We start from the raw sequence: 72,089 nt of genomic DNA, 5'->3' as shown, positions 1-72,089 counted from the left end.
GATGAGCGGATATTTTATACGCTTTTTGGTGTTAATTTCATATAGTTTTTAGTATGTTTTAGTTAGTTTTTGGTTTATTTTCATTAGTTTTTAAGCAAAATTCATATTTCTGGACTTTACTATGAGTTTATGTGTTTTTCTGTGATTTCAGGTATTTTCTGGCTGAAATTGAGGGAGCTGAGCAAAAATTTGATTCAGGCTGAAAAAGGACTGCTGATGCTGTTGGATTCTGACCTCCCTGCACTCAAAGTGGATTTTCTGGAGCTGCAGAACTCCAAATGGCGCACTTCCAATTGCGTTGGAAAGTAGACATCCAGGGATTTCCAGCAATATATAATAGTCCATACTTTGCTCAAGGATAGACGACATAAACTGGCATTCAACGCCAGTTCCATGTTGCTGTCTGGCGTCCAGCGCCAGAAACAAGTTGCAAGTTGGAGTTCAACGCCAGAAAAGGATCCAAAGCTGGCGTTGAACGCCCAAAACAGCCCTATGCACGTGATTAGCTTAAGTCTCAGCCCCAGCACATACCAAGTGGGCCCCAGAAGTGGATTTCTGCACCATCCATCATAGTTTACTCATTTTCTGTAAACCTAGGTTACTAGTTTAATATTTAAACAACTTTTAGAGACTTGTCTTGTACCTCATGACATTTTAGATCTGAACGTTGTATCTTTTGACGGCATAAGTCTCTAAACTCCATTGTTGGGGGTGAGGAGCTCTGCTGTGTCTCGATGAATTAATGCAGGTATTTCTGTTTTCCATTCAAACATGCGTGTTCCTATCTAAGATATCCATTCGCACTTCAATATGAATGTGATGAATGTGACAATCATCATCATTCCTCCACGAACGTGTGCCTAACAACCACTTACGTTCCACCATAGAATGAATGAATATCTCTTAGATCTTAATCGGAATCTTCGTGGTATAAGCTAGATTGATGGCAGCATTCAAGAGAATCCGGAAAGTCTAAACCTTGTCTGTGGTATTCCGAGTAGGATTCAGGGATTGAATGACTGTGACGAGCTTCAAACTCGCGAGTGCTGGGCATAGTGACAGACGCAAAAGGATAGTAAATCCTATTCCGGTACGACTGAGAACCTGCAGATGATTAGCTGTGCGGTGACAGCGCACCTGGACCCTTTTCACTGGAAGGATGGATGGTAGCCATTGACAACGGTGATCCACCAACACTCAGCTTGCCATAGAAGGACGTGCGTGCGTGAATCAAAAAATAGAGGAAAACAGAATTTCAGAAGACAAAGCATCTCCAAAACTCCAACCTATTCTCCATCATTGCATACAAGTATAATTTGTGTTCTGCCCTTTTATTCCTTGCAATCATATTTGATAAGTGAATTATTTCATTGTCTTCCTGACTAAGAGTTACAAGATAACCATAGATTGCTTCAAGCCAACAATCTCCGTGGGATCGACCCTTACTCACGTAAGGTATTACTTGGACGACCCAGTGCACTTGCTGGTTAGTGGTACGAGTTGTAAAAAGTGTGATTTACAATTTGTGCACCAGAGATACATCCTGCTTCTGAAATTGCTGAGATGATGACTTGGATCAGATGTACCATCATATGGGGTCATGTCAGGAGCTTTGAAGTCCTTTGGGACTTTAGTTTTCATGATCTCTTTAGTGAATGGATCTTGATCCTTGTGGGAGTTATCTTCGTGACTGGAATGAGTAGTTTTGGTTTTGAGATCTGCCTCGAGCTTTGTGAGTTTGTCCTCTAGCTCTCGGTGACGTCTCGTTTCCCTCCAGAGGTCTCTCTCGACTTGCCGCTGATGTTCGGCCTCCTGTTCGAGCCATTTGAGGTGATTCTGCCGTTCACGAAGGGCATCTAAGATTTCGGTGTTTGGAGATTGCTTGTCTCCCTTAGTTTGAGGCACATCTTTTGATGTGGCATCCGTATTTTTAAGCGGGGTTCTTTCTTCCAAACCAGAGTTGTGATCGTTGTCAAGGTTGTCCTCCATGACGATGGGATGACTTCCAGGTTCTCCGGCAACGACGCCAACGTTCCGAGGGTTACTTGAAACTGAAGGTCGATCTCGGATGAGATCTGTTATTGTGGCCGGAGCTGTCATTTCTGACTTATTAGATCTGGTAGTGCTGCTGATTCCTTGATCACCGAAGGGGGGTGGTACCTACAAGAGACTCTGATGCTTAAGTTAGCACGTGCTTTAGGCAGGTTTTTGTGTAGAATTAGAGTCTGAGTTATACCTGGGTGCTCTAGTGTATTTATAGTGGTGTGGGGTGAGCTTTAAGATAAGTTAGTTATCTTATCTTATCTTATCTTTTAGGAGGACCGTCCTATCTTTTAAGGCTTAGCCGCCTTTAGAATGGGTTGTGCTCCTTCGTCTGGGCCTACTTGGGCTTTCATGGCGATTTGGCCGAACTCTTTAAGGAGAGGTCGGTGGCAGTCCAACCTTAAGAGGTCGGTCGCTCTTGTCTTCAGTCAACCCGGGTCACATAGCTCGACCCAGGGTATGAACACTTAGATATAAGGAAAGAGTGTGGTGTTAAGCAGAAGTTACAAGATAGGCTCAAAACAAAGAGGTTACATGGTGTCAACATCAAGGGCTTTAACATAGCTCCCATTCACAACTCCCAACTGTACTCTATCGAACGATTCATCCGTAAGTTCTCAGCCTCATCAATCACATTGCAAACTCACTGCTGGTCATAATCCCAATATCAACAAAACTTTTTGGCGTAAAACAAAGCTCTACAACATTTCGTGGCATCACACACTTACAAGCTTCACCTTTTGACCATGTCCTAAGAACTAACGTATCGTCTACTATATCTAAAGGTCGTACGTGACACAAACAAATCTCGAGTTTACTCAGGACACAAGATTTTAGAAGGAAAGACAAGTAACAAGGATAGCACTCATAAGAATTTGAAAGAATGAATGAAATTACAAACAAATAGGATGCACAAGAATGAAGATTGTATGAAGGGATTCAATTGGTAACTTCAATGATAACTCTTGAATCAAGGAAATTCGATAGAATCAATGTGAAGAAAAACAGTGCATTAATTTGAAACAAATTCATGCTGAGTCGAAGAAGTATGAAGTTTACAGAAAAGAATCTCTCAAACCCAAGACAAAGCTCACAGAACTCAAGAGTACGATTAAAAATATTTTCGAATATATTGTTCATAAAAGAATGGAAAACTTGCGAAAAATCCATTTTGCATTCTAAAAGAAAAGATAAGCAACAAACATCCTTCGAAAGAATAAAAGCATGAACGTGGCCTTATCCCAATATAAATTCAAGTTGAAATGAACTATACAAAATTTCAAAAAAAAAAGATTAATTTGGCTAAGGGAAAAATTATATTTTTTCAAATACTTTGAAAAGTATTTTGGTTCCGACAAAACAAAGCATGCATGAAAACCGCGATATGGTTGGAAGGAAACCTGAGATAAAGTTTTGCTCAAGAAAAGGGATAGAGGACACATTACAAACAAAACAGGTTTAAACTGCATACAAAATTTTCAAAGTGTACGGTAAAAGAATGTAGGCTGAGTTAAAAGCGATTTTATTAAAACTTCAAGAGATAGTTATGTCACACTAAAACAGGTCCAAATCATAGCAAGGAGATGCATAGCTCAAGTAAAGGAATGCAAAGTCATTGACAATCTTGCACAAGAATAAACCAAAAACTTATTCAAAACGGTTTCAAACAAAACTTCGAGAGTACTTGAATTCGCAACCTCATAAGAACATTCAAGAACATTAAGATGTGCTACAAAGGAAAATCAAACCATATTTTGAGGAAGAAACTTAAATCAAGGAAATTCAAATAGGGTTTACGGGCTTGCAAACCAAACAAGTTTTCAGCTGACCCAATTGAAGACAAAACTGATAAAGAAAGACAACTCAATCAACAACATAATATCAAAGATTTCAACGATCACTTTGATGCATCAAAGAAGTTCAAAGCACATCAAAGAGTACATGAGTCAAGAAAAGGAATTTAAACAACACAAGGCAGATACCCAAGAAATGTAAGCAGACATATGCAGTAAACTTCAAACGAGTATGCATATGCACAAGGAACAGGATCAGAGAATAAGCAGTTTACTTTCCAAGAAAGAAATCTCAAACAGGAATTTCAAGAGAAACCATGAAAGAATAAGATAAGTAACTGAGTAATCTCGAGAAGCAACATCTATCGTTTCCCAAACCCCGTAATATTTGGTATTTATTACTCGTATCTCATTTATGATAACCCATTAACTTTTCCGTACACGTATCCATCAAAATTAAGTTGGCCAGACTTAACATCAACAGATATGCAACGGCAAGCTAACAGCATTAATCAATAAACAGTCATGTGCATAAGGCTCTAATTCTTGTTATCAGGACAAGACCTATAAAATGACAGACACTCAGGGTATGCAATAAAGCATAGTCAGTCCATTCCCAAGGTTCTAATCAGGATGAACTACTCTGATACCATAATGTAACACCCTAACTTTTAGAACCTCATGATCGTACTAAAAGTCCAAGCGTTACCAAACTTTGCTCCTTTAAATTAATACTATATTTATTTAATATTGAGCCTTCGCGAATACAAATCAGATTTTAATTACGAAAAACGAAAGTCTTTACTTTAAACCACATAATCACATAATTATATTCATATAATAATAAATACATAGACTTATTCAAAACTCAAAATACAAGTCCTGCCCTCTAAAATCTCAAAATGACAATTGACGAGGGGTAAAATCTCAACTAAACCATCAACATTAAGTACAACATATATAGGGGGGGTGAGAACATCGTCCTCGCAGGTTCTCAGCAAGGGCAAAAATACTATCAAAGTAAAGAGATACTTGCAAATAGAATTAGTTTCATTAAAAAAAATAGTTTATCCTTGAAATAACCCTACAAAAAAATGCTTTACGGATGGTATTACTTTAAAAAATCGTAAGAAAACTTCTTTAGTTTACAAAATAGTGTGGTGAATAGTTTAAAATTTAAAAGGACCACAAGCGTATCTAAAGGGCTTTCTACCCAATAATTTCCCTCATTCAAAATCCGAAACCAGGTATAACTACAACATACATTCTCAAGCTTTTATACAACACTCCACTTAGCCTATCTCTTTCTATTACCATAGTCTATTAGCATATAATTCAATAGTTCAGTATTAAAACTCAGTTTTCTGCAACGTTCCATCATCAATATCAAGTACAACCCTCAGCATCACCACCACCAGCATGAAGGATCTCTCGGTTATACAAACACAAGCAATGCAGACAAATAATACACAAGTAGGTTTAAGTAAGGCAAATAGCACATAATCACATAAAATGGCATATACAATTAGGCAAACCAATACAAATAAGCAAACCCAAACAATTTAAACATATGTAAATGATGTATGCCTGTCCTATGGCTGATGATATCATCTGTCGGTTATATAGCCATCCCGACATGTCCTGGTAGCTAACCATGGACTAAAACACTCATTGCAGAGCAAGTGGGTTTGAGCTACAACCCCTTTACTACAACCCGCTCAACCCAGAGGCAGTGGAATAACCACTACTACGGCTACTACCCAGGCAGGTGTTTAAAAGCTCAACCTAGAGCAAGTGGAATAACCATTACTACTGCTATTACCCAGGCATCACAATCATTGACCTGGAGCAAGCGGGATAAACCACCATCCTTGCTACTGTCTAGGGTCTCAAACATACATCCATTCAGTTTAAATCATGCATCATCGTTATCAAATTTCAAATATTAACCTGGAGCAAGCGGGACGAACCACTATCCTTGCTACTACCCAAGTATCACAATCAAATTCATATTCAATATCATTTTATAATCATAATCACTCATCATTAATCTCATCATCGATCGCATTCTCAATCTCGTATTCAATCTCATTCTCAATCTCATATTCAATAGTATTTAAACTCGCTCATCATCGTCCTTTATCATCATAATTAATTACCATTCATCATCACAATTACTCTCAATCTCAAGCATAACCTTCAAACTCACACTCCTATTCCCAAACCCTTGAATTTATATTTAAATTACTGTTTTAAATTCTTTGATGAGTTAACAAAAATCTCTTTTCGATATTATTAAAAATCAATTAAGTTAAAATCATAAATCAACCAAATCATAAAGATTCGATTCTCCTTGAAATCCTTTAAAACATTCGTTTTCGAAATCATAACCAAATCAACTCCAAATTCTTAGAAAAATTTCGGCAGCACCTCCCCTAAAAACCGGAGTTTGCCACCTATCATGGGTCCCCTCTTTTCAATCCTCAACATAACCAAAACCAACCTTTCAATTTAACAATTCCAAATCCGTTATTCAAAATCATTTATTATCAATTTCTATCCAAAATCCAAAATCAACGCATTCAATCAATTTTACCAAAAATTCAGGAATCAACCAATTCAATAATAAACACAACATATCAATCTCAATAGAAAATCATTCATATCACAGACATTTATCCATTTGCATTAATCTACTGAATTTATCAGGTATTCAAAGCCCAAAGCATTTTTTTATTAAAACAAACCCCTACCTCGATAAGCCAAGTTCGCATAAACTTATTGTGACAATTCCCTTTCCTTTTAATTCATGGACGCAGCGATAGCATTAACCCCACAAAAACAGCAACAGCTCTGACGCCTCCTTAGCAATCGCGTTATTACAAATTGCAATTACAGTAGCTGAAACAAATTCAAGAAACCCAGACAAGGACATATATAAAAGTTGAATTAGAATAAGCATGGGAAAGACAGTAAAACATGAAAATGGCCTAGAATCAAAAGAGATATCTGACCAGAATCATTAGGAATAGCTCCGGTGTCGTCTCCAAGTGGCAGAAGAACAGAAATCAAACCCGGGCATCCGTCCTAGCGGCAGTAGCATCACTCCGAGTGATTAAGATAGCGGAGACACCAACAATAATCAGAATAGTGGAACAAAATAGACGCGGAATGGATTTCAAGAAAAGATGAAGCAGCGTTATCGGTGAATCTGTCCCGGTTTCGATGACGATGGTGGCTAGTGGCGACATGTTCACCGGCGATGGAGCACAATGGTGGTGAGATGTTCCTCCTGCGACGGCGGCTGAGCAGTGATGAAGCTCCCACGAAGCCTCCTGTTCTCTCTCCTATATGCATTTCCTCTCCTTCAGCTCAGACTGATGGCGAATTCGACCCTACCAATGACAGCAAGGGCTTGCGCCGAGGGCAATGACGTCGAGGCTCAAGAAAACGGCGGTGACTTTGCACAGCACCGCGGCGGAACGCAACTTCGACATCCCTCACGGGCGTGCTCTCTCTCTCTCTCTCTCTCTCTCTCTCTCTCTCTCTCTTCGGCTTCAATGGCGACGACGGCGATGAGACAAAACGGCGGCTGTCCTTCTACCGCGTCTCCTGTCTCGCGCTCGTTCCCTTTCTCGGACGCATCTCTCTCTGTTCTGGCCTCGGATGGTGGTGCGACGGACGGCAGCGACGGTGCAGCAGGGCACGACAAATGGTGGCGGCGGTCCCCCTTTCCTCCAGTGGCACTCTTCCTCTTTTCCCTTTCTCTTCTCTAATTTGCACCCTCTCCTCTCTTTTCTTTCTTTGTTTTGATTTCTGTAGTTGCTATGTGTTGTTAGTATTTTGGAAGAGAGGGAAAGGGGTGTGGCAGCTGAAGGGAATGGGAAAGTTAGGGTTAGGATTTTGGGGAATATTTAGTAATTTAGGGTTTCATTTCGGGGACAATTAATAATTTAATTAGGGTATAAAGTAGTATTAAAAACTAATTTTAATCTAATAAAATTATCTTCAAAGAAAGTACTATTTGTTCATCAATGTACAAATTATATTCAAATAACTACCAATTAAATAAAATTAGAAATAATCAAATTAAATTTTTTTTTATTTATAAAATAAAGTTCAGCATCTAAATATCAAAGATATAGTAGATAAAATTCTCATTATTTTACAATTACTAAACTTTGAAATTTAAATATGGGAATTACCCAATGATTGTAAAATTAGATAAAAATTTTAATTTAATTATCAAATTCGATTTAATTAGATTTAATCGAATAATTTCTAAAATTAAAGTCTTAAATGAATAAATAAATTAAAATTGACTCATAATAAGACATTTGAAAAGTTCTTGATCTTACAATAAGTAAAAGTTTAGGCATACAACGGATATTTTATAAAAGTATAAGGATATTTTTTATGATTATAATATATGTAAGGCCATTTTTAGTAATTTGTAAAATATGTTGGCTTAAAATAAAAATATTTAAAAGTTCAAAGTTGAAGTATAATTCTTAAAAGTTCAAGTATAAGACTTTAATAAACAAGTTTTTGATATCAATATAATAATGCTGCTATTTTTTTATTACTAATATTAGGTTACTCATAATAATATTGTTATTATTTTTTTGTTAAAGATACTATTTTATATAAATAATATAACAGAAGAATAAAACAGTAATCTTTGCTAAAAGTTTTAGAAAGACAAAGCTAATCTTAGAACCTTTAAAGCCTCTTCATATAACATATAGGGAAAGGTATGAGAGAAGACATGTGAGTATGTAAGACATTGAAAGAGGTGAATGAAAAAGAAGAGTTTTAAATAACAAAAAAGGGAGTTTTTCTCTAATCAAACACTTAAAAAAAACTGAAATAATCTGAAAGAATATTTGCCATAGAAAGTAGTGAAAGGAGACTGAAATAAAATTTTACAGAATTGATATAAAAGAACAAAGGACTAAGAATGAGAATAGCTAAGACTAATTGAGAACTGAAAACTGAGAAAGATATAGAGATTAGTAAATGAGCACTAAATGATTGAATGTTCGCGTGGCAAGAACGAGAATTCTATTTCGCTTACTCAGTATTACGGGAATAACCCACGAACTGTTGACCTTTAAATGCGAAAAAACCAATGAATTGATAATCATTAATTATGAGAATAATCCACAAATAGTTGTGTATTGATCTCAGGGACGCCCACGAACTGAACTACTGAAGATCGTTGTTTTCCCCTTTTGCGTATATTATGGCATCGAGCTTTGTGCCAATTGCCAGTAGTCATGAACAAGTGGTATTCTTAACCACAAAGACATATGCACGAAGTAGACAACGGGAAACCATATATGAGACTAGTTCTTAGCTAATGTCGGGTTGTAGGGTGAAAATCGACACATGAGCTCATAGCTTACTAGGAAAAACATGCATCATAATTATTTGTGCATATTTCTGTGTTGTGTATTTCTCTGAATGTGTGTGCGCTTTTGGTTGATTGCTTTTTTGTTCTTTGTTTGTTGAAGTTGTATCTGTTCTATTGCTTGTTTGCTGTATAATAAAGAATAAAATGAACTTAACTGCGACCTCGACCCCACTAAGGACTCTCCAATTCTTACCCCCTCTTTCCACCCTATAGATGGAGACAAGAGAACCTTTCCATGATCTACCAAAAGTTTCCTCTTATAAGGCCCGATCTCATCCGCATGTATATACTCCACGACTCGCTAGAATGGAGGACCATATTGTTGCTACTGCTTGACGACATCCGGTTTAGTCAGACCTGAAGATCTAGAGTGTCTTCCCCTCACTTTCGAAACCTTAGAGGGGACTAGGCTTATAGAGAAAATTAGGCTCGTCTAGATACTAGTTTAGGGGCTTTTGGGATAGGCTAGGACCTGGGATGTCATATATCTATAAATATTATCTAGCTATGCTAGGAGTGCTCTGTCTGGATCCATACGAGATTGACAATACATGATTGTAGACTTGAGTCTTATATATATTGAGATGGATAACTATATTACTGATATTATATGTTTTACTTGCTAGCCTTCTGACGAACGGATTTTTTGCTGGTAAAGAATTTCACAAATAAGTTCTCGTTGCAAGTATAGTTTCTAGACCAGCAAAGAATCCTTTCGTACAAAAACTTGTTTGTCACTAAAGCAAACCCAATAAAAATAAACCGAAGTATTTAAACCTTGGGTCGTCTCTCAAGGAATTGCAAAGAGGTGTATTTATTATTGGTTATGGGAAAATTATCTTTTTGGGTTTTCGAATAAGGAACAAGAAAAGTAGATTGCAAGAAAGTAAATTAATAATTAAGAAAACTCTTAGCAAGGTATGAAAACAGGACGTCCTATCCTAGTTATCCTTATCAATTGTGATGAGAATTGTTCATTTCTCCCACTTAGTTAACCCTTACTAAATAAAGGAAAGTCAAGTGGACTAATCAACTTGATTCCTCAAGTCCTAGTCAACTCCTAAGGAAAGACTAGCTTTAGAGGGATCTAAACAAATTAACAAATTCCAATTATCAATCAACAAAGGAGTTTGATAACTCAAGTGTCTCCAATTAATCAATTCAAGCTAAGAATGTAAAAAGCTAAATTAAAATCATAAATATGAAATCTCTCAAATTGCATTAAATAAAGAAATCAAGTCTAACATGGAGTTCATAAACCAAATTGGGAAAAATAAATAAACTAGAATGATAGAATAAATAAAAGTACAAGAGAAACTGAATTAAAGGAACATTGAACCTAGAACTGAGTAGAAATTGGAAGAAGAAATCTTAAATCCTAAAACCTAGAGAGAGGAGAGAGCCTCTCTCTCTAGAATCTACAACTAAAAATCTAAAATTATGTGTATGAAAGTTGTATCTACGAATGAATGGATTCCCCCACTTTATAGCCTCTAATCTGTGTTTTCTGGGCCAAAAACTGGGTCAGAAACAGCCCAAAAATCGCTGGGAGCGAATTCAAATACGCTGAAATTTTGCAGATGCGACGCGTGCACGTGATGCACGCATGCGTGTCGCCTATCTTCAGAGCAACTATGGCAAATTATATATCATTTCGAAGCCCTGGACGTTAGCTTTCCAACGCAACTAGAACTGCCTCATTTGGACCTCTGTAGCTCAGGTTATGGTCAGTTAAGTGCGAAGAGGTCAGGCTGGACAACTTAGCAATTCCTTCAATTTCTTGTATTCCTTCCACTTTTGCATGCTTCCTTTCCATCTTCCAAGCCATTCCTATCCTGTAAACCCTGAAATCACTTGACACACATATCAAGGCATCGAATGGTAATAAGGGATTAAACATAGCAAATTTAAGGCCAAAGAAGCATGTTTTTAATCATAGCACAAGATTAGGAAGGAAAATGTAAAACCATGCAATTAGTATGAATAAGTGTGCAAAGACTTGATAAAAACCACCCAATTGAGCACAAGATAAACTATAAAATAGTGGTTTGTCAATCTCCCCACACTTAAACATTAGCATGTCCTCATGCTAAGCTCAAGAGAAGCTATAAAGGAGTGAAGAGGAATGGTGAAACTTATGAAATGCAACCTAGCTATATGAATGTAACTATATGCTAAGATGTTTCTATCTACTTGGTTGAAAGTAAACAAGTTCTCCAAGACAAATATAAATCAGATTTCACTAATTCAAATCATACAGTAAAAGACAAGTAAACTTGTAAGAAGATAGCTCATGAAAGCAGGGAACATAGAATCAAGCATTGAACCCTCACTGGTAGTGTATATGCACTCAAATCTCTCAAGTGTCTAAGGTTAATTCACTCTACTCTTCTCTAGTCATGCTTTCTAAAACTTTGTTCTTCATCTAACCAATCAATAAAAATTTAGTATACCAATGCAAACATCATGAGGTCTTTTCAAGGTTGTAATGGGGCTAAGGTAAGGGTGAGGATATATGTATGACCAAGTGAGCTATAATATGAATCTTTGACTAACCTAATCTCTTACCTAACACATACACACATTCTATGTAACTTTAAAATCATACCTAGCTACCCATAATTCCCACTTTTGTATCACATACTCATGTACCAAATATTTCTTTAATTTTTTCCACATATGCATTGATCTTTTATTAAACTTAACATTGGGGTAATTTTGTCCCCTTATTTAATTACTTATTTATTTGAATGTTTTTTTTGTAAACATGAAAGCAAACATAACTTTACCAATGCACATAGGTTTTTAAATAATATTTTTTTTCTGGTCTCACATGAGTAGGTACCCAAATTCCCAAAATATTTTTCAATAAAATTCAACACTTTCCTATCAACCCAAGTTCCCACGGTTCTCCACACTTAATTGATACACAATCTCTATCTTAAGCTAACCAAAGATTCAAATTGGGGTAATTAATTATTTTTCCGCTTAAGGCTAGTGATGTGGTAAAGTATAGAATAAATGGGGATTAAAAGGCTCAAGGTGGCTAACAAAGGTGATTGAAAGGGTAGGCTATTTGGGATAAGTGAGGTAACAAATAATGGCCTCAATCATATGCAAGCATGTAAATATACTAAACAGTGGACATATAGAATGGAACAAAATATAGATTACAATCATAGAGAAGGAAACACACAAGAATAAAATATTATGGTTAAATAATGTAACCATGTAATTAAGCTCAAATCTCACAGGTTGTGTGTTCTTAGCTCAAAAATCATGTTCCAATTTACAATCTTTAAACAAGTTTAACAAAAAGGTTTTAATTTAAATTAGTGAAATACTATAAAAAAAAGTTCTTGAAAAAGAACTTATCACTCCAACCAAGTAGTGGTAAAATATGCACAAAATCAAGCAACATACAATCAAACATGCAAATGCAACAACTAATTTAATAAGGAAAATTAAACATTGGTGTTAAGATAGGAAGTAACTAACCCACGGAAGTCGGTATCGACCTCCCCACACTTAAAGATTGCACCGTCCTCGGTGCATGCTCAGATGTGCAAGTGGACGGGTGGCTCCAACTGACGCTTTTCTCTCCAAAGAATGTGCAGATGGACTTGTCTGTTGCCCCATGTAAACGTCTTCCGGTTCTCTTCCCGGTGGCCATCCTGAAAGAAGAGAAAAGGGAAGAAAAGTAACCCAAAAATAAAGATAGAAAACAAATAAAATATGGTTGGGTTAATGCTAAATAATGAGGGTCTCAATTACATGGTAGCTACAACATGCAAGTGAAAAAACAGTAGAAGCACATGGCAAATCAAGAGTGCAAAAATTTGCAACAAAGGGGAAGAGATAGTGGGTAATGAAAGACAATCCAAATTCATATCAATGCACAAGGAATATAAGTATCATAAAAGATTAGCATTGACTTAAATAATATTACCCAACAGTGTAAAACAAGTCACTAAGCACAAAAATAATTCAAAAAAAGATGCAACAGTTGAATAAGAACATGTAACACCAATGGAAAAATAATAAACTTAGAAAAAGGAAAAAAATGCACAAAATTAAAATGCAATGAATGAAAGTATGCAAATACAATAAGAAAAATAGAATAAAGTGAAGAGGGATGAGAAGTTAAAGGGATGAAGAAGAAGAAAGCAAGAAAGGAGGAATAAAGAAGGAGAAAAGATAGAAGAAGAGAGAAAGGAATGAAAAACGGGATGTGACGCGCGCGCGCAGGGCACGCGTGCGCGTGAAAACTGTATCAGCCATGTGACGCGTATGCGTCGACCACACTTACGCGTGGTTGGTCTGAGAGCGAAAGGACATGCACACGTCAGGGATGCGTACGTGTGGGTGATGTTGTGCCTCTAGCACAGTGCCAGCTCCAGACCATCACAACTCTCTGTTCAGCACGCTTTTACGCCGATTTCCATGCCCACGCATATGCGTCGCTGACGCTTACGCGTGAGTTAAACTTTTTGTAGGGGGCGCGTACGCGTGGTATGGCTTGTGCGCCACGCACCCCCTCCCGCGCGTCTCTCGCGCAACTCTCTGTTCATTGGCGCATATAAATACGACGCGCCCGCGTCGTGGACGCTTGTGCATCGATCCCCCCCCCCCTCCTTTTTTTTAAATGCATGAATAATGCAGAATGCTGATTATTATGCAGAAATTATGAATGAACACTCATGAAAATAAAATAAAATACAACTAAGAATAAAAATGAAAGATCATACCATGGTGGGTTGTCTCCCACCTAACACTTTTAGTTAAAGTCCTTAAGTTGGACATTTGGTGAACTCCTTGTCATGGTAACTTATGCTTGAACTCATACAGGAATCCCCACCAGTGTTTGTAATTCTAATAGCCTTTGGGGTCCCACATTAGTTGCATAAAGCCTTCAAGCAAGTTAAAGCAAGTGACAAGGCCCCAAGAGTGTTAATTGCTAGAATGAATTCCGGGGTCCCAAACCTTGCTTTTGCACCCGTCTTCTTGTTGATCATCATTTTTCCATTTGGGTGGTGAGCAATCGAAATTCTCACTGAGACATCCAAACAACTTTCTAGACCCATTCAATTGAGAATTATACCAACCTTTGTACTTCAATTTGGAGCATGCAACCATATTGAACCTTGCATGACAATTCCTACCACTAACCATCTCCCTCTTACTCTTATAGCCACAAAGAGCTCTAAGTTGCCCATCCGTCTCAAGCAAATCATATTCAAGTGGGCTAATTAAGCTTAGAGATGAAAGATTTACCCACTTGAATGAAGGAATAGATGGTGATGGCTTTGGGGGAGAGGTCTCCAACAACTTTGGCAAGGTGATTTCCAGCTCCATTCCCTTGAGCTCTTCCTTGACAACTTCCGCCTCTTTTCAAGCTTCTTCAATTTCAATATCTTCCTCTTGGTAACTTTCTTCCAATTCAATCTCTTCTTCATTACTTACCAAGGGCATGGGAGGTTGTGCCTCTTCTTCTATAATCTTCATCTAAAAAATTGGGAAACTGACACGGAGTTCATAAACCAAATTGGGAAAATAAATAAACTAGAATGATAGAATAAATAAAAGTAGAAGAGAAACTGAATTAAAGGAACATTGAACCTGGAACTGAGTAGAAATTGGAAGAAGAAATCCTAAATCCTAAAACCTAGAGAGAATGAATGGATTCTCCCACTTATAGCCTCTAGAATCTACATCTAAAAACCTAAAATTATGTGTATAAAAGTTGTATCTACGAATGAATGGATTCATCCACTTTATAGCCTCTAATCTGTGTTTTCTAGGCCAAAAACTGGGTCAGAAACAGCCCAGAAATCGCTGGGGGCGAATTCAAATACGCTGAAATTTTGCAGATGCGACGCGTGTGCGTGATGCACGCGTGTGCGTCGCCTATCTTCAGGGCAACTATGGCAAAGTATATATCATTTTGAAGCCCCAGATGTTAGCTTTCCAACGCAACTGGAACCGCCTCATTTGGACCTCTGTAGCTCAAGTTATGATCAGTTAAGTGCGAAGAAGTCAGGCTGGACAGCTTAGCAATTCCTTCAATTTCTTGTATTTCTTCCACTTTTGCATGCTTTTTTTCCATCTTCCAAGCCATTCCTACCCTGTAAACCCTGAAATCACTTGACAGACATATCAAGGCATCGAATGGTAATAAGAGGGGATTAAACATAGCAAATTTAAGGCCAAAGAAGCATATTTTTAATCATAGCACAGTATTAGGAAGGAAAATGTAAAACCATGCAATTAGTATTAATAAGTGTGCAAAGACTTGATAAAACCACTCAATTGAGCACAAGATAAACCATTTATTAAAACATATACAATATATTGCATAAATTCTATAATAAAAGATAAAATAACACTAATTTAATAAACTGTATATGCTTAGACTACTATACAATAATGCTCATTTTTTTCTATCTCTAACATGTATTAAAACTTACATTTATTAAAATTATAAGATAAATATGAATTATAAAAATCAATATGCATATAAATATTAAAAATAAAGAGCTAACTTACTCGTTTATTAGATGACCCATAATGTGCATTGTAAATTCGGCGTAATTAACAAAAAATTAGCCAATAAATTAATTATTAATCCAAGAAATTAGAAAATAGAATTTTATAGTTTAATGAGAAAAAGTTTATTAAAACATGAATTTTGACACTAATTTTAAAGAATTTGGCCCAAAATTGGACCGAACGGGCCGAATCAGGCAAACCGGGTGTAAACCGGGCCCAAGGGCCCAATCCAAAACACTTAAACAATGAGCATCAGCTCATTTTCTCTTCGTCAGCATGTGAAGAATGCTGAACACAAGAGGGAAGAAGGAGGTAAGCTTCCAACCCTAACCCCAACTTCAAATCCATATATCTTCCAACTCTGAGCTCCAATCCCCGCACCATTTGCGGCCACGCATTCACCGCGTCGAGCTCTAGAAAGCCTAGTACTCAATTTGGTAAGGAAGTCACATCTTCAGTTTCAATTCTCTCCTCCCTAATTTTGAAAATTCAATGTTGTGAGGTGTTGAGATTTTTTATTCTTTGATGTTTTACCATCCAATTAGCTTGAGAAATTAGCGGGTTTTTGTTGACTTGAGGCACGGGTAAGGTAATGACCCTCAAACCCTAGTGAATCCCTTAATTATATGTGTTTAGATATTGAAATTTGGTATATGAATGTGATAATATATGTTAGGTAGTGTATATGTGAATTTGGAACTCATTTGAAGAGATTGGAAGCTTGATTGAGCCTTGGGTGCTGAGGTTTTGGTGTTGGAGACTTGTGATCTTGCCAATTTGGGGTGCCTTTGGCTTTGGAGAGAAATCGGCTATGGTATGGTTTTGGTTTCTCGTATGTAATATATAATGTCTTGTGAAAACTTAGGCTAGACGACCATAGGATAAGATGAATCATATGTTGGTGCACATTTGGTAGTTTTGATTATTGAATTATGTGTTGTTTGATGTGGGTATTAGGTATGTTGGTTGTTAAATGGATGTGAAGAATGTTTGATGAAATAATGATTATTTTGAATAACAATGATATATTGATGACTGAGTATAGATGTGGTATTGAATGTGAATAGTTGGGGGTGGAATTAGGGAATTTGTGTGGGAGTGCTATAATATGAATGTGAAATCATAAGATGTGTTTTGGTATGCTTTGGTGTTGTTTTAAGGCTTGGAGTGTTGGTAATGAGTTATGATTTTGGTGAAATAGTGGTTGGAAGAGTTTTGTGAAAAACTAACTTTTTTGCCAAACTTCAGCGAGCCATAACTTGGCTTCTGGACCTCCAAACTTTTCCGAAATTCTTTTATATAAAAATTAGGCCCGTGAAGTTTATGCCGTTCGAAGAACACATAGTTATCAGAATCGAATCGATGATCGAATCGATCAAGTTACTAGTTTATTGGTTTATTGGTTCAACCAATAAATTACTGGTTGAACCGGTAAAACCGATTCTATGTAAATAAAAAATATAAAATAATAAAAATTCAGTAATGTGACAATTAGGTCGTTGAAGTTTTCGACTTTGGATTAATTTGCCCTTAAAAAAAATAAAGTATCAATTTAATCCTCCACAATAACAAACAGTAGACACGTTATGTCCATCTATCAATTTATCATGTAAAATTTAACGGTGATGCTTATATATATCATTAATTACTGTGACATATTTATTTATAAAAGATTGTTATGTAGATAACAATTTTTAGAGAGAAACTTCACCTGTTTTAATAGGATTCGTAATAAATAGAGAGCAGATGAGAAATATTATATAAAAACTCAAAAGATAATGAATGCTTTATTATCCAAAACTATATCATTTCATGCTTATGTGACAGCAACGAGACATATATCATTGTAAATAATGAAATACATGAGTAATTTCATTTTGTTTCGCACTATCTATTGATAGAAGGATATACATGTCCACTGTTTAGTATTGTGGATGACATAATTAATACCTTTTTTCTTCAAAGACTAATTAGTCCTAAGTCAAAATTCTCAGACTAAATTGTCATTTTACTCTAAAAACTTTAAAATAAATATCTTCACTAATATTTTAATATGTAAATATAAATATTAGAAATATTTAATACTTACGTTAATAATTGTATAAATCATAAAGAATTATAAATAAAAAAAGTGATTGTAAAACTAAAATTAAACTAAATAAATATAAAATAAATCAATTATGTATGTATATAATATATATAATAATTAGCATATATATTAACAAAGGAACAGCTAGCCCAGCGGCAAGCATGCATGAATGCAGTTAGTGGACATGAGTTTGAATCTCGAACCGTTCGGTTCTTGACGGTTTAATTGCACCTTCGATCAAAACTTTCAACCGAACCGGACATATCACTGGTTCATCAGTTTTTCGATCGAACCGGCCGGTCTGGTTTGATTCTTACAACTATGGGAGAACGGATGAAAAATAATGTTTAACGAAAGAGTTATGCTCGTCGAAAGTTGGGGATGTAAAATGTGAAATCTGGATTTTAACAGCTTTTCAAGGAAAATGAAGGGGGCACGTACGTGAGCTTATAGCTGTGTACGTGGCCATTCGCCTCTATCCCGTGCGCTCACGTATGTGGGCAAGTGCCATGTACGCAGCATGGGAAAATGGGGCACTCGCATACGTGGGAACACGGCTGCTTACGTGGACAAGGGGTGCGTACGTGAGTTGGGAAAAAATATCACATCCGCGTATGAGGGACATGGTTCATGTACGTGGGGCCCTTCTTTTTAGTGAATTGAGCTTTTGTGTTTTAAACATGATTATAAACCTCTAAATCTCTATTTTTAATCTTTTAGACCCTAAATATTAGTTTTAAGTATAGTGAAGGGAATAAGCTATGAAAAGGGGGTAACTTGGAGGTGAAAAAAGCTTAAGACATGATGAATTATGATGCGGAAGTGCATAAATAAGATGTATATATATGATAAATATGGCCCTAAGGAATGATTTTGCATGAGTATAAATGAATATGAATGATAACGTGGCTTATGCACTTCTTTTATCTGAGATACAAGTTTCCCTGGATAAATGCAGTGGCTTGCCAACACGTTCTCTAGGTCGAGACTCGATACTCTATTGACCTTAGGTTGCAAGATGTGGCCGGGTACTTTAACTCCTCGGAAATTCCCCCAATGAGCTGAAATTAATTATGAATGAGAAAAAGCTATGCATAGACTCTTGGGGATGCGCGCACAGGGGACTGTCCAGGGTATAGCAGTCGGACATGTCGGGTTGGCTTTATAACTGACAGATGAGACTCATCAGCCATAGGACAGGCATACATCATATGCATATGCTTGTTTTGTTTGCTTGTGCATTAATTGAGTTTGCCTATGTGAATCAATATGCTATTTGTCATACTTGTTACCTGTATTAACTGCATTCTAACTGTGTTTGCCTTCTCTCTTTTATTTGTCTGTGTGACTCTATTGGTGTTCTGGAGGATTTCGGAGGAAGGAGAAAGATTTTAGAGGGGTTTGGTTAAAGTTTGGTTAAGTTTAAGAACCTTAGAGAACCACCCTATTTATGGTTTCCATGTTAAATCGTTAAGTTTTATAATATGAGTGTTGGAGTTCTAGAATCGTCTCTGGCTTTCCCGGGACCTTATATCTTATGTATGTGGCACCTTTACCATGATGAGAACCCCCGGTTCTCATTCCATATGGCTATTTGTGTTTTTCAGATGTAGGTCGAGAGACACCCCGTTAGGCGTCTGGAGTTCCTGTCACCGCGGAGTTGGGACTTTACCTTTTGGGATTATTTTGATATATATATATATATATATATATATATATGAATTGTGTAGATTTCTCTTTATTATGTTTAGCTCTTGTGCCTCATTGAGGTTGTATGGAGAACTAGGATTCTTTTTTGAGTATTTTGGGACTTGGTTTGTATATATACATATATGTATTCTCTAGTTTAGCCTTCGCTTCGCAGGTTGAGTTCGGAGCTTGAATATTTGTTATCCTTGACCCTCCACTCTTATTATATATATATATATATATATATATATATATATATATATATATATATATATATATATATATATATATAGTATGTATGTATGTATGTATGCTTTCTTCGTACGCAAGTAAACTTTATTTCTGAGCGTTGCGCTTTAATTATTACACGATTTTGTTTTAACCATCCTTCAAGGCTCCTCAGATATTATATTCTTTTGATTATATTATTATGTACATTTTATTTTAGAGGTTGTAATACCATACCACCTATATTTTACAACTTAAGCATAAAGTTTTGTATGGTAGGGTGTTACATGCATGTCTTCATTCAATCAAGTAATATACGTAGTGCGCGTGATTATTTGATTTGTTAATCCTTTCTTCCCTTTTGTTTCTCATTTTCTCTACTAAATCCTTTCTTTCCCTTTTCATCCCAAAACTTCCTTTCCCACACCTACTTTGGTACAAACAATTTACCTTCTTTCCTTCATCATTGGAGCCATTACTTGCAAATATATAGCCAAAATTCAATTCTATTTTTGCAATCATGGACAGCGAAGATACATATTCAAATTGATCTCATTTTTGCTATCTAGGAATGCGAAAATACGGTAAAAAATGTGATACATTTTCGTAGGTACAACATGCGAAAACATGTTATATTCTAATTTCAATTTAAATTAGTAAATAACATATTTAAATTTAAAAAACATATATTCGAATATTACATAAAATATACAATAAGAGGTGTTTCTTTATTAACTAATGATACAATCTAATCATAATAGTAGAATCAACATAATATCAAAATAAATCAATATAAAATCGTAACAAGATATTATTCCTAGATGTTATATTATTATTCTTTAATAATATTATTAATATATTCTGACATCATTTATTTATTATATAATTTTAACTATAATGATAAATTAATGTAGAGAAAAAATTACCTTTTCATGGTGTCAGGGAATTACATTAACAGAAAGGACTTTGCTAGGTAGACAATGGTTTTTGTGAACAATGTGAACAATGAGCTTTAAAATTGGTCCAATAAAGTAAAAACACACTACACCCCCCAAATTACCTATCTAAATCTTAATATTAGGATAACCATCCATACACTTAGTAAATTGAACATCCAATAAATTCATTATTTACATTGTTTAATATTTTCATTGTCTACCTATATTTTTCTAACAAAAATATACAATAAAGGGAAGAAGTTAATTTCAATCAATAAGTCAATAAATTTTATAAAATATATTTCTCCATTCTAAGAAAAAAATCTCGATTAGATACATTTTAATTACACTTGACAATTTATTTATAAATTTTGTTTATAATTCTTCTACGTTTCTCATAAGTTAAGTCAAATTATTTGCTGTAAGACAAGTATAAATATCATGAAATCAGTTGGGATTTTCAGTAATCTTCTAATCCTGTGTTCGCTAAATTATTTTAGCGCTAATAATGGCTCATTTCTCTCAATATGCTAAGAGCCACTGCTTAATTTCATATATTTCTAAACATCATATATATGTATAGAAGAAATGGTGATAGTAAGCTTAAGAAAAGAGATTCATCAATATCAACTCAATAAAGTACCAAAAAATTCTCTCTTATATTGGAGGTAAGTAGTGGTGTTCTTCTCTGTTAGCTTACCTTTTGGCTTATGTTTTATTCACAATAGGTTTTATGGACAAATTTTTTCTTCTCAAGGTCATGAGTAAAAGTTGAACTAACACAATTTATACTATTTTTCTTTTAATTTAAGGTATTCTCTTAAAAAAATTATGGATGATAATTGCATAATTTATCGTAAAATATACATCTATTAATATGTAATATTATCTAAAAATATGATGAATTATTTTCAAGTATATATAATTCATAGAAAATAATGAGAATATATTATTTAAAAGTTAAAATTTGAATTGATATATATTTCTATTCATTTTGGATAATTTTAGGTGTAATCCAATAAAGTTTGAAAAATGAATGCTTTGATCAAGTATCTTGTATGAAGATCAAGATCAAGAAGACTTTTAAGAAGATTGAAAGAAGATCGATACGAAAGATAGTATGTGATATTTGCCAACAAGACAAAAGATATCTACAAGCGGGTGTACTAGGCTATCTTAAAATAAATTTGTACTTCTTTCAATGTTCAAACTTTTTACAACTTAAGCTACATTTGTTACTTGACTCCTCTGTCTATACGTATAGGAAGTGAATCCTTTGAAGAAGTATTTTTGGTGTTCCTTGAATCAATGATAGATCGGTTTCTTTATCCCTCTTTCTTCTGTTGTGTTATTGTATATTCTAGATCATGATCATTTAATAAATTCAGTTATGATTCAAATAACCACAAAAATTATATATTTAAATCTTGCTGGAAAAAAGGAGATACATTTCTAACCTCATTAGATAGCGTTCTATAAAGTAACGATAGCGGCTCCTCATCATTCAAACTTTTAATAATAAAAAACATAAACTATGTTGGTTACCTTAACTTTTGTTTATGAAAACAACAAGAAATAATCTTGCTAGTATCATATATATTGTGAAGGTAACAATAAAACATCCATACAGGTATAACCTTATTTAAAAGAAGGAGAAGACGACTTGCATTCATTAGCACAGTAGAATATTTTAGTACTTTATTGACTTGATGATGAATGCTTTTTGTAATGCTTATTATCCACATTTCTACATATGATGTAAAAAAATATATAAAATTAATTAATGAATATTGGCACAGCATGAAAAAGGAACTACTTAGCCTAAAACAATTTAGAGAACACATAGTAAGATTATTATTATTAACAAATTACATTGAATCCTAACTATTATCTATGATATTTATACTTGATTTCCAGCAAAAAAGAAAAAAAAAACTTGTTATCATGAAAGAGAAATTAAAAATTCAAAAACTGCTATGATGGATATGATTCATCCTTTCCAATCTTTCATCCGTTTTCGTCTCGTACCTATAAGTCCACCATGCAATTCTTCAAAGACTTAATCTTTTTTTTATTAATACTACATGATCAAAAAAGTTTATCCTATTTTTTGTCAACACCCACATATTAAAGATATTTTTATACTCAATTTTTAAATCCTAAATCATAATTTTAATAATATAAAAATAAAATGCTAGCTAATATTAATAAAAATATTAGTCCAATATTTCTCTTTTTTCTTTAAAAATCTATAAATTCTTCACAAAAATCTTTCGGACTTATTTATCCTATTACTATGCATTTTTAGTTAAAATCAAGATGAATCTAAGCAAGATTTTTTTTTCTTGAATGGAACAACGACTTCTGTAAAATTTATTATAAATGATAATTAAGTTGAATAATAAAATTAATTTATTTATTTTCATTAATTTCTTCCCTTCATATTATATATATTAGTTAATGTTGAATAATACATATATTGATCTCATTAATTACTTCTTTATCTGTAGTTAATGATTGTTAGCAAGAAATAAATTCTCATAAATTCTCATAAATGAGATTTTATTTCCATATTAGAGACTCTGAATAATTTTATATGATTAAGGTATTTCTAATTAAATACTTTTAGGGTGTTTTAAAACTATGATATATTTCTAAGAATATATTTTGGAAACTAAATGAATGGTGGTAAGGTTATATTTAAAACTCTTTTCAAATATTAGAAACAAAATTAAATTAAATCAAATTAAACATTAATGGGTCATCAAAAAAAAAAATTAAACATTAATGATAATTTTTAAATTCTTTTCAAATGCTAAAAACAAAAAACACATATTTTATCATATTCATCATAATATAGTGATCCTAATAATATAATATATAAAGTATTTTTTTGTCCCAAAAATTTTAAAATATTCAAAAATATTTTTATTTTTAATAATTTTATCCTCAATATATAAAATAAATTTCAATTTCATTTTTACTATCTAAATCCTTTTTATATTCCAATTTTACCATTGTTTTCTTCTTCACTTTTTGTTTACTACAAAAAATTAGGTCGAAACCGTTGAACTTACGTTGGATTCTGTATAATTATTCAATGATAATATATTACTGTTAGTCAACATCTCTCAAAAATAAGCTAGGCAAAAAAATTGTTACCATCGAATTAATTAGACGGAAAATATCACCAGGATTGACAAAACTATTTAACAATTACGTCATATTAAATCTATAAGTAATTATCGTCGAATATCTTTGTTAGTAATTTCTACAGTAATTATTAGATAATTTTAATTTTAAAAATTGAAATAATTAATTATGTACAAAAATTTTTCTTTGTAAATTTGAAGGTAATGTCCAGGTTATGAAAAAATTAATTTCCATAATCAATATTTATTCACCATTAAACATAATCGAAACTAAATTTTATTTTTAATTAAAATGACAAATGAAGATGTCAATTATTTTTTATGTCAAATTAAATTTATGAAATAAAAGAAATGTCAAATAACAAAGTACTAAACAAAATAAAAGAAATGTCGAATAAGAAAGTATGAAAAGAAATTCTAGCTTTGGGTCCTCAAAACTATCGTGGTCTCCCTCCTTGTTGTCCTTCTCTTCTTGCGTCAACGGTAGTGCAACGTATAATAACCCAAGATTCACAATTTTTTTTCTTGATGATAGGAATGATATCATATTCTCCCACATTTACCAATCAAAATCACCCATACATCGGTTGGAGAGGAAAGAAAAACATGTCTTATAAGGATGTGGATATTTTGCCCTTGTGTACGCGTTTTGATGGTGAATATGGGGGATCTCTACTCTCAAGAACAAAACCGTGAGATACAAAATGCTAAATTAAAAATATCTACAAGCGGATGGGCTAAGTTGTTGCATAGTTTAAGAGCACCTTTTGGGCATACTCTGGGAGTCTTTACATGCTAAATTAGGTTATCTAAGTGATATATATGGCATGAATGTTCATGAATATGCATTTGGAACTTTGAAGTACTAGACTTGTGATATTGAGACTGATCAACTTGATATCACTTGTTGGTGTGAACTGGGACCCCATGTCAACTCGTGGACACGGTCGCGGGCGAGGTAGAGGTAGAATAGGTAATGCAAACCCTGGAATGGCGGGTAATGACCCTGTGGACTTTATGGCTGCCCTGGGAAACATGGTTGTGGCTATGCAGGTGACAGCGAAAGCGTTGGAAAATCAAATAAATAATGGGAATGGGAATAACGGTTAAGAGGGGCCGATGACACTTGTTACTTTTCTGAAGGTGCATCCTCCGACCTTTAGAGGGACCACGAACCCTACAGAGGCTGATAACTGGCTCCAAGCAATGGAGTGGGCTTTGCAAGCTCAACGGGTTCCCGAAGAACAATGGGTGGAGTTTGGGACCTGCAAGTTATAGGGTGAAGCTCAATACTGGTGGCAGGGAACATGACATATTCTACAACTACATGGCCCTGTAATATCTTGGGAAGTGTTTCGGATGGAGTTCAACAGGAAATACTTTCCTAGTTCAGTTAGAAACACTAAGGAGCTTGAGCTGCTGTAGTTAAAACAGGGTCAGATGTCTGTTGCTGAGTACACTAAAAAATTTGAAGAACTGTGCCGGTTTTCCCAAATCTGCCAAGGTGAACCAAAAAATTTTGCTAAATGAAAATGTATAAAGTACGAGGGAGGACTTCGAAGTGATATTCTGAGCTCCGTTGGGCCGATGGAGATTAGGGTTTTTTCTGAACTTGTGAATAAGAATCGAGTCGTGGAAGAGTGTGTAAGGAAGGTAGTAGTGGAGAAAAGAGAGCCAAAGGATGCCTTTCCAGAGAACCAAGGGGTAGGACTTTTAAGCGTGGAGGCTTTGTACCACAACAGAATCAAGGTCAGAACAACTTCCGCAGGCCTAATAACAATGATAATCGAGGGAGAAGGTTTGGGAAGAAGCCATAGAATGAGCCGAGTTGTCCGAGGTGCGGGAGTTATCATCCTGGAGTTCCGTGCAGAGCTGGATTACGTGTGTGCTACTATTGTGGACGAGCCGGACATATGGCCTGGAATTGTTCGAAGAAGAAAAAGTATGAAGCCGAGAGAGCTCAACAACCAGGACGAGTGTTCACTACATCTGCTGCAAGTGCCGAGGGATCCGAGACACTGAGTAGAGGTAACTGTGAAATAGCTGGTAAAATTTTAAATGCTTTATTTAATTCTCGAGCGACACATTCATTCATAATATTCGAGAAGGCTAGTGAGTTAGGATTGAAGATGGTTGTGTTGGGTTATGATTTGAAGGTGCATAACTCTACTTCTAAAGCCATTCTGACTAGATTAGACTATCCACAAGTTTCGTTTCAAGTTAAACAGCGAGATTTTGTCTATGATCTGATTTATTTGCCGATGACTGGTCTTGATCTCATCTTGGAATTGGATTAGTTGTCTAAGAATTGTGTTTTGCTTGACTGTTCTAAAAGGTCATTGCATTTCATGTCGGAAGGGTCAGAAGGACCGGTTGTAGCGAAAGGTTGTTGATGAACTGAAGATTGATGGTTTAGAATTCACAATAAATTCTCGTTGCAAGTATAGTTTTAAACCAAGCAATAATCCTTCCATACAAAAACTTGTTTGTCACTTAGCAAACCCAATAAAAATAAATAACCAAAGTATTTAAACCTCGGGTCGTCTTCTCAAGGAATTGCAGGGCAGTATGATTTATTATTGGTTATTTAAAAAGGTGTATTTTTGGGTTTTTGAAATAGGGAACAAGTAATTTAAATGGCAAAAAAAATAAATTAATAATTATAAAGAAAACTCTTGGCAAGGTATGAGAATTGGGAATCCTATCCTAGTTATCCTTATCAGGTGTGATGAGAATTTGATTTTTGCTCCCACTTAGTTAACCCTTACTAAACAAAGGTAAGTCAAGTGGACTAATCAATTTGATTCCTCGGTCCTAGTCAACTCCTATGGAAAGACTAGCTTTAGAGGGATCCAAATCAATCAGCAATCCTAATTTCCAATCAACTGCTGAGTCTGATAACTCAAGTGTTACCAATTACTTAACCAAAGCCAAAAGGGAAAATAAATCTAAATTAAATTGAAAGCATCATAAATAGAATAAAACAATCATAAATCCGAAATACCTCTAATAATATTAAGTAGAATATTCAAATCTTTGACATGAAAAGGTTCATAAGCTAAATTGGAACATTAACAAGTAAAACATTGGAATAAATAAAAGTAGAAGAGAAACATTAATTAAAGGAACATTGAACCTGTGATTGAAGAGAAGTAGCCTAATCATAATAGAAATCCTAAATCCTAATCCTAATCCTAAATCCTAAGAGAGATGAGAGAACCTCTCTCCCTCTAAAAGTACATTTAAAACCTAAAATTATGTATTATGAATGTTGTATATCATCCTCTTTTGATTCCTCCATTCTCTGGCTTATATTCTGTGTTTCTGACTTGGATTTGGGCCGAAAAAGGGTCCAGAAATTGCTGGGGACGTTTTCTGCAGATTTCTGTACGTGGCGTCTGTCACGCGTTTGCGTGGTTCACGCGTTCGCGTGGTTTTGAGTTATTTCTTGTCACGCGTACGCGTTGGTCATGCGTCCGCGTCATTTGCGTTTTGCTCAAGGCACGTGTCCCCGTCAGTCACGCGTTTGTGTCGATGCCATTTCGTGCTAGGCACGCGTCCGCGTCATCCATGCGTACGCGTCACTGCCTTTTCTTCAAAACTCCATTTTTGTGCTTTCCTTCCATTTTGTATGTTTCCTTTCTGTCCTCTAAGCCATTCCTGCCCTATGAAGCCTGAAAATACTTAACACACAAATCACGACATCGAATGGTAATAAAGGATAATTAAAATTAATATCTTTAAAGCATAGGAAACATGTTTTTCATATATATCATAAAATAAGGAAGGGAAACTAAAACCATGCAATTCATATGAATAAGTGGGTGAAGAATTGATAAAAACACTCAATTTGAGCACAAGATGAATCATAAAATAGGGGTTTATCAACCTCCCCACACTTAAACAATAGCATGTCCTCATGCTAAATCCAAGAGAAAGGGTAAAGTTAGAATGGTGGAATCTTATGCAATGCAATCTATTCTAAATGCAAACTACCTAAATGAATCATGCAATTCTAATTATTATCCACCTATATATATAGAGCTTACATGTGGTTAATTTGATTCATATTTTCAAGGAATCATATAGCAAGCCTATATCATGTTAAAGCACTTTCACAACTGAGTTGGGTTAAAATATTTCACAAACTTGCAAGACAGTTAAATAATTAAATCTGGATATATGGAGATGAGCTATTGAACCTGGTGCACGAAATCGTGATCGTTCATTCCTTGGTAACGACGCCAAAAACTTAATACGCACGTTCATAATCTTAATTCTTTATCACAACTTCGCACAACTAACCAGCAAGTGCACTGGGTCGTCTAAGTAATAAACCTTACGTGAGTAAGGGTCGATCCCACGGAGATTGTTGGCTTGAAGCAAGCTATGGTCACCTTGTAGATCTCAGTCAGGCGGATTCAAATGGTTATAGAGTTTTAATAATTAAAAGATAAATAAAACGTAAAATAGGATAGAGATACTTATGTAATTCATTGGTGAGAATTTCAGATAAGCGTATGGAGATGCTAAGTTCCTTTTGAATCTCTACTTTCCTACTTCCTTCATCCAATCCTCCATACTCCTTTCATTGGCAAGCTGTATGTTGGGCATCACCGTTGTCAATGGCTACTTTCCGTCCTCTCAGTGAAAATGATCCAAAATGCGCTGTCACCGCACGGCTAATCATCTGTCGGTTCTTGATCATACTGGAATAGGATTTAGTAATTCTTTTGCGTCTGTCACTACGCCCAGCACTCGCGAGTTTGAAGCTCGTCACAGCCATCCCTTTCCAGACCCTACTCAGAATATCACAGACAAGGTTTAGACTTTCTGGATCTCAAGAATGGCCGCCAATAATTCTAGCCTATACCACGAAGACTCTGATCTCATGATCAGGAGACTAAGAGATACACATTCAATCTTGTTTGCATGTAGAACGGAAGTGGTTGTCAGGCACGCGTTCATAGGTGAGAATGGTGATGAGTGTCATATAATCATCACATTCATCATGTTCTTGTGTGTGAATGAATATCTTAGAGAAGAAATAGGCTTGAATTGAATAGAAAAACAATAGTATTTTGCATTAATTCATGAGGAACAGCAGAGCTCCACACCTTAATCTATGGTGTGTAGAAACTCTACCGTTGAAAATACATAAGAACAAGGTCCAGGCATGGCCGAATGGCCAGCCCCCTAAACATAATCAAGAGATCAAAAGTGATACAAGGATAGTCTCAAAAATGATCCAAAGATTCGAAGGTTTAAAAACAATAGTAAAAAGTTCTATTTATACTAAACTAGTTACTAGGGTTTACAGAGATAAGTAAATGATGTAGAAATCCACTTCCGGGCCCACTTAGTGTGTGCTTAGGCTGAGCATTGAGCTTTCATGTGTAGAGACTCTTTTTGGAGTTAAACTCCAGGTTGTAGCCTGTTTTTGGCGTTTAACTCCAGAATAGGGCAGAGAGTTGGCGTTGAACGCCAACTTGCGTCATCTAAACTCGGGCAAAGTATGGACTATTATATATTACGGAAAATCCCTGGATGTCTACTTTCCAACGCAATTGAGAGCGTGCCATTTGAACTTTGTAGCTCCAGAAAATTCACTTTGAGTGCAGGGAGGTCAGAATCCAACAGCATCTGCAGTCCTTCTTCAGCCTCTGAATCTGATTTTTGCTCAAGTCCCTCAATTTTAGCCAGAAATTACCTGAAATCACAGAAAAACATACAAACTCATAGTAAAGTCCAGAAATGTGATTTTTATTTAAAAACTAATAAAAATATACTAAAAACTAACTAAATCATACTAAAAACTATGTAAAAATAATGCCAAAAAGCGTATAAATTATCCGCTCATCACAACACCAAACTTAAATTGTTGCTTGTCCCCAAGCAACTGAAAATCAAATAGGATAAAAAGAAGAGAATATACTATAGATTCCAAAATATCAATGAAAATTAGCTCCAATCAGATGAGCGGGACTAGTAGTTTTTTGCATCTGAACAGTTTTGGCATCTCACTTTATCCCTTGAAGTTCAGAATGATTGGTATCTATGGGAACTCAGAATTCAGATAGTGTTATTGATTCTCCTAGTTCATTATGTTGATTCTTGAACACAGCTACTTTATGAGTCTTGGCCGTGGCCCTAAGCACTTTGTTTTCCAGTATTACCACCGGATACATAAATGCCACAGACACATAACTGGGTGAACCTTTTCAGATTGTGACTCACCTTTGCTAGAGTCCCCAATTAGAGGTGTCCAGGGTTCTTAAGCACACTCTTCTTTTTTCTTTGGACCTCGACTTTAACCGCTCAGTCTCAAGTTTTCACTTGACACCTTCACGCCACAAGCACATGGTTAGGGACAGCTTGGTTTAGCCGCTTAGGCCAGGATTTTATTCCTTTAGGCCCTCCTATCCATTAATGCTCAAAGCCTTGGATCCTTTTTACCCTTGCCTTTTGGTTTAAAGAGTTTTTGGCTTTTTCTGCTTGCTTTTTCTTTTTCTTTTTTTTCGCCATTTTTCTTTTCTCTTTTTTTTTTTCCGCAAGCTTTTGTATTCACTGCTTTTTCTTGTGTCAAGAATCACTTTTATGATTTTTTAGATTATCAATAACATTTCTCCTTTTCATCATTCTTTCAAGAGCCAACATATTTAACATTCATAAACAACAATATCAAAAGCCATATGCACTGTTCAAGCATTCATTCAGAAAATAAAAAGTATTGTCACCACATCAAAATAATTAAACTAATTTCAAGGATGAATTCGAAATTCATGTACTTCTTGTTCTTTTGTAATTAAAGCATTTTTCATTTAAGAAAGGTGATGGATTCATAGGACATTCATAGCTTTAAGACATAGACACTTAAATACTAATGATCATGTAATAAGACACAAACATAAACATAAAGCATAGTAAATGAAAAACAGAGAAAAATAAATAGACAAAGAGATTAAGGAACGGGTCCACCTTAGTGAGGGTGGCGTCTTCCTCTTCTTGAAGAACCAATGGTGCTCTTGAGCTCCTCTATGTCTCTTCCTTGTCTTTGTTGCTCCTCCCTCATAGCTCTTTGATCTTCTCTAATCTCATGGAGAATGATGGAGTGCTTGATAAACCCATATTTCATGAGTTCTTTTGTGCTTAATTAGAGTGATTTATTCAACTCTTCACCTACTTATTCACATTAATTGTATAGTTTTACTTTCCCTTCCTTATTATGTCATATAATGAAAAACATGTTTTCTAAGCTTTAAAAATTAATTATTTTAATTACCTTTATTTCCATTCGATGCCGTGATTAGTGTGGTGAGTAGTTTCAGATTTTCTAAAGGCAGAATGACTCAAAGGATGAAAAAGGAAACATACTAGAATGGAAGGAGGAAGCAAAACGGAGCTTTAAAGAAACTGGTATCCACGCGATCGCATGGATGACCGATCGCGTGCCAAGCACGAATCAGCAGCGACGCGGTCGCATGATTGACGCGACCGCGCACCTTAAGCAGAATACACATGACGCGGTCGCATGACTGACGCGACCGCATGGCAAGGAAAAGCTCCAATTGACGCGGCCGCGTGACTCACGCGGACGCGTGACAGAGGCCACGCACCAGAAATTACAGAATACGCCCCCAGCGAATTCTGAAGCCCTTTTTGGCCCAGATCCAAGTACAGACAGCATAGACCAGAGGTTATAAAGTGTGGGAATGCTTCCATTCAAAGGAGAGCTCGCATATTTTCACCTTTCAATGATTTAGATTTAGTTGAGAGGGAGATCTTCTCTCTCTCTCTTTTAGGATTTAGGATTTCTTCTTGTTTTAAGAGCAACTCTGGATCCCAGGTTTAATGTTCTTTTAGTATTACTTCTATTTATTTATTCCAACATTTGAATTGATTATTATAATTTGATTTATGAATTCTCTCATGCTACAGACTGTTATTTGAATTAATGATAATTGAGGTATTTTCAGTTTATGATTGTTCTCTTTGATTTAAGTTACCATTGCTTCCCATCTAAGGACCTCTTTATCATTCCAGCAATTTTACTTTTCCCCTTTTGGTTCTGGTTAAGAATTTAGTAACTCAACAGTTATTAAACTCAACATAATTGATAATCGTTATCTTGCTAATTGAACTGAACTTAAATAATCCCAACCTTTTCTGAGGAAATAATTAGGATTCAAAAGTCAATTTAATTAGTCCCTTGACTTTCCTTTGCCCTGGTAAAGGTTGACCAAGTGGAGTTTAGATTCAACTTTCATTATTGTTGAGAGAGATAACTAAGTTGGACCTCTAATTTCTCTACCTTGCTAAAAGTTGCTTTACAGTTATTATTTATTCTTAATTGCCATTTAATTCACTCGTCATTTAAATTACTTGCTTCTCACCTTCTAAACCCCGATTATAACCTTTATAGCCAATAATAAGAACATACTTCCTCGCAGTTCCTTGAGAAGACGACCTGAGGTTTGAATACTCGGTTAACAATTTTTAAAGGGGTTTGTTACTTGTGACACCCAACACATTTGTACGAAGGGATTTTTGCCGGTTTAGAAACTATATCTACAACGCAACCGTTTCTATGAATTTCTTTACTAGTAGAAAACCCGACGTCAAAATGGCGCCGTTGCCGGGGAGCTGCTAACGTGTGCCTTATTATTGGTTATTGTAAATATTTTTTCTTTTGCTTGTTTATTTATTGTTGTTTTTCCTTTTTCTCTTTATTTGCTACTATGAACTCTCACCCCTCTCGCTTTGAGTTTGGTTCTAATATTGTTAAAGGAAATAGAAGTTATAGCAGGAATGTGCATCAAGGTCAGACCAATCAAGGATGGATGGAGCCAAGAGGATCTAATCAACCCTTTAGGCAGCAACACCCTCCAAGATATCCTGGATAAAGACCATTCTACCGTGCATACCCAGCTGTAAGACATGGTGGACAACCTTGTAATTACCAACAAGCCCCACCCCGTGCATATGAACCATCCTTTCAACATAACTTCGAACCACCACACTCACAAGCTTCTCTTCACCATTCGCCATCATATGATCCTCCCTTACCCCAATACTAATTCAATCATTCCCAATCATCACCACTTTCCTTTGTATCATGTCCAAGTCTGGCAATTAAATTTCAAACAACCATTCAACAACTGGAGCAAGCACTAATTCAATGGGCCACTAGGCGCTCAAATATACAAGGATCAACCACAGCTCCATGTGGACAGCTCAATGAAGAGCGTAGCATGAAAGAAATGCTAGAGACTCCAGTGGACAAGACAGAAAATGAATTCGTACTAGAACAAGTGGAAGAAGCTGTCATTGTTCAAAAAGAAGAGTTGGTTGAAGATCTAGGCGATGCTGAACTTCCTTGGGAATACAGAATTGAGGAAAACTCCGTCCAAGACACTACAGTTGATGCTAAGGAAGATACCGTACAATCTCCAAGGCAAGTCGTTTACGAAGAATCAGACGGAATAATCCAAGAAGCAAATTTCCTTGATGATGATAGTCACAAGTCTAGTGCTCCTAGTGATGAACTTGCGTCCGCAAGTGAATTCTCTGAGATCGAAGAATCTTCCCCAAGTGAATATGAAGATGATGCGGAGGTAGATTTCTCTCAACCTCCAATCTATGACTCAAGTGATGAGGAAGACACAGAAGACTTTGACCAGAATACAGATACAATCGAAGATCTTTGCAAGGAAGTGGAAGAATTCACAGAAGAGCACAAGGACACAGAACTCGCAGAACCACCAAAAACACCTATCCCAAGGCCATTACCACCCAATACAAGCTTCAAGTGGGTACAATCCTTAACTTATAATTTTACTTATTCACTTGAATATGGTTTACTTGAAACAGATGGCCAGCTTAGAGCTCTCTGCGGCTTTAAGAGTAAGAGGGAAATGGCTCGTATTCAGAGCTGGTGCACCAGGTTCAATAAGGTTCCACGCTTCACCTCGAAGTACACGGATTGGTATCGTGCTCAATTGCATGGATCACGGAGAACGTTTGGTCGCCACGGTGAGATTCTACTCTTTAACCCGCCCGAATGGAAACTTACAAATCAAAACGGAGGCGGATCTAAAAACACAGCTTGGGATCATGGATTATGTTCTGACATTCGTCATCCCGGGAGGCTGGATATCTGTTTAAAGCTGCGCAGAAGCTTTACATGCCTAGTTTGGGACACCAGAGGCGATTGGCATTCCAAGCACTGGTGGAGATTTTTGGACGAATTTAAACACAAGCCACCATAACAGGATACTCTTCCAATGTCCAACTTAAGGACTTTAACTAAAAGTGCTAGGTGGGAGACAACCCACCATGGTATGGTCGCTTCTTTTTCAATTTATTTCTTGTTAATTGCTTTCAATTTTTCCTTTTTCATTTTAATTTATTAAACCTGGAATCATGCATAAGCATCCATGATAGTCATTGCATTCGGCACGTTTCATGCATAGAGAAAAAAAAAGGTTGCACGACGCGACCGCGTGCCCCATGTGATCGCGTCATATCGCGAAAAACACCACCCATGCGACCGCGTGACTCACGCGGCCGCGTGATATATATATCGGCGTAAGGATCCAACGAACAGAAAGTTGAGCTGGAATCGTGCGGCCCTTGTGCATTTCGCACAAATTGGCCCACGCGATCGCATGCCCCATGCGATCGCGTCACTTGCACAATATCAATCTCACGCGACCGCGTGAGCGACACGATCGCGTCGCTTGGATTGCACATCACCCCAAAAGGAGACAGAGAGTTGCGCCAAAACAGCGCTGGAGTCGTGCGTTTAACACGAATTCCAGCGACGCGATCGCGCGACCCATGCGATCGCGTCACCCTTCTTTCCCCCTCGCATGCGATCGCGCACCCCACGCGATCGCGTCACTCCCATTCTCGTCCCAGCCATGCGACCGCGTGCCCCACGTGGCCGCGTGGATTCGAAAATATAACCCCCCAGCCCGCGAACCCTATCAGTCGCGCAGCCCTTACCCCCAACCCTCTTCCCCTTCTCTGCCTCCTCTCCCTCCAACCACCACCCACCACCTTCCAGCCGCCACCGCACCATCACCCAGACGCCGCCGCCGACCCGCCACCGCCGCCGTACCACCCCCTCCCCTTCTCTCTTCTTCCTTCTTCCTCTCCCCTCCCCTCTCCGCCACTGCCACCGCGAGCACCGCCCACCACCGCGCCGCCCACCCAGCCGCGCCCCCCTCTCCGCCACCCACCCAACCGCACCCCCCTTCTTCTATCACCAACCCAAACCCTCGCCGCCACTGCCCTCCGACCGCCACCACCGCGTCACCGTGCACCACCACCGCGCCAGACGCCGCCGCAGCCACCTTCTTCCCTGTTCCACCCCTTCTGCTTACCAGGTTCCGCAACACGCAACCATTTTTTTATCTGTTCTTCACTTTTCTGTATTTTTTATTCCGTTTATGTTCATAATTAGGATAGTTAGACTTGCATGTTGTAGTGGATTTTTAAGTTGTTAGGTAGCTTAGGCTGTGGTTAGTGGATCTAGGTCTGTTTACTTGCACTGTTCTTACTTCTGTTTTACCCTATGTGCAAATCTGTTGATGCTATAATCATGATTCATATGCTGCTTTCTTGTATGTTGCTGCTGTTTACATTGAGTTTTTATGTTTATTTTATATCTATGTACATGCAGCTTGATTTTTTTTTAATTCATATGAACTGATTAAATTGCTGTTTATTTTCCGGGACAATCCAATTTTAGCCGGAATGCTGCCCAAATTTTATTTTAAATTGTTTTCATTCATGTTTTGGTTTGGCATTTCTGAAATCTGTTTTACTTTGCTTTACCCAAACCATTACATGCATGCTATGGCAGACTTTCTCATCCTTTTTGATTTCCTGGTTCATAAACTGCTTGTTCAATTATGAGTACTTCTATTCTTACATGTGAATCCTTGTTACATGGAATTTTTCTATGCCACTTACCTTCCTAACTCACTGATTTTAAATTACTAATTTCTTTTTCAAATCCTAACCATACCAACCCTTTTGGTCTCTTTTCTGATTATTTTCACTTTCCTCTAACTTTCTAACCATGGCATATTGCTTATTTTTTTCCATTTAACATAAATTCAATCACATTTCAATTACTCATTTTCCTTATTCTATTTCTCCCCTACCGCTTTGAGTTTCCGTTGTTTAATTGCCTATTTGCTTTCCAATTTTTTTATCCATTCCTGATTTTCTGTTTTTCAGGATGTCTGCCTCACACAGGAAAGGTAAAGGCAAGGCCACTGGCAAGCGCAAGAGAGGAGATTCCTCCCAGTCCATCATTTCTCTAATGCACGATACCTCATGGCGGGAGAAGAACTTCACACCGCAGGAGAAAGCTAACCAGCTGCTTCCTGCAAATGATCCTATAAAATTTGCAAACCGGTACTGTGAACTGAAGTACCCGGCTTTTGCAAACTCCAGAAATCTATACCTGGAACGTACCTTGAAGATTCCAGAAGCCCTCCAGCAGTACACTACTGAGCAAATCAAGCAAAGGGGCTGGTACTTTCTGGAGAGACCACTGACAGAGGTCAATGCATCTTGGGTCCGGGAATTCTATTGCAACTACTACCTTACTACCCTAGATGCAGTGAACCTGAGGGAAAAGCAAATTCTGGTCACAGAGGAAGCCATAGAGACCATTCTCCAGCTCCCAGCCAAGTCTGATCAGCCAGATGGTTTTGCACAGGCTGAGGAGGACATGGGCCAGATGTAGTTTGACTGGGATGCCGTAAAGGCACGGATAGCTCTTGACCCTGCTGTTCCTTGGGAGATGGGTCAGAACACCACTATGCCTAGAGGGATCAAGAGAGTGTACTTAAATGATGAGGTTCGGCTATGGCATCAGATCTTGAGTAATTTTGTGATGGCGAGTACTCACGAGACGGAGATCCCGGCTACCATGGTCACCCTCTTTTGGTGTGTGCTGGAGGGTAAGGACATATACTGACCTCGTTTCATCCGGCATTATATGGCCAGGGCCCACGTACGAGGCACCCTCCCCTTTCCTTACCTGGTTACACGGCTAGGCCGTCAGGCTGATGTGCCTTGGGAGGATGCCGATGAGAGACCACCAGCAACGGACTACAGGAAGATCATCCCGCACAGCAGGAACTTCCTTGCTTTGGGCTACAGACCACCACCTGTCACTGCTACTGATGAGACAGCCCCTCTATCTGCTGGACCCTCTTCATCCACAGCTGCCCCAGCTGCCCCTGCTACCACCACTGCACCTCCACCCGCTTCTGAGCTGGTCTATCGCCTCGTGCACCGTCTATTCTGCCAGCTTGATCAGATGGAGCACCGTAACAGGCGCCAGTATGAGAGATTAGAGCGCCGCAGCAGGCGACGCTATTCCCATCTGAAGCTGATGATCAGACAGGGCGCCGACATCCCCTCCGAGCCCGACACCCCTTCAGAGACATCAGAGGATGAGCACGAGGAGAAGGATGAGCACGAGGAGGAGCCTCATTCCCAGGCGGAGACTCATCAGCAGGCAGCCACAGAGCAGCCTGCCCCACATCAGGAGGTTATGCCCCAGATAGAGGCTGCAGATCCGGAGATCCCGCTCCAGTCCGTCCCACCTCCACAGCAGCCAGACCCTCAGCCCACCACCACCACAGAGACCCCAGCTACCATCCCTACCATTGATGACACTCCTTCACACCAGTCTTGATTGAGCATCGAGGACGATGCTTCATTTTAAGTGTGGGGAGGTCGCCATCTCTGGCGTTTATTTTGGTGAACCACTACATACTTTTTCTTTTATTTTTCTTTTATTTTGGATATTCTTCTGTATTTTTCTCTTTTTCTTTTATTGTTATTTTCTGAGTACTTATACATTGCTACTTGTGTATTTTACTCTATGTGCTGCATTTTGCATCTTTAGTTCATACTTTAGCCATTTAGTTTATTTTAGTTATTTAGTTTAGTTTGCAATTCTGATTTATTAGTGGATTAATTAGTATAGTTTACCCTTTTTAGCATAAGATAGTATAGTTTAAATAGAAAAATATAAAAAGGAAGTAAACTAGAAACTTTAACAGAATCAAAATAACCCACACCTTGTATATATAGCATTACATGTTAGTTGACAACATTTCATCAAGGAGGAACATTAAAACTTTAAAAGCTACCCTAAATAATTTTTTCAAGAGAATAATGGGAATTTTTAACTAAACCTGCATACAATATATGAATGATATATGATGCTTGAGTTAGAGAACACACAGCCTGTGAGTCTTGAGCTTAAATTGTATGGTTGCATTCAAACCATAATTTCATTTCTGTGTGTTACATTTCTTTTTATTCTGATGTTCTTTCCTTTGCTTTAATTTATATGTCCAATTATAGAATATAGAATAGATACATACCAAGAGAATGATTGAGGCCATCATTTGAATTTAGCTCACTTACCCCAAATTAGCCTACCTTTCACATTACCCTTGTTAACCCCCTTGAGCCTTTTATTCCCCTTTATTCTATTTAGCCAAATTACTAGCCTTAAGCAGAAAAACAAAAGAAAATCCCAAGTGAATCCTTGGTTAGCTTAAGATAGAAAATTATAAATAGAGTTAAATGTGGGAAACCTTTTGGGAACATGGATGATAGAAACAAAAGGTAGAGAAGTTAAAAGGAATAAAATAAAATTTGGGAAGCATGCTCATGAGAAAATCTAAATGATTCAATTATCATGTGCATTAAAAAAAAAGAGTTATTTTTTTCAGCATTTAAATAAAAGGGGATACAAAAGAAATTCCCCAATGCAAAATAAAAACAATGCACATGGGATAAAAAAATAAAAAGTGAAACATGAGCATGTAACAATAAGTGGGAAATTACGGGAAATTAGGTAAAGGAATTTTATTTTACTAGATGTGTGTGTTAGGTGAGATCTTAGTCTAATTGGGGATTCACTTATTAACTCACTTAACCATATACATAAATCCTTACCTTTGCCTTGGCCCCATTACAACCTTAATCAAGACCTCATGACTTTTTGGTATGACTATATTCTATAATTGTTGATTGGTTAGATGAAAAACAAAGTTATAGAAAGTAAGAATAAAAAGAAAAAAATAGAGTGAATAAACCCAATAAACACTGAGTGACTAGAGAGTAAACACAAAATCCAGTGAGGGTTCAATAACTCATCAACATATATCTGTGCTTAAAATTTACTAATTGTTTTGCAAGTTTGTACAATGTTTTCTTTCCCGTCTCATTTGCTAAAGTGCTTTATTATTTAAGGGTTGGCTATATATATACACACAACTCCTTGAGGATGTGAATTAACTTAGCTACATGTAAGCTTTTTATATGAGTGGATGAATTAGAATTGCATGACTCATTAGGTAGATTCATTTAGCATAGGTTGCATTTCATAACATTCCATCACAATTATTTACCTTGGATTTAGCATGAGGACATGCTAGTGTTTAAGTGTGGGGAGGTTGATAAACCCATATTTCATGAGTTCTTTTGTGCTTAATTAGAGTGATTTATTCAACTCTTCACCTACTTATTCACATTAATTGTATAGTTTTACTTTCCCTTCCTTATTATGTCATATAATGAAAAACATGTTTTCTAAGCTTTAAAAATTAATTATTTTAATTACCTTTATTTCCATTCGATGCCGTGATTAGTGTGTTGAGTAGTTTCAGATTTTCTAAAGGCAGAATGACTCAAAGGATGAAAAAGAAAACATACTAGAATGGAAGGAGGAAGCAAAACGGAGCTTTAAAGAAACTGGTATCCACGCGATCGCATGGATGACGCGATCGCGTGCCAAGCACGAATCAGCAGCGACGCGGCCGCATGACTGACGCGACCGCGCGCCTTAAGCAGAATACACATGACGCGGTCGCATGACTGATGCGACCGCGTGGCAAGGAAAAGCTCCAATTGACGCGGCCGCATGACTCATGCGGACGCATGACAGAGGCCACGCACCAGAAGTTACAGAATACGCCCCCAGCGAATTCTGAAGCCCTTTTTGGCCTAGATCCAAGTACAGACAGCATAGACCAGAGGTTATAAAGTGTGGGAATGCTTCCATTCAAAGGAGAGCTCGCATATTTTCACCTTTCAATGATTTAGATTTAGTTGAGAGGGAGATCTTCGCTCTCTCTCTTTTAGGATTTAGGATTTCTTCTTGTTTTAAGAGTAACTCTGGATCCCAGGTTTAATGTTCTTTTAGTATTACTTCTATTTATTTATTCCAACATTTGAATTGATTATTATAATTTGATTTATGAATTCTCTCATGCTACAGACTGTTATTTGAATTAATGATAATTGAGGAATTTTTAGTTTATGATTGTTCTCTTTGATTTAAGTTACCATTGCTTCCCATCTAAGGACCTCTTTATCATTCCAGCAATTTTACTTTTCCCCTTTTGGTTCTGGTTAAGAATTTAGTAACTCAACAGTTATTAAACTCAACATAATTGATAATCGTTATCTTGCTAATTGAACTGAACTTAAATAATCCCAACCATTTCTGAGGAAATAATTAGGTTTCAAAAGTCAATTTAATTAGTCCCTTGACTTTCCTTTGCCCTGGTAAAGGTTGACCAAGTGGAGTTTAGATTCAACTTTCATTATTGTTGAGAGAGATAACTGAGTTGGACCTCTAATTTCTCTACCTTGCTAAAAGTTGCTTTACAGTTATTATTTATTCTTAACTGCCATTTAATTCACTCGTCATTTAAATTACTTGCTTCTCACCTTCTAAACCTCGATTATAACCTTTATAGCCAATAATAAGAACATACTTCCTCGCAGTTCCTTGAGAAAATGACCCGAGGTTTGAATACTCGGTTAACAATTTTTAAAGGGGTTTGTTACTTGTGACACCCAACACGTTTGTACGAAGGGATTTTTGCCGGTTTAGAAACTATATCTACAACGCAACCGTTTCTATGAATTTCTTTACTGGTAGAAAACCCGACGTTAGTGCTCTTGGTGTTCCATCCTTAGTTGTCCCATGTTGGAACTTAATTCTCCTAGGGAGGTGTTGATTTGCTCCCAATAGTTTTGTGGAGGGAAGTGCATCCCTTGAGGCATCTCAGGGATTTCATGGTGAGGAATTTCCTCATGCACTTGTTGAGGTCCATGATCTCTTGTTGTGCAGTCAAATGCTCTACTACTGAGCTATGGACCCTTGAGATGAATCTCTCCATCTCCCACGACTCAGAGGTGGAAGCTTTTGCCTTCCCTTTCCTCTTACTTGAGGTTTCTCTGGCCTTAGGTGCCATTGATGGTTATGGAAAAATAAAAAGCAATGCTTTTACCACACCAAACTTAAAAGGTTGCTCGTCCCCGAGCAAAAGAAGAAAGAAAGTAGTAGTAGAAGAAGAAAATGGAGGAGATGGAGGGAGAAGGTGTATTCAGCCAAGGGGGAGGAGTGGTGGTTGTAATGTGTTAAAATGGAGTAGTGTTGAGGGTATATATATGGGTGGGGTTTATGGGGAAGAGTGGATGGATGTGAGTGGTTAAGGGTATTTGGGGAAGAGGTATGAAAAGGTGTGAAGAGGAGAGAATAAGAGGTGGGGTAGGTGGGGATCCTGTGGGATCCACAGATCCAGTGGGGTCAAGGACTTAGCATCCCTGCTCCAATTAGGCATGCAAAACGCCCTTAGAATGCATGTCTGGCGTTAAACGCCAGCTTGCTGCTTGTTTCTGGCGTTTAACGCCAATTCCATGCTCTGTTCTGGCGTTAAACGCCAGTTTGGTGCTTGTTTCTAGCGTTTAACGCTAGCTTGATGCTTCTTTCTGGCGTTAAACACCAGTTTGATGCTTCTTACTGGCGTTTAAATGCTAGTAAGCTCTTCCTCCAGGGTGAGCTATTTTTAATGCTGTTTTTCATTCTGTTTTTTATTTTTCAGTAGTTTTTGTGACTTCAGATGATCATCAACCTAAAGAAAACATAAAATATCAATGGAAAATAAATAGATATAATTAAATAACATTGGGTTGCCTCCCAACAAGCGCTTCTTTAATGTCAATAGCTTGACAGTGAGCTCTCATGGAGCCTCGCAGATGTTCAGAGCATTGTTGGGACCTCCCAACACCAAACTTAGAGTTTGACTGTGGGGGCTTTGGTTGACTCTGTAGTGAGAAAACCTTTTCATGCTTCCTCTCCATGGTTACAGAAGGAGATCCTTGAGTGTTAAATACAATGTAGTCCTCATTCAGTTGAAGGACTAATTCTCCTCTGTCCACATCAATCACAGCTTTTGCTATGGCTAGGAAGGGTCTTCCAAGGATGATGGATTCATCCTCATCCTTCCCAGTGTCTAGGATTATGAAATCAGCAGGGATGTAAAGGCCTTTAACCTTTACTAACAAGTCCTCTACTAATCCATAAGCCTGTTTCATTGATTTGTCTGCTATCTCTAGTGAGATTCTTGCAGCTTGTACCTCAAAGATTCCCAGTTTCTCCATTACAGAGAGTGGCATGAGGTTTATTCCTGACCCAAGGTCACACAGAGCCTTCTCAAAGGTCATGGTGCCTATGGTACAAGATATGAAGAACTTTCCGGGATCCGATTTCTTCTGAGGCAATGTCTGCCTTATCAATGCACTGAGTTCATTGGAGAACAAGGGGGGTTCATCCTCCCAAGTATCATTACCAAATAAACTGGCATTCAACTTCATGATGGCTCCTAGATATTTAGCAACCTGCTCTTCACTGATGTCTTCATCCTCTTCAGAGGAAGAATAGTCATCAGAGCTCATGAATGGTAAAAGGAGGTTCAATGGAATCTCTATGGTCTCTAGATGAGCCTCAGATTCCTTTGTTTCCTCGAAGGAAAACTCCTTATTGGTCAGTGAATGTCCCAGGAGGTCTTCCTCACTAGGATTCACGTCCTTCTCCTCCTCTCTGGGTTCGGCCACACCAAGTAAGGTAATGACTTTGCACTCTCTTTTTGGATTCTCTTCTGTATTGCTTGGGAGAGTACTAGGAGGAGTTTCAGTGACTCTTTTACTCAGCTGGCCCACTTGTGCCTCCAAATTTCTAATGGATGACCTTGTTTCATTCATGAAACTTAGAGTGGCCTTAGATAGATCAGAGACTATATTTGCTAAGCTAGATGGATTCTGCTCAGAATTTTCTATCTATTGCTGAGTGGATGATGGAAAAGGCTTGCTATTGCTAAATCTATTTCTTCCACCATTATTAAAGCCTTTTTGAGGCTTTTGTTGATCCTTCCATGAGAAATTTGGATGATTTCTCTATGAGGGATTATAGGTGTTTCCATAGGGTTCTCCTATGTAATTCACCTCTGCTATTGCAGGGTTCTCAGGATCATAAGCTTCTTCTTCAGAAGATGCTTCTTTAGTACTGTTGGATGCAGCTTGCAATCCATTCAGACTCTGAGAAATCATATTGACTTGCTGAGTCAATATTTTATTCTGAGCCAATATGGCATTCAGAGTATCAATTTCAAGAACTCTCTTCCTCTGAGGCATCCTATTACTCACAGGATTCCTTTCAGAAGTGTACATGAACTGATTATTTGCAACCATGTCAATGAGTTCCTGAGCTTCTGCAGGCATTTTCTTTAGGTGAATGGATCCATCTGCGGAATGGTCCAATGACATCTTTGATAATTCAGACAGACCATCATAGAATATATCCAGGATGGTCCATTCTGAAAGCATGTCAGAAGGACACTTTTTGGTCAGTTGCTTGTATCTCTCCCAAGCTTCATAGAGGGATTCACCTTCTTTTTGTTTGAAGGTTTGAACATCCACTCTAAGCTTGCTAAGCTTTTGAGGAGGAAAGAACTTGGCTAAGAAAGCCGTGACCAGCTTATCCCAAGAGTTCAGGCTATCTTTAGGTTGAGAGTCCAACCATATTCTAGCTTTGTCTCTTATATCAAATGGGAAAAGCATAAGCCTGTAGACCTCGGGATCAACCCCATTGGTCTTAACAGTATCACAGATCTGCAAGAATTCAGTTAAGAACTGAAAAGGATCTTCTGCTAGAAGTCCATGAAACTTGCAATTCTATTGCACCAGAGAAACTAATTGAGGCTTTAGCTCAAAATTGTTTGCTCCAATGGCAGAGATTGAGATGCTTCTTCCATGCAAGTTAGAATTTGGTGCAGTAAAGTCACCAAGCATCTTCCTTGCATCTCCACCATTGTTATTATTTTCGGCCAAGTCTCCTTCTTTTTCAAAAATTTCTGTCAGATTTTCTCCAGAGAGTTGTGCTTTAGCTTCCCTTAGCTTCCTCTTCAGAGTCCTTTCAGGTTCAGGATCAGCTTCAACAAGAATGTTCTTATCATTGTTCCTACTCATATGAAAAAGAAGAGAACAGAAAAGAAAATATGGAATCCTCTATGTCACAGTATAGAGATTCCTTATGTGAGTATAAGAAGAGAAGAATAGAAAAAGGAAAAGATAAAAATTTGAACACAGAGGAGAAGAGTGGATTCGAATTTTTGAGTAGAAGAGAAGTGTTAGTAGATAAATAAAAAATTAGAAGGAGATGAGAGAGGGAAGAATTCGAAAATTAAATAAAATAAAATAAAAATATTTTTGTTTTTAATTTAAAATTAAAATTAAAATTCGAAAATTTTAAGAAGAAAAATGAAATTAAATTAAATTAAAATTTAAAATAATTAGTTAATTAAAAAGGAATTTTGAAAAAGAGGTTAGTGATTTTCGAAAATTAGAGAGAGAGACTTAGTTAGGTGGTTTTGAAAAAGATAAGAATCAAACAAGATAAGATTAATTGAAAAAAAAGATTTGAAAATCAATTTTGAAAAGATAAGAAGTTAGAAAAGATTTTGAAATTGATTTTGAAAAAGATGTGATTGAAATTTATTTTGAAACAAATTTGAAAAAGAAATTTAAAAAGATTTGATTTTGAAAATTAAAGTTGATTACTTGACTAATAAGAAACAAAAAGATATGATTTTAAAATTTAAAGATTGAACCTTTCTTACTAGGCAAGTAACAAACTTAAAATTTTTGAATCAATCACATTAATTGTTAGCATTAATTTCGAAAATATGAAATAGAAATAAGAAAAAGATTTTGAAAATAAATTTTGAAAATTTCGAAATTATGAAAGAAAAAATGAAAAAGATTTGATTTTTGAAAAAGATTTGAAAAAGATAGAATTTTTAAATTGAAAATTTGACTTGACTCATAAGAAACAATTAAATTTAAAAACTTTTTGACTAAATCAAACCAAATTTTCAAAAATTTATGAGAGAATAAGGGAAAGATATTTTTTTGATTTTTGAATTTTTAATGAAAAAAGAGAAAAACACAAAAAATGACACAAAACATGAAAATTATGAATCAAAACAACTAATGCGTGCAAGAACACTTTGAATGTCAAGATGAACACCAAGAACACTTTGAATGTCAAGATGAACATCAAGAACATATTTTTGAAAATTTTTAAGGAAAGAAAAACATGCAAGACACCAAACTTAAAAATTTTTATTCTCTAGACACTAATAATTCAAGAATGCATATGAAAAACAAGAAAAGACACAAAACATGAAAATGCAAAGATCAAACAAGGAAAATCATCAAGAACAACTTGAAGATTATGAAGAACAAATGCATGAGTTTTCAAAAATTTTAATGAAATTAAAAAGATGCAATTGACACCAAACTTAAAAATTGACACAAGACTCAAACAAGAAACATCAAAAATTTTTTTTTTTTTGGTTTTTATGATTTTATTAAAAATTTTTTTTGATTTTTCAAAAATTATTTTGAAAAAGAAAAATAAGGATTTCAAAATTTCTAATGAGAATTCCAGGAATCATGCAATGTTAGTCTAAAGCTCCAGTCTAGGAATTAGACATGGCTTACTAGCCAGCCAAGCTTTCAGTGAAAGCTCCGGTCCAAAATACTAGACATGGCCAATGGCCAGCCAAGCTTCAGCATACATAGTTCAAGCATGTGAAGAGGAAGCCTCAGTCCAAAAGAATTTAGACATGGCTTTACAACCAGCATGGCTTCAACATGTTATCTTGAAACTCTAGAATTCATTCTTAAAAATTTTGAAGCCATAGAATAATTTAATTTTTATTTTTTTCGAAAATAAAAATAAAAATAATAAAAACAAAAAGCTTATAATTAAAATAAAATTTACCTAATCTGAGCAACAAGATGAACCGTCAGTTGTCCAAACTCGAACAATCCCCAGCAATGGCGCCAAAAACTTGGTGCACGAAATCGTGATCGTTCATTCTTGGGTAACGGCGCCAAAAACTTAATACGCACGTTCATAATCTTAATTCTTTGTCACAACTTCGCACAACTAACCAGCAAGTGCACTGGGTCGTCCAAGTAATAAACCTTACGTGAGTAAGGGTCGATCCCACGAAGATTGTCGGCTTGAAGCAAGCTATGGTCACCTTGTAGATCTCAGTCAGGCGGATTCAAATGGTTATAGAGTTTTAATAATTAAAAGATAAATAAAACGTAAAATAGGATAGAGATACTTATGTAATTCATTGGTAAGAATTTCAGATAAGCGTATGGAGATGCTTAGTTCCTTCTGAATCTCTGCTTTCCTACTGCCTTCATCCAATCCTTCATACTCCTTTCTATGGCAAGCTGTATGTTGGGCATCACCGTTGTCAATGGCTACTTCCCGTCCTCTCAGTGAAAATGGTCCAAAATGCGCTGTCACCGCACGGCTAATCATCTGTCGGTTCTCGATCATACTGGAATAGGATTCAGTAATCCTTTTGCGTCTGTCACTATGCTCAGCACTCGCGAGTTTGAAGCTCGTCACAGCCATCCCTTCCCAGACCCTACTCGTAATACCACAGACAAGGTTTAGACTTTTCGGATCTCAAGAATGGCCGCCAATAATTCTAGCCTATACCACGAAGACTCTGATCTCACGATCAGGAGGCTAAGAGATACACATTCAAGCTTGTTTGCATGTAGAACGGAAGTGGTTGTCAGGCACGCGTTCATAGGTGAGGATGGTGATGAGTGTCACATAATCATCACATTCATCATGTTCTTGTGTGTGAATGAATATCTTAGAGAAGAAATAGGCTTGAATTGAATAGAAAAACAATAGTACTTTGCATTAATTCATGAGGAACAACAGAGCTCCACACCTTAATCTATGGTGTGTAGAAACTCTACCGTTGAAAATACATAAGAACAAGGTCCAGGCATGGCCGAATGGCCAGCCCCCTAAACATGATCAAGAGATCAAAAGTGATACAAGGATAGTCTCAAAAATGATCCAAAGATTTAAAGGTTTAAAAACAAGAGTAAAAAGTTCTATTTATACTAAACTAGTTACTAGGGTTTACAGAGAGAAGTAAATGATGTAGAAATCCACTTCCGGGCCCACTTGGTGTGTGCTTGGGCTGAGCATTGAGCTTTCATGTGTAGAGACTCTTTTTGGAGTTAAACGCCAGGTTGTAGCCTGCTTCTGGCATTTAACTCTGATTTGCAACCTGTTTCTGGCATTTAACTCCAGAATAGGGCAGAGAGTTGGTGTTGAATGCCAACTTGCGTCATCTAAACTCGGGCAAAGTATAGACTATTATATATTTCTGGAAAGCCCTGGATGTCTACTTTCCAACGCAATTGAGAGCACGCCATTTGGACTCTTGTAGCTCCAGAAAATCTACTTTGAGTGCAGGGAGGTCAGAATCCAACAGCATCTGCAGTCCTTCTTCAGCCTCTGAACCTGATTTTTGCTCAAGTCCCTCAATTTCAGCCAGAAATTATCTGAAATCACAGAAAAATACACAAACTTATAGTAAAGTCCAGAAATGTGATTTTTATTTAAAAACTAATAAAAATATTCTAAAAACTAACTAAATCATTCTAAAAACTATGTAAAAATAATGCCAAAAAGCGTATAAATTATCCGCTAATCAGAACCCTTACTGGATTTTGTGTTTACTCTCTAGTCACTCAGTGTTTGGGGTTAATCACTCTATTCTTTTCTATTCTTGCTTTCTAAAACTTTGTTCTTCATCTAACCAATCAACAAATATACAATGTATACATACAAACATCATGAGGTCTTTTCAATGTTGTAATGGGGCTAAGGTAAAGATATGGGTATATATAAGGCTAAGTGAGCTATAAGTTGAATCCTTAATTAGTCTAAGATCTCACCTAACATATACATACTCTATGAAAATTTAAAATTATCCTGGTTTGCCCAATTTCTCCCACTTTTGTGTCACATACTCATGTACCAAGTTTATTTTATTTTTACCTCCATGTGCATTGATTCCTTTATTAAACTTATCATTGGGGCGAATCTGTCCCCTTAATTAATTACTTAAATAAGAAAAAAAATTTTAATTTTTTTTAAAACATAAACATAACATTTTCAATGCACAAGGTATTTTTATTTATTTTGGTTTCATATGAGTATGCTCCCAAAATCCTGATTATTTTATTAATTTAATCCTTTCCTATCAACTCATGTTTCCACGTTTTCCCACACTTAGTGGATACACAATCTCTATCTTAAGCTAACCAAGTATTCAACTTGGAATTTTTAATTTGTTTTTCTGCTTAAGGCTAGTAATGTGGTTATAGAACAAAAGGGGATTAAAAGGTTCAAGGGGGTTAACAAGGGTGATGTAGGAGGTAGGCTTATTTAGGATAAGTGAGGGAAAATTCAAATGATGGCCTCAATCATATGTGGGTATGTATCTACATTCTATATTGGACATATAGATTAAAACAAAGTAAAGATTACAAGCATAGAAAAGAAGTGCGAAACACACAGGAACAAAATTTATGGTTGAATATAACCATACAATTAAGCTCAAAAACTCACGGGTTGTGTGTTCTTTGGCTCAAAAATCATATATCAGTTATGTATGTCATGCAAGTAGAAATCAAGAATTCCCATTATTCTCAATGTGAATCTTAGGATGGCTCTTAAAAACTTAGTGTTCTTCCTTGAAGAAATGTTGTTAACTAACTCACATTTGCTGCTATATATATATAGTGTGTGGATTGTCGTGATTCTGTTATTCTAAAGTTTCTAGTTTACTCTTTTATTTCCAATTAATCCAAATTATCGTATGCTAAAAGGGTAAACTAAACTAATTAATCCATATATTCTATATCACAACTTAATAAGCTAAAAGTGAAACTAAACTATATATATATATAAACCAAAGTGCAAAATGTAGAAATATAGTAAAAATACAGAAAAAGAAAAAATGTGCAAGTACTGGAAGATAAATAAGATAAGATAAAATAAAAATAAAAATAAAAATATAGAAAATAAACAAAATAGGATAGAAAGAGAGTCTGAAAAGTGGTTCACCAAAATAAAGTTTGCCAGAGATGGCGACATTTTGATGAACTGAAGATTGATGGTTTAGAATTCACAATAAATTCTCGTTGCAAGTATAGTTTCTAAACCAAGCAATAATCCTTCCATACAAAAACTTGTTTGTCACTTAAGCAAACCCAATAAAAATAAATAATCGAAGTATTTAAACCTCGGGTCGTCTTCTCAAGGAATTACAGGGCAGTATGATTTATTATTGGTTATAGAAAAATGTGTATTTTTGGGTTTTTGAAATAGGGAACAAGTAATTTAAATGGCAAGAAAAATAAATTAATAATTATAAAGAAAACTAAATTAATAAATGGCAAGAAGGTGTATTTTTTGGTTTTTGAAATAGGGAACCAGTAATTTAAATGGCAAGAAAAATAAATTAATAATTATAAAGAAAACTCTTGGCAAGGTATGAGAACTGGAAATCCTATCCTAGTCAACTCCTATGGAAAGACTAGCTTTAGAGGGATCCAAATCAATCAGCAATCCTAATTTCCAATCAACTGCTGAGTCTGATAACTCAAGTGTTACCAATTACTTAACCAAAGCCAAAAGGAAAAATAAATCTAAATTAAATTGAAAGCATCATAAATAGAATAAAACAATCATAAATCTGAAATACCTCTAATAATATTAAATAGAATATTCAAATCTTTGACATGAAAAGGTTCATAAGCTAAATTGGAACATTAACAAGTAAAAGCATTGGAATAAATAAAAGTAGAAGAGAAACATTAATTAAAGGAACATTGAACCTGTAATTGAAGAAAAGTAGCCTAATCATAATAGAAATCCTAAATCCTAATCCTAATCCTAAATCCTAAGAGAGAGGAGAGAACCTCTCTCCCTCTAAAACTACATCTAAAACCTAAAATTATGTATTATGAATGTTGTATATCATCCTCTTTTGATTCCTCCATTCTCTAGCTTATATTCTGTGTTTCTGACTTGGATTTGGGCCAAAAAAGGGTCCAGAAAATACTGGGGGCATTTTCTGCAGATTCCTGTATGTGGCGTCTGTCATGCGTTCGCGTGGTTTTGAGTTCTTTCTTGTCACGCGTACGCGTTGGTCATACGTCCGCGTCATTTGCGTTCTGCTCAAGGCATGCGTCCGCGTCAGTCACGTGTTTGCGTCGATGCCATTTCGCGCTAGGCAGGCGTCCGCGTCATCCATGCGTACGCGTCACTGCCTTTTCCTCAAAACTCCATTTTTGTGCTTTCCTTTCATTTTGTATGTTTCCTTTCTGTCCTCTAAGCCATTCTTTCCCTATGAAGCCTGAAAATACTTAACACACAAATTAGATATCGAATGGTAATAAAGGATAATTAAAATTAATATATTTAAAGCATAGGAAACATGTTTTCATATATATCATAAAATAAGGAAGGGAAAGTAAAACCATGCAATTCATATGAATAAGTGGGTGAAGAATTGATAAAAACACTCTATTTGAGCACAAGATGAATCATAAAATAGGGATTTATCAGTTATTATCTGAACTCTGTTGTAGTAAATTGTTCTGGATATGAATGTTAGGGTGTTATACTGTTAGCTGCGAATGCGTTGGATGAGGATCAATGTTTAGAACAGATTCTAGTCATGAATGAATTTCTTGAAGTGTTTCTAGACGACATTCCTGAATTCCCTCTTCCTCGATAAATTGAGTTTGCGATTGAGTTGGTGCCTGGAGCTGGGCCAATCTCAATTGCGCCTTACCGAAAGTTGCCGTTGGAATTGACTGAACTTAAATCTCAGCTGGAAGAACTGATGAGTAAGAATTTCATCTGACCGAGTGTTTCTTCGTGCGAAGCGCCAGTATTACTGGTGAAGAAGAAAGATGGAAGTATGCATCTGTGTATAGGCTATCGGCAACTGAACAAAGTCACCTTGAAGAATAAATATCCGTTACCAAGAATCGATGATCTGATGGACCAACCGCAGGATACTGGGGTATTTTCCAAGATTGACCTTAGGTCTAGTTATCACCAGATAGAGTGAGAGACGTGGATATTTTGAAAACTGCCTTCAGAATTTGTTATAGCCACTATAAATATACGATAATGTTGTTTGGGCTAACTAATGCCCTGGCGGTGTTTATGGACTACATGAATCGGATTTTCCATCCGTTCTTAGACAAATTTGTCGTCGTCTTCATAGATGACATCCTCATTTATTCCAAAATCGAAGAAGAACATGCGGAACACTTACGGATTGTGCTACAAATCCTGAAGAAAAAAAAATTGTACGCCAAGTTATCTAAATGCGAGTTTTGGAAGGATGAGGTGAAGTTTCTTGATCATGTGGTAAGTCAACAAGGAATCGTTGTAGATCCTGCTAAGGTGGTGGTGGTAATGGATTGGAGGAGACCAACCTCTGTGACAGAGATTAGGAGTTTTATCGGTTAAGCGGGTTATTACCAAAAGTTTATCAAGGGTTTCTCGCAGCTTGCTTTGCCTTTGACTAAGCTAACTAGGAAGGATGCGCCATTTGTTTGGACCTCTGAATGCGGGGAAATTTTCCAAGAATTGAAGCAGAAGTTGACCACTGCATCTGTGTTAGTGTTGCTTGAGCCTAACGAACTTTTTGAGGTGTACTGTGATGCATCATTGAAGGGTTTGGGGTATGTGCTAATGTAGCACCGTAATTTCATGGCATACACTTTACGGCAGTTGAGACTGCATGAAATAAATTATCTTACTCATGATCTAGAGCTTGCTGCCATTGTGTTTGTTCTAAAAGTTTGGAGGCATTAGCTGTATGCCGTCAAGTTTCAAGTATTCTCCGATCACAAGAGCTTGAGGTACCTTTTTTATTAGAAAGAACTGAATATGCATCAGCAGAGGTGGATGGATCTGCTAAAAGACTATGAGTTCGAGTTAAACTACCACCCAGGGAAAGCTAATGTTGTGGCGGATGCTTTGAGCTGAAAATTATTTTGTGCTGCTTAGATGATGATTCGAGAGGAAGAGTTGCTAAAGGCATTTGAGAGTCTGAACTTGGGGGGTCAAAAAGGTGTCTGATACTCTGTGTTTAAGTCAATTGCAAATTTTGAGTGACTTTAAGTCTGAAATCTTAAAAGCTCAACAAGACGATCAAGAGTTATAGAAGATGTTGCCGGCAATTGAGAAAGGAAAGCAGTGGAGAGTTTTATGGGACGGAGATGGAATATGAAGGTACAGGAGTTGCAGGCCGAATGTTGGGAATTTATGGCGAGATATCTTGAAGGAGGCACATAAGAGCGGATTCTCTATTCACCTGGGAAGTACTAAGATATACCATGATCTGAAAGCAATGTTCTAGTGGCCGGGACTGAAGAACGACGTAACATTGCATGTATCTAAGTGCTTGACTAACCGAACATCAGAGACCATTTGGAACCCTTCAGCCTTTAGAGATTCCACAATGGAAACGGGAGAGCATCGTAATGGATTTTATGTTGGGTTTCCTAAGAACTTGAGCTGGATTTGACGCTGTTTGGGTGATTGTGGATCGGCTGACAAAGTCGGCTCACTTTTTACCCATTCGAATGAATTGTACCTTAGAGGAACTAGCATGCTTGTACATCAAAGAAATTGTGAGGTTGCATGGCATGCCTACCACCATAATCTCCCACAGAGATCCTTATTTCACCTCAAGGTTTTGGGGAGCTTTTCAACGAGCATTTGGAACTCAATTAAGTTTAAGCACTACGTATCAGCCTCAAACCTATGGTCAATCGGAGAGAACGATTCAAACCTTAAAGGATATACTAAGGGCATGTGTTTTAGACCAGCTGGCGAGTTGGGATCAGTATATGCCACTAGTGGAGTTTGCGTATAATAACAGCTACCATGCGAGAATCGGAATGGCTCTATATGAGGCTTTGTATGGGTAAAAGTGTCAATCTCCGCTATGCTAGTATGAAGCTGGGTAAACAAGCTTGTTAGGGCCTGAAATGATAGCTGAAACTGATGAACAGATCAAGAGAATCTGAGGCCAAATGCTTACTGCTCAGAGCCGCCAGAAAAGCTACACCGACAAGAGGCGAAAGCCCTTAGAGTTTGAGAAAGAAGATCATGTGTTCCTAAGGGTCACACCGATAACCAGAGTGGGTAGAGCAATCATGACGAAGAAACTAAACCCTCGTTATATCAGTCTGTTTCAAATTCTGAAGAGAATTGGACTGGTAGCCTATAGAATTGTCTTACCGCCGCATCTTTTGAACCTACACGATATGTTTCACGTTTTGCAGCTTTGGAAGTATACTCCCGATGCCAGCCATGTCCTGGAACCTTAATCGCTTCAAGTAAGAGAAGATTTGACACTTTAAGTAATTCCGGTTAGAATTGATGACACCAGCATTAAACGATTGCACGGAAAAAAGGTTTTATTGGTGAAAGTTGTTTGGATTCGGGCTGTAATCAAAGAACACATGTGGGAACTTGAGTCCGAAATGAAGAAGGACTATCCACACTTGTTCTCAAGTAACTAAATTTGAATTTTGTGGGAAAAAATCTTATTTAGGTGGATAAGATGTAAACCTCGCATAATTAGCGAATAATTAACCAATAAATTAATTATTAATCCAAGAAATTAGAAAATTTAATTTTATAGTTTAATGAGGAAGAATTAATTAAAACATGAATTTTGACACTAATTTTAAAGAATTTGACCCAAGATTGGACCGAACGGGCCAAACTGGACCCAAGGGCCCAACCCAAAACACTTAAACAATGAGCATCAGCTCATTTTCTCTTCCTTAGCATGCGAAGAATGTTGAACACAATGGAAGAAGGAGGTAAGCTCCCAACCCTAACCCCAACTTCAAATTTATATATCTTCCAACTCCAAGCTCCGATTCCCACACCGTTTGTACCTACGTGTTCATCGCGTCGAACTTTACAAAGCCCAATACTCAATTTGGTAAGGAAGTCACCTCTTCAGTTTCAATTCTCTACTCCCCAATTTTGAAAATTCAATGTTGTGAGGTGTTGAGATTTTTTATTCTTTGATGTTTTAGGATCCAATTAGCATGAGAAATTAGCAGGTTTTTGTTGACTTGAGGCACGGGTAAGGTAAGGACCCATAAACCCTAGTGAATCCCTTGATTATATATGTTTGGGTATTGAAATTTGGTATATAAATGTGATAATATATGTTAGGTAGTGTATATGTGAATTTGGAACTCATTTGAAGAGATTGGAAGCTTGATTGAGCCTTAGGTGCTGAGTTTTTGGTGTTGGAGGCTTGTGATCTTGCGAGTTTGGGGTGTCTTTGGCTTAGCGGAGAAATCGGCCAAGGTATGGTTTTGGTTTCTCGTGTGTAATATATAATGCCTTGTGAAAACTTAGGCTAGACGACCATAGGATAAGATGAGTCATATGTTGGTGTACTTTTGGTAGTTTTAATTATTGAATTATGTGTTGTTTGATGTGGGTATTAGGTATGTTGGTTGTTAAATGGATGTGGAGAATGGTTGTTGAAATAATGATTATTTTAAATAACAATGATATATTGATGATTGAGTATAGATGTGGTATTGAATGTGAATGGTTGGTGGTTGAATTGGGGAAGTTGTGTATGGGAGTGCTATGATATGAATGTGAAATCATAAGATGTGCTTTAGTATGTTTTGGTGTTGTTTGAAGGCTTGGAGTGTTGGTAATGAGTTATGATTTTGGTAAAAGAGAGGTTGGAGAAGTTTTGTGAAAAACTAAACTTTTGGCCGAACTTCGGCGAGCCATAACTCAGCTTCCAGATCCCTAAACTTTTCCAAACTTGTTTTATATGAAAATTGGGTCCGTGAAGTTTATGCCATTCGAAGAATGGATGAAAAACGATTTTTAACGAAAGAGTTATGTGCGTCGGAAGTTGGAGTTATAAAATGTGAAATCTGCATTTTAGCAGCTTTTTAAGGAAAATGAAGGGGGTGCGTACACGGGATTATGGTTGCGTACGCGTCCATTCGCCTCTGTCCGGCGTGCTCACGTACGCGGGCACGTGCCACTTACGCGGCATGGGAAAATGGGGCACTCGCGTACGCGGGAACATGGCCACTTACGCGGTCATTCGCCTCTGTTTAGTGTACTTGCATACGCGGTCAAAGGGTAGGTACGTGAGTTGGGAAAAATATCACATCCGCATACGCGGGACATGGTTCCCGAATGCGGGTCCCTGTTTTTCAGCAAATTGAGTTTTTGTGTTTTAACCATGATTTTAAACCTCTAAACCTCTATTTTTACTCTTTTAGACCTTAAATATTAGTTTTAAGTATAGTGAAGGGATTAAGCTATGAAAATGGGATAACTTGGAGGTGAAAAATGCTTGAGACATGACGAATTATGAAGGGGAAGTGCAGAAATATGATGTATATATAATAAATATGGCCCTAATGAATGATTTTGCCTGAGTATGAATGAATATGAATGATAATGTGGCTTATGTACTTCTTTTATTTGAGATACGAGTTTTTTTGGATAAATGCAATAGCTTGCCACCACGTGCTCCAGGTCGAGACTGATATTCTGTTGACCTTACAGCAACATGTGGCTGGGCACTTTAACTCCCCAGAAATTCGCCCAATGAGCTAAAATTAATTAAGAATGGGAAAAAACTATGCATAGACTCTTGGGGATGAGTGCACGGGGCATTGTCTAGGGTTTAGTAGCTGAACATGTCAAGTTGGCTTTATAACCGACAGATGAGACTCATCAGCCATAGGACAAGCATATATCATATGCATATGCTTGTTTTGTTTGCTTGTGCATTAATTGAGTTTTCCTATGTGAATCAATATGCTATTTGTCATACTTGTTACCTGCATTAACTGTACTCTAATTGTGTTTGTCTTTGTATGTGTGACTCCAGTGACAGATCCAGAAAATTTTATCAGTGGGGGCAATGTATATATAATATGATAATAATTTTTATAAATATATTTTGTTATGGTAAAATATAAAATATAATTAGTTTTCAAATTGTCTAACAAATAAATTTAAACACCAAAATAATAAGTTAAATAGGTTTTATATTTTCTTTCAATTGTCAATACAATCAAATATTTTTCTTTCTATATATGTTATTGAACAATTATTTAAAAATTCATCTCCCATATAATTACAAAATCGACTTTTTATAATATTTATAATCAAAGAGGTTTCTTCAACTAATGTTGTTGTTACTAGCAAACCTAAAACTAATTTAAAAGAAATACCAATAAAAAATAATATTCTTTCGAGTTTATGTAAATTTTTTTTATTTTAGAAACTAAGCCATTTAATTTCAAACAATATTTTTTTATATCTTATTTTCAATTTTTTTAGTCTTTCATTGATTAAATTTTAAAATTTTGCTACAAATTTTGATATAGGCAATTTATAAAAGAATTCTTTAGTAATATTTATTTACATAAACATACCAAAAATCTAAAATTATTTTTAAATATTCAAATAATTTAGATATTACTTTTTTATTAATATTAAGCGAACTAAATATATTTTTCATGGATAAATTTTTAATCTTTTATAATAAAAAAAATTTAATGGAGTCAAATTTTGACTCTTCATTATATTTATTTAATTTTTTTTAATTTGTTCAGCACCGAATTACTCTTCATTATATTAAAATTGAATTGATGTGCTTCGTATCAGTGTTTTTATATATTTATTATTGATTAATGTGTATGTTTCGTGTATTTTTTTCTATTTTTATACACTGAAAAGTGTGTGAACCAAAAAAAATTAGTGGGGTCAAAGTTATTTTTTGAGTGGGAGCAAATATATATTTTTTTATGTATTCTACATGAAGCTATATGAAAATTCAATGGGAGCACTTGTCCCCACATGATTGAAAGTAGATCCGTCTCTGTGTGACTCTATTGGTGTTCTGGAGGATTTTGGAGGAATGAGAAGGGTTTTGGATGAGTTTAGTGAGAGTTTGGTTAAGTTTAAGAACCTTAGAGAACCACCATGTTTATGGTTTCTGTTTTAAATCGTTAAGTTCTATAATATAAATGTCGGAGTTCTAGGATAGCCTCTGGCTTTCCCATGACTTTATATCTTATGTATGTGACACCTTTACCATGCTGAGAACCCCTGATTCTCATTCCATATGGATATTTGTGTTTTTTAGATGCAGATCGAGAGACACCTCGTTAAGCGTCTAGAGTTCCTGTCACTGCAGAGTTGGCACTTTACCTTTTAGGATTATTTTGCTATATATATATATATATATGTATTGTGTAGACTTCTCCTTATTCTGTTTAGCTCTTGTGCCTCATTGAGGTTGTATGGAGAACTAGGATTTGTTTTTGAGTATTTTGGGACTTGATTTGTATATATACGTATATGTATTCTCCAATTTAGCCTTAGCTTCGCAGGTTGAGCTTGGAGCTTGAATATTTTGTATCCTTGACCCTCCACTCTTATTATCTATATATATATATATATATATATATATATATATATATATATATATATATATATATATATATATATATATATATATATTGTGTGTGTGTGTGTGTGTGCTTTCTTCGTACGTAAGGAAACGCTATTTCTAATTGTTGCGTGATAAACCACTATTTTATGGTTTATCTTGTGTTTAATTGAGTGGTTTCATCAAGTCCTTACCCACTTATTCATATGATTTACATGATTTTACAATCCCTTCCTAGTTTTGTTCTATGGTTGAAAACTTACTTCCTAGAGATCTTTAATTTGTGTATTTTAATTCTCCTTTATACCATTCGATGTTGTGATCCGTGTGTTAAGTATTTCAGGCTTTATAGGGTAGGAATGGCTTAGAGAATGGAGAGGAAGCTTGCAAAAATGGAAGGAACACAAGAAACTAAGGAGATAACCAGCGAGCATCGACGCGCACGCATGGCTCACGCGAGTGCGCGACACGGAGAAATTTGCAGCGATGCGTGCGCGTGCCTGACGTGTACGCGTGGATTGGAGTTTGCACGAAGACGCGTGCGCGTGACTGACGCGTACGCGTGACACGCCAAAACGACCAGCGACACGCACGCGTGACTGACGCGTATGCGTGATCTGCAGAAATAACAGAAAATACTGGGGGCGATTTCGGGCCGAGTTTTGACCCAGTTTTCGGCCCCGAAACACAGACTAGAGCCAGGGAACGTGCAGAGACTCAACGCACATTCTCATTAGCATAGTTTTAGGTTTTCAGATCTGAATCTAGAGAGAATTTACTCTTCCTCTAGGTTTTCTTTACATTCATAGTTTATTAGTTTTATGCTTTTGCCTTTGGATATTGAAGAGTCATCACCTCCGTTGAAGATACTATTCTAGTTTGTTTTCTTACTTCCTATTTATTTATACCATATTCTTAATTCTTGTTTAGAGTTACAATTGGATTATTTTCATGGATTGTTAATGCAAAGGATTACTTTTACTTTTAATTAATTTTGAATCTCTATTTTATTTAAATTATTATATCTCTTTTCTATTCCAAACTCCCAATAATAAAGATGGTATCCATGTCAATAGAGTAGTTCCCTACTTGACATGGGGGTTGATTAAGAGGAGACACTTGAGAGTTAGAATGCTCAAGTGATTAGTTAAATTGGAAGTTGTTAGCTAATTCTATATTTACTAACGCTAGACCTTCCCAAGGGAGAGGACTAGGATTTGCGAATAAGAGTTAGCTCAATCACTTGGCTTTCCTTTATTTAGTAAGGGTTAACTAAGTGAAAATAACAACCTCTTTATACTACACTTGAGAAAATTCCAACAAGGATAGAACTTCCAATTAATCATTCCCCCAGTCAAGGCTTTTTATTTTGGATAATATAAATTCCTTTTAATTTTCATTGCACTTATTTACAATTGTTTATTTTCTGTCACTCAACTCTCGAAATCTCTTGGAAAACTCCTGATTAATAAATTAGCACTCTTTTTGGCAACTCGTTGGGAGACGACTTGGGACTCATACTCCCAGTATTTTTATTCTAAACTTTTGTGACAACCTTTCTAAATTGATGAGGCAAATTTTAGCTGGTTAAAAACTATACTCGCAACGCTGTTTTTATATTGACTTCTTAATTGGCTGACTCCCGCCTTACTCCATCATTGCGCTTTAATTTCATGATTTTGTTTTAACCATCCTTGAAGGCTCTCAGATATTATATTCTTTCGATTATATTATGTATGTATCTTTTATTTTAGAGGTCATAATGCCATACCACCTCTGTTTTACGATTTAAGCGTAAAACTCTGTGTGGTAGGGTGTTACATGCATGTCTTCATTCAATCAAGCAATATATGTAGTGCGTGTGATTATTTGATTTGTTAATCCTTTCTTCCCTTATATTTCTCATTTTCTCTACTAAATCCTTTCTTTCTCTTTTCATCCCAAAACTTCCTTTCCCACACCTACTTTGGTACAAACAATTTACCTTTTTTCCTTCATCAATGCAGCCATTGATTGCAAATATATAGCCAAAATTCAATTCTATTTTCGCAATCATGGACTGCGAAAATGTATATTCAAATTGATCTCATTTTGCTATCTAAGAATGCGAAAATGCGGTAAAAGAATTTGATACATTTTCGTAGTTATAACATGCGAAAACATGTTATATTATAATTTCAACTTAAATCGGTAAATAATATATTTAAATTAAAAAAAATATAGTCAAATATTACATAAAATATACAATAAGAAGTGCTTCTGTATTGACTAATGATATAATCTAATCATAATAGTAGAATCAACTTAATATCAAAGTAAATCAATATAAAATCGTAACAAGATATTATTCCTAGATGTTATATTATTTTTCTTTAATAATATTATGAATATATTTTGACATCATTTATTTATTATATAATTTTAACTATAATGATAAATTAATGTGGAAAAAAAATTATCCTTTTATGGTGTCAAAGAATTACATTAACAGAAATATACAATAAAGGAAAGAAGTTAATTTCAATCAATAAGTTAATAAATTTTATAAGATATATTACTCAATTCTAAAAAAAAATCTTTACTTACACTTGACAATTTATTTATAAATTTTGTTTATAATTTTTTTACGTTTCTCATAAATTAAGTCAAGTTGTTTGCTGTAAAACAAGTATAAATATCATGAAATCAGTTGGGATTTTCAGTAATTTTTTAAACCGGTGTGTTCTCTAAATTATTGTAGCGCTAATAATGGCTCATTTCTCCAAATATGCCAAGAGCCACTACTTAATTTCATATCTTTCTAAACATCACATATATGTATAGAAGAAATGGTGATAGTAAACTTTAGAAAAGAGATTCATCAATATCAAATCAATAAAGTACCAAAAAATTTTCTCCTATATTGGAGGTAAGTAGTGGTGTTCTTCTCTTTTAGCTTACCTTTTAGCTTATGCTATGTTCACAATAGGTTTTATGGACAAATTATTTCTTGTCAAGGTCATGATTAAAAGTTGAACTAACACAATTTATGCTATTTTCCTTTTAATTTAAGGTATTTTCTGGAAAAAAATTATAGATGATAATTGCATAATTTATCGTAAAATATACATCTCTTAATAGATAATATTGTCTAAAAATATGATGAATTATTTTCAAGTATATATAATTCATAGAAAATAATGAGAATATATTATTTAAAAGTTAAAATTTGAATTGATATATATTTCTATTTATTTTGGATAATTTTAGGTGTAATCCAATAAAGTTTGAAAAATGAATGCTTTGATCAAGTATCTTGTATGAAGATCAAAATCAAGAAGACTTTTAAGAAGATTGAAAGAAGATTGATACGAAAGATAGTATGTGATATTTGCCAACAAGACAAAAAATATCTACAAGCGGGTGTATTAGGCTATCTCAAAATAAATTTGTACTTTTTTTAATGTTCAAACTTTTTACAACTTAAGATACATTTGTTACTTGATTCCTCTATCTATATGTATAGGAAGTGAATCCTTTGAAGAAGTGTTCTTGTTGTTCTTTGAATCAATGATAGATTGGTTTCTTTGTCCCTCTTTCTTTTGCTGTGACATTGTATATTCTAGATCATGATTATTTAATAAATTCAGTTATGATTCAAATAACCACAAAATTTTATATATTTAAATCTTGTTGAAAAAAAGAGATACATTTCTAACCTCATTAAATAGTGCTCCATAAAGTAACGATAGTGGCTCCTCATCATTCAAACCTTTAATAATAAACAAACATAAACTATGTTGGTTACTTTAACTTTTGTTTATGAAAACAACAAGAACTAATCTTGCTTGTATCATATATATTATGAAGGTAATAATAAAACATCCATACAGGCATAACCTTATTTAAAAGAAGGAGAAGACGACTTACATTCATTAGCACAATAGAATATTTTGGTACTTTATTGACTTGATGATGAATGCTTTCTGTAATACTCATTATCCACATTTCTACATATGATGTAAAAAAAATATATAAAATTAAGTAATGAATCTTGGCAAAGCATGAAAAAGGAGCTACTTAGCCTAAAACAATTTAGAGAACACATAGTAAGCTTATTATTATTAGCAAATTACATTGAATCCTAACTATTATCTCTGATATTTATACTTGATTTTTAATGAAAAAGAAAAAAAAACTTGTTCACATGAAAGAGAAATTAAAAATTCAGAAATTGCTATGATGGATACGATTCATCCTTTCCAATCTTTCATCCGTTTTCGTCTCGTACCTATAAGTCCACCATGCAATTCTTCAAAGACTTAATTTTTTTTTTATTAATACTACATGATCAAAAAATTTTATCCTTTTTTTTTGTCAATACCGACATATTAAAGATTTTTTTATACTAAATTTTAAATCCTAAATCATAATCTTAATAATATAAAAATAAACTACTAGCTAATATTAATAAAAATATTAGCCCAATATTTTCCTCTTCCTTTAAAAATCTATAAATTCATCACAAAATTCTTTCGAATTTATTTATCTTGTTACTATGCATTTTTAGTCAAAATGAAGATGAATCTAAGCAAGATTTTTTTTCTTGAATAGAGCAGCGACTTATGTAAAATTTGTTATAAATGATAACTAAATTGAATAATAAAATTTATTTATTTATTTTCATTAATTTCTTCCCTCCATATTATATATATTAGTCAATGTTGAATAATACATATATTGATCTCATTAATTACTTTTTTATCTGTATTTAATGATTGTTAGCAAGAAATAGATTCTCATAAATGAGATTTTCTTTCCATAACAGAGACTCTGAATAATTTTATATGATTAATGTATTTCTAATTAATACTTTTTGGGTGTATTAAAATTATGACATATTGCTAAGAATATATTTTGGAAACCAAATAAATAGTTGTACGGTTAGATTCAATACTCATTTCAAATATTAGAAACAAAATTAAATTAAATAAAATTAAACATTAATGGTAATTTTAAAATTCTTTTCAAATGCAAAAAACAAAAACCACCTTTTTTATCATATTCATCATAATGTAGTGATCCTAGTAGTATAATATATAAAGTATTTTTTTATCCCAAATATTTTAAAAAATTTTAAAAATATGTTTATTTTTAATAATTTTATTCTCAATATATAAAATAAATTTCAATTTTATTTTTACTATATAAATCCTTTTTATATTCCAATTTTACCATTATTTTTTTCTTCTTCAATTTTTTTTTACTACAAAAAATTAGGTCGAAACCATTGAACTTACGTTGGATTCTCTATAATTATTTAATAATAATATATTACTGTTAGACAACATCTCTCAAAAATAAGCTTGGCAAAAAATTGTTATCATCGGATTAATCAGACAAAAAATATCACCAGTACTGACAAAACTATTTAACAATTACGTCAGATTAAATCTAATAGTAATTATCGTCGAATATCTTCGTTAGTAATTCTGACAGTAATTATTAACTACTTTTAATTTTAAAAATTAAAATAATGAATTACGTACGGAATTTTTTGCTTTGTAAATTCGAAGGTAATGTCCAGATTATGGAAAAATTAATTTCCACAATCAATATTTATTTACCATTAAACATAATCAAAACTAAATTTATTTTTAATTAAAACAACAAATGAAGATGTCAATATTTTTTATGAAGATGTCAATTATTTTTTATGTCAAATTAAATGTATGAAATAAAAGAAATGTCAAACAACAAAGTACTAAACAAAATAAAAGAAATGTCGAATAACAAAGTATGAAAAGAAATTCTAGCTATGGGTTCTCATAACTATCATGGTCTCCCTCCTTGTTGTCCCTTTCTTCTTGCGTCAACAGTTGTGCAACGTATAACAACCGAGGATTCACAATTTTTTTCTTTAAGATAAGAATGATATCATAGTCTCCCATATTTACCAATCAAAATCGTGTAAAAACCAGTCAAATCGTAATTAATTAAATAATAAATTAAATAGGAGCGAATGTGGTTAGAAAATCTAGCAATCGGAATTTGATGATTTAAATATCATATTTGGATTCAGTGAATTTTTCTGAGTCGGAAAACATAATTTTCTACGTAAAAACGCACATTGGAAATTTGACTGGCAGTACCGGCTGAGATCTGTCTGGTACTGTAGCTGAGAAAATTGATTATAAGTAAATAAGGTTAAGAAGTTAGGATTTATAATTAGGAAAGGTAGAAATATTTAAAATACGATTTAAAACTCTAATTTTAAAGATTTTGGCCCAAAATTAGGCCAACAGACAAAAATAAGTGAACCGGGCCCAAGTGGGCCCAAGACCTAACATATATAAACATTAGTTATGAGCATTTCAGCTCATTTACCCTAAAAAAAGGGGTTTTTGGTGCAGATTTGGAGAAGAGAGAAGAGAGGAGAAAACCTAATCCTAGCTCCAACTTCAAATCACCATAACTTTCTCTCTGGAACTCTGATTGACGAGCCGTTTGTGGCCACACGTCGCTCTTCTCTTCCTCTATAATTCTATCTAAGTTTTGTGGTGATTATCTCAATGTCTTTTGCCCAGTTTTCGTTTTCTTCTTTAAATTCAAATTTGGTTTGGGTTTTGAGGAAATCTTGTGATTTTGGTTGTTTAGGAGTGCTCTAGTATGAGCCATGAGTGATATTCATCACAAACTTCAGTGGGTTAAGGTAAAAAATCCTCCAACATTGGAAATTGTGGCACTTTTTGGAGTGATTTCCGGCGGTTTAAAGCCGCCGCGAAACGGGATTCCAACGGTTAGTTAAGCGTTGCCTATTAGGGGGTGGTTATATGATTTTGCAGCGGTTCTTAGGAACCGCTGGCACAAACGCCACAAAACACAGAAATAGCGTTGAAATGCTTAGAGTCGGTTTGAAACCACCACGATCTGCCTAACAGTGATCCACCAAAAAAGATCGGCAGTTCGAAACCGCTGCTGTTTAATGGCCACGGTTTTGTTCAAATGTAATGATCGGTGGTTTGAAAACGCTGTTGTTTAACGGCCACTGTTTCTTCAAATGTAACTGGCGGCGGTTTAAAACCACCGCTATCTCCTAACCTGATTTTTCAAATTTCTAACGGCTATTTCGGTTAAATGGCCGCAAAAATACTGGCAATCAATGCTCTTTTTTATTTTAATGTACATTTTTTTGTTGTTTTTAATCCTTCTTAATATTAGTAAGTTAAATTATTTTATATCCCAAAAAATAAATTGTAAGGTAAACGACAATAGCAAAACCATTAATTTAATTGATATAATTATCCGAATATCAATAAAGTGTATTCCTTACTAAGAGTTGCATAATCAACACCAAAAAAGTGTATATCTGAAAGAAAAAAGGTTCCACAATCCTAAGATCTACTTTCTATTCTGTCCCTCCAACACACTCATCCATGCGGCGACGTTTGATGGCAACTTCCCACCTTACCCTTGAAGTAGACATATCAAAGCACTCTCCATTGCCTGCATCCTGACCTTCCCAGCTGCTACTTCATCCTCTACTGCCTGTCTTTTTGTCTTTTCAGCTGCTACTTCATCCTCCACTGCCTGTCTTTTGGTCTTCTCAACTGCTACTTCATCCTCCATTGCCTTCCTTTTCAATTTCTTTGCTGCCAACTCTGCTTGTAGTTCAAGTAGCACCCTTTGGCTCTCCTCCCTTTCAAAACCATTGTTCGGTTGATGGGAATTCATATCGAAGACTTGGCTAGAAGTGGGCCCCAACCCCATGCCACACAACCTACCCAGGTGCTCATTTTTGAGAGCTTGAGCAAGCGAATCATTCTGAGACAACAGTCTAGAGGATTCATCACGTTGCTCAATAGCCTCAATTCTTTCCTACACTCATAGATAAGCAATTATAGTAATTTATTAGCTAGTCGCTAACCGCACAGACTTCAAATAAAATTTTAAAAACTAAAACATGGGAGAAACTACTTCCCGATTCTCAACACATTACTTACTCCAATAGCCCGAGCTGCATCATGGACATAGGAGCCATTAGCTCTTCTATGCGTTAAAAGATACAACTCTCCTCTACTAACTCTCCTCCCTTATCGTTCTGACTGTACCAATAATGATGACAAAGTGAATAAGTAGATGAATAGATAGTCCACAAACATTCTCAAAAATAGATTACCTCTTCTTCTCCGAGCCTTGCCAAGCTTTTTGATCCGCCAGTGTGGGTGTAAAGCTGCTTTGATCGATTCTCAGCATTTTTCTTACACTTCTCCTGTCATGCCATCAAATTAAGAGTTACTAGACACTAGTTCTGACTAACTCAATGTGACATAAATAGACTTTTTTTGCTATGAAACAAAATTATATTACCTGTGTCTCTTCACTATTGCGATAATCGAGAAACCATCTCCAATGCTCTGCAGTAATTCCATCTGGGCGGTTTTCAATATTTTCTTCAAGTGAAAGTTCTAAGTCATAGCAGTGATGGTATAATATGTTCCTCGTTTCCTTCCAAGCCCTTCCTAACATTTTGAATATTATACGCTTGATAATTCCTCTACTATCTTCTTCAAAATGAAACATTTCCTGCAACATTAAATTTAAGTTGTCAGTAGTGTTCAAATTATGAGTTTATAATGGTACGAAAAAAATAACATTTTACCTTTACACATTCATTATAGACCTTGTCCTTGGTGCGAACCTTTCTCCAGTCCCTCTCGCAGATTGGAAATTTGGTGTAGTCAGATCCTAGCAGTCCCATAACGCTGCTCAGCAGACCTGCTTCATCCCCAACTAGTTGCAGTGCACTGTTAAACCTGAGTACGATCTTTCTTCTGTTAGGTGGCTTCATAGCTTCCTTCACACTCAGTTTGACCTGTTTGATTGTGCCATCAGATTCTGTAAAACATATTCATTCTATGTTAGTTACCATTGGAGCCAAGCTGCGATGACATCATGGGAAAATAGCTGAATGAAAAATATAATTGAATTAATTCTTCTATACCAATTGTTTTAACATCTCAAAATTCAGTGGTCTTGCGTCCCTTGCGCTTCTGAGCATCCGATGTAGCAAACATTTTATCAACATATTGGTCAAAAGAATCTACCTCATCTGCCTCTGGGTCTAAGTCTTCGACTTCCGGATCCGAGTTTTGAACATCATTCATGCAAGCCTGTGGAGCAGGTAGTGCTTCGTTGTGGGGCGGACGAAAAGGGCGTAAAGACGAGGATGCGGGGGCACTACTGCCACTGGGTGGCAAAATTGGGCAATCCGCTCTCTGCAAAGTTGAAGCCGCATGAAATCCTACTTGAGACTGCTGACATGTTGGGTCTACACGGGCTTTCTTCGTTAAACGACCTACCCGGAGCATCTTTCCTAACTGTATTCGGATCAAAACTAAGTGGTAACAATTAATATATAGATAATAATATTTTGTTGACATGCAAAAAGGACACCGGCATACCCCAGTTATGATTAATTAAACTCGGGTATTTATGACATATCGATACTAAACAATTTATAATATGAGACCAAAGACTGCAATTAAAAATGATAATAGACAATTTAATAAGAATTATGGAATACAATAACAATTAAAGGTATTAATAAGTAATGATAGTTATGGTAAATCAATATCATGTGATACTAAGCTTACTTGGTATATAGGAATTATGCCCAAATTTGTGGTCTAAGAACCAACTCGTTCCAATTGCATTTCTATATATCATCATATAGATAATTATATTAATGGTAGGATATAACGTGTCATCACCAAACATATCAAGTACATATAAACTATAATAAGAATAATATATGGCATGTGCAATTCACAATTCAATAATTCATTCCAATCTCATATATGGATTAGGAGAATACATGAGTACATGAGTTGAGAGACTCTATTAACAAAGAAATCGAAGTTGGGTATAAAAAGGTTAACCATTGATGTATTCACAATTTCTCTATAATGCCTAGAATCATCATAATATTATGCACTATTGGAAGTTAATTTTAGGCTTGAGACTTAGGAGTAGCATGTTTAACAATTAGAAAAATATCATGTTTAGTTATAATAAAATTAAGTTTGATAAAAGTTGCAATCAATGTGTTGAACCAAGTTCTTGGAGCTTGTTACATTTGTAGGCCTCAGTACTAGAATATTAATTTGGATAATCAAACATGAATTTTATCGATAATCAATTTAATCAAAGATTAGGAGACTACATAAGTTGAGAGACTCTATTAACAAAGAAATCAAATTTGGGTATAAAAAGGTTGACCATTGGGTATAATTCATTCAAAGCTCATATATAGATTAGGAGAGTACATGAGTACATGAGTTAAGAGACTCTATTAACAAAGAAATCAAAGTTGGGTATAAAAAGGTTAACCATTGATGTATTCACAATTTCTCTATAATGCTTAGAATCATCATAATATACTGCACTATTGGAAGTTAATTTTAGGCTTGAGATTTAGGAGTAGCATGTTTAATAATTAGAAAATATCATGTTTAGTTATAATAAAATTGATTTCGATAAAAGTTGCAATCAATGTGTTGAACCAAGTTTTTAGAGCTTGTTACATTTGTAGGCCTACTATAAATTTGGATAATCAAACATGAATTTTTATGGATAATCAATTTAATCAAAGATTTGATAAGATTGCTAAGGGGTTCCATCCAGTCTAACGACTTGTTGGCTGCTAACTATGACAAGTTATACTACTCTCGAGGAAGCGACCCTTACATATTAATCATGGTAATCCATAGCTGTGATATTGGAGAGTTGAGAGTTGACTACTAAATGCAAACTAAACGTATTGGCGTTAATAGCATTGACTAAGTTGGATGCTGTGAATATTGAAGGGAGGAACTAGGATTAAGGGTGCTTACCCGCAGCGGGATGACTGGATTGAGGGTGAGAGAGGAACCACCAGGGATCGGGAAATGAGAGAAGGGGGCTCCAGGATGCTGGCTCGTCGCAGAGACGGACGTGGAGGAGAGGAACCTGGACGAAGCAAGCTTCCTAGTGGTTCAACAATATGAATGCCATAGTATTAGGGAAAAAATAAGGATTTATGGTAGTGGCGGTGGCTTCTCTGATTTGAAATTTAAGTTTGTTTTTTTTTTTAATTTTCTTAAAAGTATTATTAGTTATTAATAGAAAAATTACAAGAAAAATAAATATTTAACGAATACATTATTTTGTTAAGTATATATTTATAAACAAATATATTAATAATTAATTTTATTAACTATTTTAGTATATAAATAATATTTTAATATAAAACATATACATAATTGAATAAAAATAAGTTTTTGTACATCTGTCTTGTATAGAACTTTACATTGTATAAAACTTCCTTTCAATAAAAATGCCTAATCAATGCAACGCTTTACCAAGTAACTATGAACCAAAGGTATATGTCATGTCTAAGTGTACTTCTAACATATTATTTATTTTGGAGATTGAGAGACTTTATAACCATCACAAAGAGGTTAGTGATTATAACTTATTGTGCTGAGATTAAGTATTAGTGTTAGTACTAGCGTTTATTTAATTCAGTTTACTACTAGCAATATAGCATTTAAATATAACAAGTCACTGTTCTTTATCAACAAAGTAAGCTGCACATGAAACTATTCTTCATCACCAATTCGTTTTTAGTACCGTTGTTTCTAATATTTCGATAATTAATAAGTTTTTTGCTAGTCTAAGGAAAGAACAAAACTAGCTAGTAAATGGTTATAAAAGATAAAAAAAAAAACTAGAAGAAAAAAGAGGACATAAAAGTGATATAGGATGGTAATTTTTCAATACAAAAGATACATTAAAAATTAATTAAACAATATATATATTAGGTGTATTAAACAATATATATACATTAAATAATATTTAGTTACAAGATTATAAGGAAAAATAAAAATTAGGTGTATTATTTTTTTCAAGAAAATTATAGTAGTATATTATTTAATTATTTGCTTTCCAGGTCCATATTAATATTTTGCACCCCACCATTGAAAAGCAGAGCAGTGAAGATAAATTGCCACAAAACTTTCTTCGTTTGTATTTTTTTCCGCTTTATTTTTGGCCTGCTCGATATAAAATCCTAGACATCACATTTTGATCCTTGACATTGAATCTTGATAGCACATGCCAAAATAGATAAGTGATCTATGAGTACAACTTTAAAGTGAACTGCATTCCATGTTAAGAAAATAAAGGAGAAGTGAAAGAGAAGTCACAATAAATTGAATATCAGTTGCTATCGTCAGGGGAAACTGTTAAGCAGCATGTGCTAAATGAGCCGAAGCAGTAAACACAAACATATCAAGCGTGGGGGTCAGAAATTGGGGACAGATTGAATCTGAATTTTATATTGGGGAAGAAAACTTTGGCCAACACCCACCAAGATTAGATTGTGGACAAATTAAATCAGAATTCACAAGGATTAAATGCAAAAATAGAACTGAATTAGCAATCTAAGAAATAAAAATAAGTTCAAAAAAATAAAAACAAGAGTATTACTTGGATAGCAAATGTAAGTGATGAAGCCGTATGGTAGCTATCAAGCCGGTTCCCAATTTTTTGCGCAGTGAGCCACAAATTAGAAGTCTCCAACTGTAGTGAGATCAACAAAATACTTTACTTCACGCATCAGACGGATTTTATAACATGTCAATACTGTTAAGTCAAACAAATTCAATACTAAACTAGACTTTCTAGCTGGCAGGAACTAATATATAGAACTTTACATTGTATAAAACTTCCTTTCAATAAAAATGCCTAATCAATGCAACACTTTAGCAAGTAACTATGAACCAAAGGTATATGTCATGTCTAAGTGTACTTCTAACATATTATTTATTTTGGAGATTGAGAGACTTTACAACCATCACAAGGAGGTTAGTGATTATAACTTATTGTGCTGAGATTAAGTATTAGTGTTAGTATTAGCGTTTATTAAATTTCCCTTTGGTTTGACTTAGAAAATATTAAATTATCGTAAAGTGATGATTGCCCCCTAACTCCAACAAAGTTCACGCTTGCCAGCTCTGATTTGAGACTGAAAATGCTTCTGCTTCTCATTAGTTTCGTAATGTTATAAACTTGATCTCTGAAATTGAGGGATTTATTCCAATACAATGAATAAAATATAGAGAATCAACATGAGATAAATCCCCCCAAATGATTGAACAAGCACACAAGTCAAGGGATAAACAATAAAATAAACCTTATCTTATATTATTTTAATCTTGTATTAGTGCTGAAAATACTGCATTATATATCTATAGCTGGAGATTCAAGCAGTGTATTAATTAATGCACAAGCTTTCCAACTGTGTTCCAATTCACTCATCATTTATCTGATTAAAGCAAAATACAATAATTCAGACAGGAGTATGAATAAAGACTTGCCTAACTTGAATGGATGGAAAACAAGCCAGGACTAAGAGAACATACAGTTCATAGATAGTTTGATAAAACACACAATATTCTTGCTTAATATAATGGGATTCTACTTAATTTAGTAAACCACACAGTCATGCATGAAGTACATTAGTTTAAGCCAAATCAAAAGTGCAAAACTGGATTCCAATATGAAATGGCATTAAACACAAACATATCGAGACTCAGGGGTTCAGAAATTGGGAAAAAAAATCAAATATACATGTTAATTTGGGGGAGAAAATAGGAACATATGAGGGAGAAGATCGTTCCTCACATGCTTTTGACAGCAAAAGTTCACATGGCACAAGGATGAAATTGATGCAAAATTAATTTATCGACAACCACTCAAATTAAATTGGGGGAGGGGACAAGAACGAACCTGAGAGAGGGGATAGGGGGCGATCGACGCACAACAGGGGAAGGGCAAGGGGGAAGGCTGCTGACGACGACACCGGGACGGATGATTAGGGCGACCGCTGACGACGTCACAGACATGCACAGAGGAGGGGGAAGACTTGGATGACCCTTTAATGAAATGAGGGATAAGTCACGGACGGTGGTGGAAGAAGACCAGTGATTGGCGCCTTTCTCTGCTAGGGTTCGCGCCAAAAGGGGGAAGGTTTCTTGGCGCCGAAATAGTTTGATTGGGGTACTTTATTGAAACCCCCCCTCACCCACCCTTTCCCAAAGGTTGTGTGCGGGGAGATGTATCCTAGTGGTTTAATCGAGGTGTCTCCCAGTTCGAACAAGCTATTCGGATACGCTCTGAGCTCTTTTTCTTGTAGGCTGAGCTTGTCAAAGGCGGATTTGAACAAGATGTCCGCGGAACTTCCCTGGTCGATTAGTGTTCTGTGGAGGTTGGCGTTGGCTAGTATTATGGTAATGACCATGGGGTCATCATGCCCTGGGATGATGCCCACGGCGTCTTCTTGGGTGAAGGTGATATTGGGGAGGTCGACCGACCT

The 72,089-nt window shown here is 35.7% G+C and overlaps 1 non-coding gene across 1 annotated transcript; it reads left to right on the top strand.

Annotated features, from left to right (window-relative positions):
• Positions 1-43,610: 43,610 nt before the first annotated feature.
• Positions 43,611-43,718, top strand: LOC112767589 (small nucleolar RNA R71). Its single transcript, XR_003185030.1, has one exon. It is a non-coding gene; the product is annotated as a small nucleolar RNA R71 (small nucleolar RNA).
• Positions 43,719-72,089: the final 28,371 nt, after the last annotated feature.

Source organism: Arachis hypogaea, chromosome 17 (assembly GCF_003086295.3).
Source record: "Arachis hypogaea cultivar Tifrunner chromosome 17, arahy.Tifrunner.gnm2.J5K5, whole genome shotgun sequence".
NCBI classification, from domain to species: domain Eukaryota; kingdom Viridiplantae; phylum Streptophyta; class Magnoliopsida; order Fabales; family Fabaceae; genus Arachis; species Arachis hypogaea.
Note: the sequence above shows the minus strand (reverse complement) of the source record. Positions and strands in the feature narration are given on the sequence as shown.